This window comes from Saimiri boliviensis, chromosome 7 (assembly GCF_048565385.1).
Source record: "Saimiri boliviensis isolate mSaiBol1 chromosome 7, mSaiBol1.pri, whole genome shotgun sequence".
Taxonomy (NCBI): Eukaryota; Metazoa; Chordata; class Mammalia; order Primates; family Cebidae; genus Saimiri; species Saimiri boliviensis.
The window spans coordinates 19,018,468-19,090,556 of record NC_133455.1 but is presented as its reverse complement, the minus strand read 5'-3'; the positions used below and the strand labels follow the sequence as shown (position 1 = coordinate 19,090,556).

Sequence of the window (72,089 nt, the reverse complement as noted above, 5' to 3'; positions counted from 1 at the left end):
GAAGTGCTAGACGTAGGGCAGAGGATCCAGGTTGGCTGGGCTCTAGAATGCACGATCTGAGTGTCTCTGCAAGCCTGTGACTCCATGAGGGCACCTCTCTTCCACGCTATAGAACAGCATCTGGCATGTTAGCGCAGCCGTCACATTTAAGCTAGGTTTGAAACGAAGTCTTGGGCTCAGGCTGTGATCTTGAGGCTCAGAGGTGAAGGGAGTTCCCAGTTTCTTCATTGTTAAGACAGAAGTGGTGAAACGTCTTTACTCTTTGGCCACAAGGAGGCACTGTAAAGAACATAGTAGAGGATGGAATACGGGGTCTTGCTCAGTCGCCCAGGTCAGAATGCAGTGGTACAATCAGCTCACTGCATGCGGCCTTGAACTCTTGGGCTTAAGAGATTCTCCCACCTCAGTCTTCCTGGTAGTTGGGACTATAGGCACACACCATGACCAGCTGGAATGTTGGTTTTGTCCAGGTTTTTCATAATTCTAAGTACATTCAGAATGACCTTGAAGACGCACCAGCTTCTGTGGCACCCTCTCATGGAGGTAGCATCATTGGAACAGATGTGTCTTTGGTTCTTGCCTTGTGCTGAGGGCAGTCCCCAGGTGGCTGCCAGGTCTCTGCAGGCATTTGAAGGCTTTAGGGTCATACTAGACACCAGACAGAAGCACAGTGGGAAGAGTGGTGGCTGCTTCTGAGCAGCTGCCCAGATGTCTCCACCTTGAAGTTCTCAAACATGCTGAGCCCAGAGCCAGCCAGCACTGAAGTTGGTGTTCTTGTCTTTAATCAGAAGTGTTTCAAGTGTCCGATTTAAGATTTAGGCAAAAACCCAGCACTAAACTTGTAGTCTTGGAACATACTTTTTGGAATATACAGAAAAGTCACCAAGTACAGAGTCCTGTATACCCTTCACTCAGCTTCCCCTCATGTCGAGGTTATACATTACCACAGTATGTTTGTCAAAATCAAAGTGACTATTGGTATATTGCTACTGACTCCAGACTCCAGACTTCAGCAGTGTTTATTGCCTTTTTGTTCCAGGATTTAACCCAAGGTACCACAGTGCATTTAGAAGAGTATTAACTTAACAATACAGGGAACATACTTCTTAAAGCCAAGTCACACACACAAAAAGGTCCTCTGACTCCTGGCCGCCTGCTCTAGCATTCCATCTCTAGCCTTCTCAACTGCAAATTTGAGTTTTCTGTCCAATATGGTACAAATTGCCCAATGGGGCAATTTTAAGGTAAATCAAAATTAACATTCAGTTCCTCAGTCACACTGGCTACACTAGGTGCTCAATAGTGCACGTTGCGAGTGGCTTTGGCACTGGGCAGAACAGACATAGGACACTTCTATAGAAACATGAACGGCACTGTTCTAGACTTTCTCCTATGTGTCTTCCTACAAGTGTATACTTAAATACGTAGTTCTTAAACATGGATTTTATGCAATACAGACTACTGCATATAAAATAGAAGTTTTGCCTAATATGTTTGAGATCATTGCACACTGGTTCATACTGACCTGCCTTATTCATTTCAGCTGCTACAGAGTGTGGGCATCTCAAAATAAGTCATGCACTCTTGATGAGCCCTTAGGTTGTTTCCACTGTCTAATGAAGGCTACAAGAAACATTGTTGTTCATTCTGGGAGCCCTACATTGATTTGATTCAGGGTAAAAGGAGCTTAGGTCAGGAAGAGAAATACTGCCTCTAAAAGCTCTTTCTGTATCACAAGAACTGTCTTCAGGCTGATGACCAGGCCCACTGGGACCAGATGTGGGAGAGAAATCAGCATAGCTGCCACATGGGCAGGAGGCCAGAAGCCACCCAGGCATGTTTTGGGCCACTTTGGAGAGAAGTGGTCTAGAGATGCTCTTTGTACCCACAGATAGATGCAACTTTCCACTCCCGTTATCGTGTTGTTCTAACTAGTCCATGGGGTCCAGCTGTATGGTTTGATTGGCAAATACTGTATAATAAAAATATCAGTTGCTGGATTTAAAGCAGTTATGTGGCAGCATTGTACAAACCCTGGGTAATACCATTTAAACCTTAACTCCACTGGGTAGAGTTCTGTTATCACCATTTTACAGATGGGGAGACTGGTGAAAGGTTAGGGAACTTGTTTCCTCAATATTCTAGATGCAAGTGGCAGAGCTGGGCAGGAGCTTGGTAGAGCCCATGATCCTAACCTGTCACATGTCACATCCTTGTGCATGGGACAGCGTACTAAGAGATGGAGGAGAGAATTCCCACATACCCTCACCCAGCCTTCCCCAGTGTCCCATGGTAACATAAGATGCGCATGTGTCAAAAGAAATTAACATTTGTGCATTACTATAAATTACACTCTGGACTTTGGATTTCAATTTTTCCACTCACGTCCTGCCCTTCTCACTGCCCAAGGCAGAAGGAAGACTCATTTCTGCAGCTATTGCCTCCTATTTGTTGGGGATGGGGCCAGCCCTGAGGGAGCTGTGTTCTCCAAACCCAGGCCTGTCTAAAATCAGACCACGCGCTGTCCTTGCCGAGTGATCTCCGGCAGATTGTACTTGAAGATTTATGTTCTCATTTGCAATGTGATTAAGTGCTCAAAGCTGTAGAAACCAGGCAAGTCTTGGTAGAGTTGAGCTGGGCCTTAAGGAATGGGTAGAATTTGGGGGTGGGGTGGAGTAGAAGTCACCACTGGCTCTGAGCACAAACCTCATTTTATGTGCCAGTGTTTCAGCCCTCCCCTGAGGCAGTGGTTTCAGGCACAGAAAAACCTAGTATTTAATCACCGACGAAATCACAGGCCCAGAGGTTTTGGATACCCCAAGTCTTCAGTATTTCTGATCAAATTCAGCCAACGATTCAGCCATGCAACTTTAGTGTGGGGTCTGCAACCCCTGCTGAGGCAGGTTTGCTGCTGGTTGAGTACAGCATGCGGCGGGCGGGGGCAGGGGGCAGGGCAAGTGTAACATAGTGTGCCTCAACCTAGACAGATCTGACAGCTGAAGGCCATGGGCCCACCTGTAAGACTTCTATCCCAAGCATCCTCAGTGCTTTGTCATAGCAGGGAAGAACTTTATTGTGCTTCAATTCTACCCTTTATCACAGGGGGCCTCCAACAATGTGCTCTTGAAGGATGTCACTTCCACCACTTCCCCCGGAACATTAAGTATCTAGAGACCTGGGCTCCACTTCCAAAGTCACAGTCCCTGGGGATAGGGCTCAGGTTTCAATATATATATTTTAGTGATTGGATCAAAGCCAGATTAAGCAGTTACAGTCCTGAATGTTTTCCAAGATTGTTTTATAGGCATCACTTCAAGGAGTTGTTTGTGAAGAAGGTACCACTCACGATACCTTGGGTATGATGTGCAAATTCAGCCTTTGCTAACTTTGTCATCCTTGTACCATCCTATTTGGGTCCCTCAACTTTTCTCCCACTGAGTGGGTCCATAAGGGAGGCAATGCAAGCCACCTTTCTTACTGTATTGTGGAAAACTGCATCCCAGTTATTGGAGAAACAATAAGGATTAAGCAGTACTTTGTAATAAGTGTAATATATGAGAGATTATACTTTGCCAGAGCTTCCACCCACCCAGATCAAGCTTCTTTCAAGTACATGGTATCAAGTAGAGAAACGTATACAACTATCTTTTCTTGTGTTCACAATGTACTTGTACCTTGAACAACCACCACCAGGAATCCATGAACATGCTCCCAGCAAAGACCCTTTGCATAGTAATGGCTCCATTGGTAAACTTTAAGTACATTTTCTGAATTTTAAACACTTGTTTATAAAGGCCGTATTTAATTAAGTCAGGGCACCTAACAATCTTCGTCTCGCATAAAGGGGCCCACCTCCAAAGCAATGCAAGTCAACTTAAAAACCAGTTAGTAAAGTCTCCTATTCATCCTTACTCCCTGAATTTTCCTACCCAGAATTCACTATTGCTGTTTTATGTCTGTGTCTTTGTGGACTAGTGGTTCTCAGCTGGGGGTGATTTTTGCCCCAGGGACAGCGGCTGGCAACACTTAGAGACATTTTTGGTTGTCACACCTGGATGGTCTGACTCGCATGAGTGGCTAGAAACCAGGGTTCCTGCTAATGCATAGAACAGCCCCCATAGAATTATCCAGACCTAAATACCATTAGTGTTGAGGTTGAGAAACCCTGTTCTAGAGTCTGTATGTACAGATATATACATGGACATGATGCATATTATAAAAGCTGTTCTGAGCCTCATTCTTTTGTCCTTGGTATTGTGGACATCTGCACTGTTCTGTTGTATGAATGTACCACAGAGCATTTAAGGAAAAAATGGGAAACCTGATGTTGGTTACTAAAATGCCTCATCAGCTACATCTTTGCACATTTACCTGGTGACCTGAAGTCTTACGCTATTGCAGATGTGTTTCGTATCTAAGTGAAATGACTCTTGGGCACCAACAACAGACCGTCAGCTTGCCTTTGCAGCACTGCACTAGCCTGGTTGTGTCAGTGCCTGCGTGTGTACATGCAGTCCTGTGACTCAGTTAGTGCCTGCATGTGTACATGAAGTCCTGTGACTCATTTAGCCACTGGGGCCTTGGAGGGATCTTCTCCTTAAAGCCAGACCCGCACTGAGAGCTAAGGCTCTTGTAGACAGTTGCTCTCTGGGTTGTAAGCCTGGAAGCACACATGAGTCATGGCTTTGAAATCCACCTCAGATGCCAGCTGAAAACAGAGGCTTTGCATAATCAAGTTGACAGATGAAGCTGGGCTTGCCCTGCTAAGGACAGACTCATTCATATCCTGGTTTAAAAGAAATATTGCATTTTTAAAGAGGAAAGAAACATATTTAAGAGATAAAGGAGGGGGGGGAAAAAGAAAAGTTTTCTGGTCATTAATTATAATAAAACACAGGGGGAAAAATTCACTTTAAAGGCATGCTAAAGCCCTGTAATCTTCAAAGAGACAGAGGCGGCTCAGCTGCCTGGGAAGAGAAACTTCACCAGGAGACCACCATTTCCAGTCGATTGCAAACAGCCAAAGTGAAGGGCTGCATTAGGAACAAGTTATTTTCCTACTTAACCAAGATCAAGCTTACCCCTTTAAGGTACTGCTTAAACTAAGTACAGTGGGAGGGGTGCCGTTTTCCAAGCCTACCTGAGGACCCTAATGCCAAAACGCCCACCCTTGCTCTTTTGGGGGAGTCTTAAACTTTGCTCCCTGTTGGGACACTATAAGGTCACAGTTCCATTTCACTCCATCAGATCATTGCCACGTGAGAATGTGGGTCCATGGTGGCCAGACTTTCCTTGGTCACAAGCAACCCAACACTGGATTTTATGTCTAATGTCCTCAACTGAAGAAACCAAATAGCATGCTTACAACTGAAGTGGGCTCTGTTGTCAGTCGGCCACTTATTGAAGGTATTGAAAGCCTTAAACTATCTTGAAAGGTGACAATTAACACCCCTATATCAATGGTGGAACATGACTTTGTTTATCGAAAAAATTCCTGGTGTGACAACCCATGGTGTCGACTACCTTTATGGGATATGGGTTTGGATTAGGGAAATACTTTGCTTTCCATGATATAAGCCCCACCAGAAAGCCCATTCTTGGACAACCTAATTCCCATTTGCAAGAACGCTTCTCGGAGTGTAAGAATGTAAGTAGTTTTGGGAAGAAAACCTGCAAAGGGAGGCTTCGAAAGTTTTTCCCAGTGTTCAAGACAATACTTTCTGCTTATCCTCCCCTTCCCCCAACTAAGGAACCTTGGATCACCCTGGAGGGGCAGGAGAACCCCTGCCTCTGAACCCTCCCTCCTCACATTCATTTAGCTGCTGCTTGTTCTGCCAAGCAGGACCTACTCCCGACACATGTATTTCAAGCTGCAGGTTGCAACCTGTTATGGGCCTTAAAATTCAGTGGCTTGAGAAAGGCTTTGAATGGTTAGTCAATAGAAAAATCAGTTTGCTTGCAAGGGAGATTAGTAAAGCTAATACTTTTGTTTCAGTTACATATACACATGTGGACACACTGGTTTGGGGTCACCAGTGTCCTTATGCCAACCACTACTGTGAAGGTATTCTGCACATCTCTTCCTAATTCTACATTGTGACTTAACTAGTGGTTTGAAATAGGTGTATTTGTATTACAGAAATTAGAATACAAAGTCTTCTCCCAAAGAGCTTGTTTCTATGCAAATAGTGGTATACCAGTAAATGTTAATGTGTCAGACTTCAGCTCATAAGAAAATCATGTAGGTTGAGTTCTCTGGGACCTGTGTGCAGATGGTTTACTGAGGAGAACATTCATGAACAGTATCTGTAGGGTACTGGGGAAGGAAGATTTTGTTTCCTCTGGGAGAAACTGTAGTTCAGCTGCAAGAGACCTCATCTGACCCCATAGAGAGCTTTGAAACAGATTGCCTTTCAGAGCTATCTCAAGTTGGAGTGAGATGGGCTTTATACCCTTCACAGTCATGGAATGGAGTTTGCCCTAGGAAGGGAGCATGATAGCAGGGGATCTCTTCAGCAGAGGGTAATTCCTGACGAGCTTCTGATCCGTGAGCCACCAGCAGCCCAAACTCAGAGCACCCAGGGGGAATTACATATGAGCTTTGAAAGATGAGGCCTGGGTAGCACACTGTGGTGTCCCCTATTTTAGAATCTAGCTGCAGGAAAGAGTGGAGAAAGCATGCTATCACATGTGAATAAACCCAAGGTGGCCCGCTAGATAACAGACCGCACAGCCCAGCTGTCCTAGCCAAGACCATCTCAGATCCGTTCATGGCCAGCCGCTTCCTAAAGATGTGACAAAGCCAAGCTAGGGTCAGCAGACCTCTCCCCCACAGACCGGAGGAGTACTAATGAGCCCAGCTGAGACCAGAAGAGCCACCATGCCAACTCCTGGACTCTAGCAGTAATACTCATCCATTTAAGCCACTGTTATTTGGAAAATTGTGGTAAGAACGAATGCTTGAGATTTAGTTTAAGTGTGCAATATTGTTACAGGCACAATGTCTTATAGCAGACCTAGAACTTATTTTGCCTAAGCCTTATGCCAGTGAAACAGTATCTCCTTTCTGTATTTTCCTTGACCCTAAGCCCCCAGTAACCGCCATTCTACTGTTTTTGAATTTGACATGAGATGAATCATGCAGGATTTGTCCTTCTGTGATTGGCTTATTAGCATGATGTCCTCCAGGTTCATCCACGTTGTTGAATGCGGCAGGACTTCCTCACTGATTCAGGAAATGCAAATCAAAACCACAATGAAATCTCATTTTACCAGTTTGGATGACTATTAAAAAGAATGCTGGCGAGGACAATTTGGAACCCTTGGGAATGTGCATTTCACCACGTGACATAGGGATGCAGAGATGGGGAAAGCCATGTGTCTTGCAGGCAGACCTAGTGCGTGTGTTTGTCTCATGTGTTTTCCTTGGAGGAGAGATTTCCATTCCAAACATGCAGTGAGTGGGGGGCTGTCAGAGGTGAACTTCAGATCTCAAGAACGATCCTTTGTGGATTTTAACAGTTGAATTCAGTCGAGTGGAATGAGGACTACAACAGGGGTGAGGGGATAGTGTTTGGAATGATGGTCAAAGGATACAGTTTGCTAGGAAACAAATGTGAGACATTACGGAGTTTCCTAAAGAACTGGAACTACCATATACTATAGCAGTCTCCTCACCACTTCCGGGAATATACAAGTAGTTAGGATCTCGAGTTATCTGCATTCCTGTGTTCATTGGAGCATTATTCACCAGACAAAAGGTAGAAACAACCTCAATGGCCAGTGACAAATGGATAAAGTATGGCATATACATATGATGGAACAGTCAAGCCTTAAATGAAGTTAATTCACCAAGTTTTGGAGTAAGTTTACATAGTAATAGCTGATACAATGTCAGTCAGTTTTCCTGGGTAGAGCCACATGAGTAGAAGGACGTGTTTAGTTGAACTTCTCACCTGTATTTGAGGCCTTTAAGATAAAAATAAACTTGATTCTAAAGGCAATAGTGAGCTATGGAAGGTTACTGAGCAGAAGTATCCCCCCAACTGCATCTTTCTGGAATTATACTATTTTGAATTTTAGATTCGAAAGCATATGTGCAGGTTTGTTACATGAATATATTGTGTAATGGTGAGGTTTGGGCTTCCAGCAGACCCATTAGCCAAATAGTAAACATTGTATCCAGTAACCCTCATCCCCTCCCACCATCCTTAGAGTCCTGAATGTATTATTTCCATCTTTAAGTTCATGTTTACCCTTAGTTTAGCTCCCATTTGTAAGTGACAGTTTGGTATTTGAGCCCATTTGAGTTGTTCCACTGAGGATAATGACCTCCAGCTCCATCCATGTTGCTATAAAGCACATGATTTCATTCTTTTTATGGCTGAATAGTATTCCACGGTGTCTATGTTCCACGTTTTCCTTATCTAATCAACTGGTGATGAACACTGTTAGTTTCATGACTTTGCTGCAATCAGACTGGTCTAAGAGTTTTGGCTACTAGAAAGATCCCCTCAAGTGAGCTCGGAGTTACCTTAAGCACTGGTTCTAGAGGTGAAGATCTCAAAGAGGTCTGGGCCCACTAGGAGCCAGAAGGCTGTCAGTAATAGAGGCTACTTTCCATCTCCCTGTTCCCACATGGTCTCTTTTCTACAGCCGTGCAACTCTATTGTTTGAATGACAGAAGATGCTGCTAGTCTTCAAGTATTTGGATACCTGTGTACAAGGTCAGGACTGCTCTGCCAGTCATTTCTCTGCTTGCATTTACATCTATTCCTCACCCTTCCGTGCTGTGCATATGAAAAGCTCTGCAGGATGTTTCCTAGGCTCCCTTGCTGGCAGTGTTTGAGTTCAACCAATAGGATCACAAGGAAAGGAGAAACCCGAGTATTTTTCCTTGGATGTTGTCTCATCTGGTTTTAGCTCCTCTTGCCAGTCACTTCCTCCCTGGTCACCAACTACTGCTGGAAAAGCTTGAAGCCTCTCCACTTTTACCACAGTGACCCCAGCTCTAGGCTCTGGTGATGATCTTATTTCTCCAACTTCAGTATAGTAGTGGCTTCCAGCTGTTGCTGATCTCTGGGTGATCTCACATACCCTGTTTGCTCTAGGAATGGCTTAAAGGCTTTGAAACTGGCTCTCTGTGTTACAGGTATTAATCGACTTACGACCTATGCAACTTACGACCATTCAACTTTACTACCACAATCGCTAGCCACGACTGCTCTGCATCTGGCAGCGCAAACGTTGCCCAGCTGGGCGTCCGACAGTGTGGACCAGCTTCTGGCAGCACTACCATCTCTGCGTGCACCATTTCAACTGTTATCCCAGACTTGGTACAGCAATTTGTGTTTTGTGTCTTGGATATTTTTCATCAGACCCCTCCCAAGATGTCTACCAAGAGGAAATTGTCTTTGTCTACGCCTCAGCCTGCCAAGAAGGAAAGAAAGGCCATCGATCTCGACACGAAAATGAAGGTAATTAAGCAGTACGAAGGAGGAAAGAAAGCGAATGTGATCGCACATGATACGAAGTTATCACACTCGACTGTGTCGATTTTGAAAGATAAAGAATTCATGAAGCTGTGAAAGGTTCTGCACCCATGCGATCAACAGTTATAACAAAGCAATGAAGCGGGCCCATAATGAAAGAAAATTATGATAAAATATGACTTAAAGATTTTTATAACATCATTTCACAGTACCGTACATATTGCCTACTCAACTTACGACCAAATCGTGTTACGACCGGTCTGTCGGAACCAAACGTGGTCTTAAGCCGAGCACTAGCTGTAGATTCCCTTTGAATTTCCTGGCATTTTTCCCCACAGCTGGGGTCCTCGTCATGGAGAACCATCCTCATTTTCCCCCATGGCTGGGGACCCCATGCCTGGGGCCGTATAGGTATACCCTATACAAATCCAGGGTGCCTTTCAGAGTACTCCCTTTGAGATCTTTCACAGAAGCATTGCATTGAGTAATTCATTCAGTTGCTGGGGATACAGCAGTGAACACAATGAAATCCCAGCTTTCATGGAGCTATGAATTCCAACTTGGGAAAGACAGGTAAGTGCAACACATTTTCAGTTGGTAGCGAGTGCTATGGAGAAAAACAAGACAGGAAGGAGGCTAGAGTTGTGATGTTAAATATGGTAGAAAAGGTCTCATGAAAGTGACATGAATAAACAAACACCTGAAGGTAGATGGCAGGGGGAAAGCATCATTACAGATGAGAACAGGTACAAAGGTTCTGCTGGAGTTAATAAGTCTATTGACCCGTCTCCTACATTCTAATTTCTTGCCTCTCCCTCCACTGGCTGAACTCAAGATGCCAGAAAGCAAAAGTTGGGAATAGCTGGCACAAGCAGGAAGTAAAATAGTTCTGATTCAGTTAGGACAGAGGATGCACAAATGGGGATAGCCACATGTCTTGCAGAAAGACCTAGTGGTTGCCTTATGTGTTTTCCTTGGATTTTTCCCTCCCAAACATGCAGTGGGTGGGGGGCAGTCAGGTGTGGTTCTCAAATCTCAAGAATGTTATGCGGATTTTAACAGTTGAATTCAAGTAGAGTGGAATGACGATTACCAGGGGTGATGGGGTAGTGTTTGGAATGATGTTGGTCAAGGGATACAAAAACTGCTAGGACGGTCAAGACACTTATTGCAGAACACGATGACTACAATTCACGTTTTCTAAAAAAGCAAACACTACTGTAAGTAGATTTGTGTTCTTACAAAAAATAAGCATGTGAATGCCTGTTAATCTGCTGGATTTAGTCATTCTACAGTGTATACTTACTACAAAACATGTATGCTTACAGTGTGCAATATGTTTTGTGAGTTAAAGTTGATTCTTAAATAATGATCTTTCCATTCAGCTGCAAGAATGTGGTTAGCTGACAGACTTAGGACCAGTCTTAGCTTTGAAGCCAAGATTGTGCTCTATCCTGGGCAGCTGCTTGCCAAGAGACTCAGCACAGAGGGGTACTAAGGCCTGGCCTTTCCTGCCCGGTGCAGGACTCTTCTCAGAAGCAGTTGCCATCAGCTCCCTGTTAATCAATACCCTGTCAGGTTTGCTCCTAGGGCTGATGCTCTCCCTGTCCAATTTTACTTCCATCTTTCAGGCGTTAGAGGTGTGCTGGTAAAGTGTTTAACCACTGGTTCCGATTTGTAGCGTTTGCCTATTTCTAAGGTGCAAATACTCCCATCATGACCAGTTGAGCTCCTGACATGACATCACTGAGCACAGCAGAGAAGTGATACCAGTTCCAGCTTAGGGGAAGTGCCTTCAATAGGCCACTTCCCCTTCCTTGTCTACGAGGAACATCCGAGTGCCCAGTCTATCCCACAGCACATAGGCCATACAGGGGAATCAAGGCCCCAAGTTTTGGGTTGAATGAAGATTGCCAGGTAGACGCTGTTATGGTGAAGGTGCTAAATGAAAATGCTGTATAAGCTGCATGCTTTTTGCCAGGGAGAAAAAACTTCACATTTGTCTTCTGGAAGGCTCAACAGATCTGATCACCCTGGTTTGAAATCTCCCTTTTCTCACAATCCCATCCCCTCAGCATGTCACGTAGGCTCCATCTCAGATCCTACATCTGCCCACATCCTTTCCATTGGTTTAGGGAGAATGGAGGCAAGAAGATCAGTTTACTTCACGATACTCTAAAACCTTAACACTTCTAGCTTCCCATTGGCCTAAAAAAATAAAAGTTAAGCTTCTAAAGAGACTTACATCATCCAGCCCCGCTCTGTCCTTTCCAAAGGTCTCCTACCGCTCTCTGCCAGCCACATCAGCTTTCCTGTAGTTTGACACCAAGCTCAGTCCCATCTCACCACTTTTATGTTCCCTCAGCCTGGATGTTTGTCACATCGGTTGGCATAGCTGGCTTCCTGGTCAGAACTCAGTTCAGTCAGATGCGAGGTCAGAGTACTTTTGGGCCTCAAATAGGGCATTGCAATGGAAAATGTATGCTAAACGTACCTGATAGCAGTAACTTAAGCATGCCCCGAGAAAGGCACTGTATGGCAGATGCATCTGAACGTGTGTTCCAAGGTAGGGAATCCAGAAGTGGCCAACTAGGAGATTCGTTTTGTTGTCTATGAGGAACATGAGTCCCCAGTCTATCCCATGGCACATAGGCCATACAGGGGAATTGAGGCCCCAAGTTTTGGGTTGAAGATTGCCAGGGAGAGGCTGTTACTGGGAAGGTGCTAAGTGGAAGGGCTGTATAAGCTGCAACGCTTTTTGCAAGCGGTTGCTGTTCTGTCCAGCCTGCCACCACCAGATGGTAGGGCAGTTCTCCTGCCTGGGCTGCTGCCACTGCACTCCACCTTCTACGTAAGCTCCTGATAAAACCGCAACTCTAGCCTGCCAGCTCTGGGTCTCTTCTCTGACCTCTTGAACCTGGTGTCATCCCCATTGGAGTCAATAGGGGATTCAGCACCACGGTGCTGTTGGATCAGGAGAGTTATGGCATGTCACGAAGGTACGAGATGCCATCTCTATTCAGTTCTGTATCCCCCGATAGCTACAGTGCCGGCACCTGGTATTTGTTGGCTGCATTGGCAAAGGCTCCTGAACTGACCCAAGCACAAGCTGGAACGAGATACAAGCCAGCAATCCGAGTGTCCCACATCAGCTTGGCCCACCTGGAGGTTCATCTGACACTTCAAGGGACAGTCCCTAATCTGAGGGCTTTTCTCTAGCCATAAGCATCTAGAACCATACACAGCAATCCAGAAGTGCTTGCAGGTTCATGCCTTGAGGGATGAGCCCACCCCCATGAAAGATGCAGGCAGTGGTTAGATACCTCCCCCCTCAGCTTCTGCACTCCTTGGAGAGCAATCCCGAGATTTGTTCTGAGCAGGCTCTCAAGCGGTTCCCTTCTTAGTCCACTGGGGTCTGCTTTAATGAAATGCATAGACTGGAGGGCCTCTAACATTTCTCATGGTACCCCGAAGCCCAAGATCAAGAGCAGGCATCCCCAAACTTTTTACACAGGGGGCCAGTTCACTGGCCCTCAGACCGTTGGAGGGCCACCACATACTGTGCTCTTCTCACTGACCACCAATGAAAGAGGTGCCCTTTCCTGAAGTGCAGGGGGGTGGGGGGGGGGAGATAAATGGCCTCAGGGGGCTGTAGTTTGGGCATGCCTGATCAAGAGTGACAGATTCAGTGCCTGGTGAGGAGCCTTTTCAGGGCCCATTTCCTGGTGCACAGATGGCCACTTCTTGCTGTGTCTTTGCAGGGTAGATGGGACAAGGTAGCTCTGAGGCCTCTCATGAGGGTTCTTATCCCATTCACAAGGACAGAGCCCTCATGACCTAATTACCCTCCAAAGGTACCACCTATGCTACCATCACGTTGCAGGGGCTAGGTTTTCAACTGTTAAGTTTAGCCTAAAACTGCCTCCTTAAGTTCAGCCTGAAGGTTTTTCTGTACACTGAACTATAATGTGGGAGGTGCACACTGGCTGCAGCCACACCTGTGCTAATCACCATGTTTTAGGTGAAATGTAGCCCACTCTTCGAACTGTGTTCAGATAAGGCAAATGCCAACCTGTAACCAATCCAGCTGTTTGTGGCTCAATGTGATTCCTGTGTATCATTTCCCTTTTTTGTCTCTAATTCTACCATGCAGCTGCTTTGGAGTCTGTGTGAATATACTGTGATTCTGGGAGCCGCCTGAATTGGGAATTGTTTCTCAGTTAAACTCCTTTAAATTTAATTCTGCTGAAGTTTTCTTCAACACAACATAGGAATTGGCTGGGGGTGAGGAGTGGGCATGGGGGCATACAAGTATTTAGACCACAGCGGTCCCCAACAGGATAAAGCCCAATCACTCTCTCAAGTAATGTGGAAATAAGAAAATGAGGTGGGAAGCTTAAGTGATACCTCAATTCTCATCTCAGTTTGAAATCTTTCAATAGCAAAAACTCAGCCAAAGTTAGCTGAGCTGGTCGCAGAATGAGGAGTGTGTGGAACTCAATAGAAAGCTTCAATGTCAGCCTCCATAGTTACTTAGTCCCAGGAATTTGTCGCTGAACAGAAGCTGTCAGCTGTGCCGACCTGCTGTTTAGTACACAGCAGCAGGTGTTTCCAGGGCTCTCAAAGGTAGAGGGCCACCTTTATCCACTTAGCTAGGGCATTCCAGGCTGGAGAACGCAGGACCTACGTCCCACACATGGAAGCCTTCAGAGGAAAGTCTGGTTCAGCAGATTTGGAGGTTGAAATCTCCGGCCTTGATCTGCCTTCCCAGGTCCTCGCGTTCTGCATTCTCTACCTGCTCTGAAGTTACTGGGGCCTGGTGTGAATTTACCGACAATAAAACCATCAAAGGGCTTAGTTCTGAGAACAATCAATTGGGAAGCCTGCAATAAAGAGACATCCTGCTCAGGAGGGTGTGACTTCAAGGCAAACCCATGAGACCTGGAAGGGGCCTCCTCCAGGAAGTCAGGCAGGGTCCACACCTGGGAAAGATTAAGGTGCCATCTGTCCCAGACACAAGTGGATATACCTCCTTAGCTGCAACACAGATCCATCTTCCAAGGTATTAGGAGTAAGGTCACCATCCTCCCCTAGACATCCACTCCAGTTGTCAATGCCTCTGGTCCTCCCTAGAAATTCAGATGCCCTTTTGCCACCACATACCGACAGGTGAAAAGTCTCCACCCTTGGGGCCTAGGAAGTCAACATCCAAGCAAGCTCCTTCATTCCACTGCTCTCTGGCCATCGGAGCACAACAACGTCATCTCACATTTTTTGCCACCTGGCCTTTCTTGCCAAGTCTCTGAATGCATTCAGATGTCTGTCCTGCAGAGCGGTGGGTGGGTTGGGATGATTACAGGAAGCAGGTGTGCTCCAAGTCTCTGCCCTCATGAAGCTTTCTCATGGGAGAGCACTACCTAACTTCTTATCTGTGACCTGAGGAGAGCTGGGAGGCAAAGCAGGGTGAGAAAGGGTGAGTAGCAGGGGCTGCTCTATTAGAAAGTGGCATCAGCTCAGTACTACCTTCCCAGGAAGTATCACAAGGACTGCATGAGAGGGGTCAGATCTGTGAAGATCAGTCATGTGGGTGCACAGAGTGTGTTCCAAAGGCAAGAGCTGGAGACAGGAATGTGCTTAGGTCAAAGGACAGCAGCGAGTCCAGTGTCTGCTGCTATTTTCTGCTTTCCCCTTACCTGTGATGTTTCCTTTGCATGTTCCTTCTTCCCACTATCATGTAGCCAAGTCCTATTCACATGACCTTTGGAACTCAGCTCAGATGCCACCCCCTCCAGGAAGCCCTCCCATGCCCCATCCCTGCATACCATGTTTCCTTGTGCTGTATGCCCAGAACCCCCTTCAGCTGCTGGCTCAGGCTGTCAGCCCTTCATTACCCGAGTTGCAGAGAACGGCTGAGTCTAGTATCCTGCATATCTGTAGCTCACAGCCAATAACACGCGTGCAGAGGTACGAAGGCTTGGCCAGACCACCTCAGGATGCTTCCGAGGGGCCATCCCAGCTCCCAAGTTCTCTGTGAAGTTGGCCAAGGCTGCTGTTAGGCCCACACCGCAGCTCACCTCCCTTTTTCCCCTCCTTTCCACAGGGGGAGAACCCAAGGGCACCCCTAAAACACATCTCTTCAGGGTCTCTCAAGACTCAACCTGCGATTCTTCCCAGTAGCATTTAGAATCAAAGAAGCTACAAGTGAGACAGTCACAATCTCCTTGAGACAATCTATCCAGAGCATGTGACATGCTAGGCACTGAGGACTTGTTGGCTCTCATGAGAACCTACGTGATCATAGCATTGAATAACATTTCTGTTTCATAGATTGGGAAAAGGGCTCTGAGGTGACAAACAGCTCAACCAAGGTTTCGTAGCAGGTAAGAGGCACAGCTAGGACCTGACACCAAGCCAATGCTCTTAGGCGTTAGTCTCTGCCAGCCCCTGACTTCCCGGCTTGTCTATTTCCACGTCACTGTCAATCTCAGGTTGAGTCCTTGATCCTACCTCCCATTTACACTTACACAGTCCCAATCACATCAGCATCTCAAAAAGGCACCCGAGTGACTAGAATGGACAGTCAGTCCCTTGGCAACTATTACCGAGTCCTCTTGATGGACTCTCATTTCCTTTGAACTCTCCTGTCTGTGGTCATGGTTTCTGTGCTTCTTAGTGCAGAGTCTACAGACCACTTACTGTTCCAACTGAAGGGCCTGCCCCTTAACTAGCCAGCACACACTTTTTTAAACAGGAGACCACACGATTCTAGAGATGGAGGGGCTGACTTGTTCACAAACACACAGCACTGGAATGGGCTTATTTCTATCTCCAAGATAGTAAAGTAAGTGTGTGTGTGTGTGTGTGTGTGTGTGTGTGTGTGTGTGTGTTTGAAAGAAAGGAGAAAGAAAAAGAGGGAGAGAACACGATTCTTGCTCTATTGCCCAGGCAGGAATGCAATCTTAAAAAGGTATTAAAAATCTTTTATGCCAATAATTGTACTTAACAGACAGGAAGGAATAAAGGAAGAAAATAGCAAACCAATATTTCATTTAAGTCTATGAGAAGCTATGCAAATACTGAAGAGTAGTTTACTTCCAATTATGTGGTCACTTTCAGAATAGGTATGATACTGAGAAAAATGTATGTTCTGTAGACCTGGGGTGAAGAATTCTATAAATATTCACTGAGTTTACTTATTTCAGGTCTAAATTCAAATCAGATGTCCCTATTTTCTATCCGATTGATCCATCAAATATTAATGATTTAATGTCAAAATCTCCCGCTATTATTGTGTGGGAGTCCAAATCTCTTTATAAGTCAATAAGAACTTGTCTTATGTGTCTGGGTGCTCCTGTATTGGGTATGTATATATTTATGATCATTAACTCCTGTTGTTGCATGATTTTTATCATTATGTCCTTCTTTGTTTCTTTTGGTCTTTGTTACTATTAGAGTATTTTGTCAGAGACAAAAGTTACAACTTTTTTTGCTCTCCATTTAATTGGTAAATCTTCCTCCATCCCTTTGAGTCTTTGTGTGTCGTTGTGAGTTAGATCTGGATACAACGTACCAATAGATTTTAACTTTTTATTCAATTTGCCTGTGTCTTTAATTGGGGCACTGAATTCATTTAAATTTAGGATTAATATTAAATATTTGTGAGTTCAATATTGTAATTTAATGCTAGCTGGCTATTTTGCCCATTAGTTGATGTAAATTCATTATGGAGATACTGTTTTGGTAAATTTTTGGGATGACTGATACTGGTTGTTCCTGTTTGTAGTGCTTCTTTCAGAAGGTCTTGTAAAGCAGGCCTGGTGGTGATGAAATCCGAGTGCTTGTTCATGAAAAATTTTATTTTTCCTTCATTTATGAAGCTTAGTTTGGCTGAATATGAGATTCTGGGTTGAAAATTCTTTTGAGGATGTGGAATATTGACCCCCACTCTTCTAGATTGTAGGGTTTCTGCTGAGAAGTCTGCTGTAAGTCTGATAGGCTTCCCTTCATGGGTAACCTGACCTTTCTCTCTAGCCATCCTCAGAATTTTCTCCTTTATTTCAACCCTAGTGAATCTAGGGATTATGTGTCTTGGAGTTGCTCTACTTGAGGAATATCTTTGTGGTGTTCTCTGGATTACCTGGAGTTGAGTATTGACCTGCCTTGCTAGGTTAGAAAAGTTTTCCTGAATATCCTGAAGAATATTTTCCAACTTGGATTCATTCTCTTCATGACATTCAGGCACACCTATCAGTCGTAAATTAGGTCTTTTCACATAGTCCCATATTTCTTGGAAACTTTGCTCATTACTTTCTTCTCGAATCTTGTCTCATTTCATTTCATTAAGTAGGTCTTCGACCTCTGATATCCTTTCTTCTGCTTGATCAGTTTGACTTTTAAAACCTGGGCATACTTTGTGAATTTCTCTTATTGTATTCTTCAGTTCCATTAATTGACTTATTTTTGTCTCTAAATTGTCTATTCTCATTAGCATTTCATCAAACCTTTTTTCAAAGTTCTTAGTTTCTTTACATTGGGTTAGACCATGTTATTTTAGCTCACAAAAGTTCCTTATTATCCACCTTCTGAAGCCTAAGTCTGTTAATGGAACACACTCATTCTCCATCAGGCCTTGTTCTCTTGATGATGAGGAACTGTGATCCTCTGTGGGAGAGGCATTCCGATTCTGGGTATTCTCAACCTTTTTATGCTGGTTTCTTCCCATCATTGGGAGTTTATCCACCTGTCATCTTTGTGATTGCCAACTTTCAAATTAGGTCTCTGAGTGGATCTCCAACTTGTTGATTCCCAGCACTGAAATCTGAGCAACTCACTGCCCCGGCTAAGACAGCAGCATTAAGATTCATAGTACTTTTCTGCTCAGGAATCTCCGGTCTGGCTTCTCTCTAGAAACCCTTTTTCAATCAGGCAAATGGGTGACTCTGCCTTCCTGGAGCTCCAAACGTCAATCAAAAGGGGACCCAGTCCCATTTACTTTGCACCAAGAACTGCCACGCCAGCCACAAGAGTCATGCTTGTGACCCACGGGGCTCCTCTGCTGGGAATCTCCTAGTCCGTGGGCAACAAAAATTCATCTTAAAGTGTGGTGTCCTCTTTCTGTGTACTTTCTCTGGGAGCTACAATCCCGAGCTGCTAGTAATCAGCCATCTTGGATCTCTCTCCAGTGTGCGCTTACAGGAACTTCATGGTATGAGCAGAGGAGGATCTGCTCTGGGGTCTGAGCTGGCACAAGGGTCCTCATGCTTTGCTTGCCATCACTGTAGCTGAGAAAACTTGGGAACCAGCACAGAGGTAAGCTGCATGTCATTAGCAGGTCCCTGCCACTTGGTACTGAAGACAACTCATAGTTGGATGAGTAATGGATTAGGGATCAGGATTAGAATCCAGAGGACTTTTGGAATACAGAGACTTGTGCCAGATTATCCCCATTTTACAGCTGGGAAAATTAAGCTCAGAAGCTAAGCAATCCCTTCCATCTCTTAGCCCTCGTTAGGAATAAGTGCCTCCAATTCACAGCTTTTATGACGTTTATGTCCTTTTCTCAGAAACCTTCTATCTGCAACTCTTTAGGGCTGAACTGTGAAAGGTGACACTTCCCTTATAGCAATGTGAGATCTGCAGATAGGGAAGGTATTTCATCTCTGAAAGGCACTATGCCTCTCTGGCATGGATTCCTAAATACTTTTTTTGTGTGCTGAGCACAGAATTAACTGACCTGTGTTTTAGGGAGCGTCATCCTGAAGACAGTCATGTTAGTAGCATGGAAAAAGGGTTTAGGGTCAGATCTGTCTTTGAAGATCAGTTTTCTTACTAGTTTTGTGATCCTGAGAACATGACTATCTCTCTAATCTTTAAATGAAAGATGGGTTCTCTTCCCATACGCCATCGTTAGGATTTCAGGGCTGAAATGTTCTTCGTATTATGTGTCTATTGCCTAGACTGTGCCCAGAGTCAACAGTGGTCACTGCTTTTTCCCATGAATCTGCATGAGCAGGGTTGGAGGGATGGGACAGACAGCTGGACCTGTCAGTGGGGGCAACCTGAGCATTACTGGAAGTGGATTCTTCAGCCCTGGTCACATGGCTGGTGAGTCGATACAGGTTCTTTCCAGATGCCTCTTCAAGGGGAAGCTTAGGCTTCCTCACAGCATGGCAGTGGTGTTCTCAGAACAGGTTTCCCAAAAGATGAGTGCCAGGTGGAAGCTGTATCACCTTCTATCATCAACCTTGGAAGACAATGCCATTTCTGCCATATTCTATCAGAGGCAGTCAAAAAGCCTGGTGCAGTTTAAAGGAATAAAAATGTAGATCCTACCTCTTGCTGTCTGGCAAAATAGATGGAACATGCGACGATCATTTTTTTGGAAGACATGACCGACCATTCTACCAACATCCTGGCCTTATATCCATTGTGCCTTCTGAGTTGAGTCCTGCTACCCACAGCTCAAGCTTGAGTCTCTGCTGCCTTTCCTGTGTGGGCTGAGCCAGAGTGCAGCACCAGCCTGGAAGCCCTGGGAATCACACTTCCAAAGGTCATCTCGGCCATCAGGGAATCCTTGGTTTTTGTCCTTTTACTTTCTTTCTAGGATCAACTCCCAAATGAACCACTTGTACCTAAATATTTGGGTCTTCACCAAAAATCCGATACTTGAAGAGGTCCAAAACTGAATTTGGAAAACTTATTTTGGCCTCTAGAAAGAAACCAAAAGAGGGATGCAGCTGTTCCCCCAGAGGTGATTCAGGTGCCCATCATGTTATGACTGCTGTGGGGATCACAGAATTGTAGGAGGGCTACCGCTGTGTGACACTGTCCAGGCTGGAAGTGGGCCTGTTATCTGGAGGCATTGTCCAGATTCTCCAGTGAACTTAATTGGATTTGGACTTGAAGGAAGACTACAAGCATTTAGCTTCCTCCAGCATTTAGAGGGGGAAGGGTGGGTTAAAAAGCTCCAGTGTGACAGCCCTGGAGATGTGCTACTTGAATCACTTTTCAAGGCAAGCCTTGGCATTCAGCTGTAGGAACTACAGTGCCTTTGGGATCCATCACAGCACTCATCTCATTGCTGTGGTCTCCCCAGGCAACTCCAGCTGATGACTGAGCACGGTTGGGTTAGCAATGCCTGGCCATTTCTGGCTAATGCAGCACAGCTTTGAGCAGTCTTTGGAGCACCGCACTGGGGCTTGAGACCTTGTATTTGCATTACTACCTGAGGCTCTCGAGCTTGCCTGCTTTCTCCCCTTTTATCCTACGTAGGCTTCACCCAACATCCAGGAGAAAGTGTCTGCTCTAACAGCTGGGTCCTCCAGTAAGCAGTTGCTAGCCCAAATCAATGTACTCCCCAGGGAAAAAGCAGGGTGGTGGGGTGCAGTAGACAAGGGATCTGGGAGTGCACAAGTGTGTATAAAAGGTTTCATATAGCAACGCCAGTTGTAGTCTTATGGCCAGCCTCCCTACATCCTGTTGATTTCATATCCCCCTCACCTCCCGTATCAGGCAGGACAAGCCTGCTCAGGTAGCCACACCTTCCCAGGGAGCTCCACCCCAGCCCATCTTGAAGAATCTTTGAAAGATAATTGCTGTCCCAGGATGTGCTGGTGCCAAATATATCAAGAAGCTAAACGCTAGTATTCTTCCTTCAGCTCCAGAGCCAAAACTAACACAAACACCCCATTCCCTCAGGTATTACTCTAATTCCATCAACAGGCTGACCAGACCTGACCCCCTCAGGTCCCCCCCTCCTCGGATTTATGGCCTTACCAACAGAGGCAGTAGCTGAGACCTGAGCTAGATACCTGGTACCTGGGAGGAGAGTGGTTCCAGAGAGGATCAGCCACCCCAGACCTGCAGCTGTAAGTGCCATGGCCATCTTCAGGGAAGAGCCTTAAGCCGAGGGATTTTTTTGAGTGGAAGGAACAGAGCCAAGCTGTTTAGGGTGACACATTACTTCTTGCATCACCCCTTTTCTCAAGTTAGCTGACTTGGGAAGAGGAAAAAGCAATTCCAAATTGTTAGTAGCATGAAATGGAGGTAGTATGTGAAGTCTTATCCCCTCTATGCCACTCAGCTGATAAGCTCTGCATTTTATTTTAGTAGTATCATGAGGGGATTGAGAAGAGTTCCCACTAGGAAAAATTATATGATCTTCAGCTTTACAGTAAATCATATGCATACAGTAGAATGGAACATGATTACTTTCAAAGTCAACACTCAAGTACAGTCAAACTTATGCAGACCATCCTATATTCATTAGGGTAAGATCTGCTTTCCAGAACCCTGTCCCATAAGCTTTCCTCCTACATGCAGAGGAATCGCATCTAGTACATCTGTTTTATAAGCTTTTTTAACTACCTGATAGGGGATGATCCCAGCACAAGCAGCCAGAGCTAGCTGCAACCCAGGGTACTTTGGATGAGATGACAATTGCTAACTAGAATGAAGGGTAATCCTCTCTTCATTTCCATGTTTCATTCTCACATGTGCTATTTGGTGGAGTTTGCTTTTAACTATGAATCTGGATAAATCCAGGCTCAAATCCCATCTCTACTTCTATTTTAAAATAAGTGCTAGGTCCATCTTAAACTGAGCTTAATAGCTACATCTATTCTCTCTACAAGTCTTTGAAGTACACTGGTTGCAGTGCTGGATACCAAGCAAAGACTGCATGGGTACCCTGGGCATGCACATCTTAGGGTCTACTCTGGGATCTAGATGCAAGTTGCCAGATGTTCTCAGGATCCACTAGTGGGGATCTTTCTACTCAAGGGAGTGGAACTAGTGAGGGAAGGAAGTATACAAGGATATAAACATCACACAAAATCCCACAGAGGGTAACTAGCTCAATTCCACAGCAGAGCCCTGGAGACAGCATACATCTCTTCTGCTGGCCTTGTGGTCAAGTCACTGGAGTGTTCAGACTCCTGCATACTTCAGTTGTTGGTCAGAAAACACCTAGTTTTCTCTGTGTGCGCAGCCAAGACAGCCCGAGGCCCATCCTTCAACGATAGGGCACTGGCTTTGAAGAGGGAAAGTGTCTTGGGAGCTAGTGGCTGTGAAAATGGCAAAGAACCCAATGGATGTAGACAGAACCCCGGGCATCTTCTGCACCCACAAAGAACAGGCCCCAGGGATAGGAGATACTTCAAAGATGCTAATTTCTGTTAAGAAAGCAGCCATCCCAGAGTTGAGTTTAACTCCCTGCACCGTCAGCCTTTTAAGCCATATAAGTTTTGCCATCTTGCATGCAGCTTTCATTGCACAGAGGATCATAGCCAGAGAACTATGTTCCAGTTGGAACAGAAAAACCAGGAATATTCTCACTGCACTGAGAATATCACACCTAATTTTTGATCTCTTGTTGACAAGGGGCTTTAATGTAGCAGTAAGGACAGGAGGTATAGAGTCGAGGACAGTCACAACAGCAGAACAGCAAAGAACTTAAGCAGGAAGAGGCCCCAGCAGGAATATCAATGATGGAAGTAACCGTCGTGAGATTGAATAGGACAACTATATCAGGCACAGTGTGGAGAGAATCTCCTGAAGAAGTCAGGCAGGAAGACCACAGTGGAAGTAGATTCTATGTGGGGTCCACCCTAGTGCAGGGGGTTCCAGTGGTAGGGAGGATCATATACATTTCTGATGCCATAAAGGGTCAATCTTCCTCCTTATAGTTGAACATAGGCCAAAATAGGCTTGCAGCAGGATCTGAGTGGGTGTGCCGATTATTTGGTTTGCCTCTAGAGATCGAGTCCATCATTCCTCACTCTGTCCTGTGCTCAGAGGGAATCACTTGTCTTCACCTGGAAGACAGGGCAAGAGTAGATTCAATGAGAGGCACCAGCAGGTGATAGAAAGTGGAGGAGGTTGGGTAGTCTGTCACCTTCTCCCCAGCCAGGGACCACTTCTTTTTGACTTCAGCTTCCATGATAACATCTCGGTCCAAGGAGCACTGGTTAATTCTCCCATCCTCTCAGCTCTGCGAGGGATGGGGTGGTCATGAAGCCCTGAAATAGCAGAGGGACAGGTCACCTTCTCTTGCTGTCCCTCGACTCTGCCCATGCCTATGGGTTATCAGGGATGGATTCCATCTCCAGTTAGGATCCTGATCATGGTATTTGTATGGGGGATTCCATGCAAGTGGTGTGTGGACAGGAGATGAGTTGACTATGAGAAGGTCAGCTCACAGGCCAGTAGACTTCCTGATGAAGGACAGAACAGCATCCATTGCATGAAGTAATTGGGACTCAAAGCTTCCTTCTTTCCACTCAACCAGGATATAAGCTTTGGTATGCAAGGACAGTGTTCAGGAATCAGATCCAAGGAGAGAGACAACTTCATGTATCAGACTGAAGTGAAGATGTCCTCATAACATTTTCAGAGGGTTGGCCCTTCCCTGAGAATTTCACCATGTCCTGTGCTCAGAAAGGATCACCTGCTTGGCTTCACCTGGAAGACAGGGCAAGAGTAATGCAGTCAGTGAGAGGCACCAGCAGGTGATGGAAATACAAGTGAAGGGAGGTTAGGCAGTCCATCTTCTACCCCCAGCTAGGGGCCACTTCCCTTTATGACCTCGGTTTCCATAACAGCTCATAGGTCCAGGAGTGCTGGTTACTTCCCCCATCCTCTCAGCTCTGGGAGGGGTGGGGTGGTCATGAAGTCCTGAGACAGCAGAGGGATGCACCAACTTCTCTTGGTTTCCTCAACCCTGCCCATGCCTGTGGGTAATCAGATGGATTCTATCTCCAGATAGGATCCTGATAGAGGTATTTGTATGGGGGATTCCAGACAGGTGGTGTGTAGACAGAAGATAGACATGAAGTGAGTTTACTATTATGAGAAGGTCAGCTCACAGGCCAGTAGACTTCCCAATGAAGAATAGAACATCACTGCTTGAAGTAAGTGGGACTCAAAGCTTCCTTCTGCCCACTCAACTAGGATATAAGAGCTTTGGTACAAGTATCAGATCAAACTGGAGATGTCCTTATAAGAAAGGACATTGATAGTAATTCAAGGAAGGGCTGACCCTCCAGTGAGGGTTCACATTCATGCCCCTTTGGGAAAACCAAGTTGACCACACTGATCCCAGTAATCCATCCTGGAAAGGCCCTTGGGCAGAACTAGAGCACTTTGCTTAGAATCTACTTTCAGACTCGCCGAGGGCCATTCCAGAGCCCCACTGGACAGGGATAGAAGACAGCCCAGGTTTCCATAGAGCGGGTGGAGCTAACTTCTCAGGTGAAAAAAATCCCACTACTAGGAACTTAGCTGTATAGTCTCAAGAGTATCTCAGGGCTCATTCCACTGCATTCACATAGGGATGACCAGAACTGGAAGTCCCTATGCCTCAGGTTTTTATTTCTGTTCCATCTATTAGGACACAGGAACCAAGAATTATTTAAGCAATGTCTAGCTCCCTATTTCCAGAGAATTGTATGACTCCCACAGAAACTTCTGTGATGGCAGAATTTTAAATGGTAACTATTTAACATTTATGGTCAACTAAACCCACTTTCATTAGCAAGAGCCAAGAAATTGCCATTGAATACAGTTTGATACTTATTACTAGAGAAAGAGGCTAGATAATGCCAAACCCTTATTGAACTGCAATCATAACTGGTTTGAATACAATGCTTCTCTTGTCATGATCACTTGCAAGAGCACACAAAGTCTCAAGCCACAAAATTGTGAACAGAAGATAACATACTCTACGATTCTTGTTCTATGGCTTCAGAAGGTAGACCACGTTCATGCACTTCAGGCTGCAGGACTACCATTCCTCAGTTTCAGAGGTGGTTGACTCTTGGCCAACTTTCTCATTTGTTCTCTAGTGAACTCTCATTCCCCTTCAACCTGAAGAGCAAAGTGACTAAACATTCCATCAATGAAGCCCAGAGTTTTACTTTGAAGTATGCTAGCATTTGCATTCACACCATCACTATTAGTATTTGTGATATAGAAGCAAGTCATAATTCATGCTGTACTATCTATAACACCATTGTGTACTGTACACAGATACCTCATTAGTTCATTAAATGTTATTTAGAAAAACAATGCTCATTTTGAGTTCTTTAGATTGTTATGGGTTTTAAGAGGGTCTTTGTACATGGGGAGGAATTGATTGGGGTTTTTAGGGTGGCTGAGATTGCAATTATTTTTCCCATCTAAAACTGGATAGCAGGAGTCTATATCCCACTTTCAGGGATAATTTAAAATCAGAAGAGATACATGTAAATTTAGACACATTTGACATTTGTAAAAGCCATGATGGAACACTTAACTCCCTCTTCATCTTCCCCTTAGGTGTGGTCAGAAGAGGGTTACTCCAGCCAAGAAACCTGTGGTCTGAGGGTATGCTCACAGGACTGGAGAGCTATGCTCTTCCTGGTGAGGGAAGACGTTTTGTTGGTTGCTCTTTAAGTGTTCAGTAACCAAAAGAACTCTTAGTTCTCTTGGCACCGGCTCTTTAGGATCCATGCTGCTGCCTGAGGGTGAGGGATATTACCAATTACTGTCAGCACTAGCTTCCCCACAAAAAGGATACCAAGCTGGTAAATGAAAGCTCGGTTCTCTTGGCATCTTTAGTCAAGTCTCTTCATAAGAACTTGGTGAAACGGTCCTCGACTGCAGTCCTGCACCTTGCTTTTTCTCTGGGGATTCAGTGGGCTTTATTGGCTGTTTCACGAATAAGATGGGTGAAGAGTCCAGGTCCACCCTGGAAATCTTAAGATGGATAGGCCCATATCAAGGGGACACAGGTAACAGCAAAGCTGGCAGATTGAGACATTGACAGAGCCAGGTTTAGAGAGCGTAAGTTTGTTCTTTGGGAGCTAGAACTTAGAACTGGCTTCAGTCCTGAACATGCCTAGAGGTACGAGTTCCTATGCGTGAGGGATAAGAAAGTGACAAGTATGGTAGCACATCTTTCCTTACAGGGATCCTCATAGCCAAGGATTCTGGATTTCAACAAGTCAGTCTCCAGCTATGTTTTAGATACTGAGGACTGTGCCTGTCATCCCTTAGAGCTGCTTTCTGGGCCACTGGCTCAAAGGGCACATCTCAAGGGAAAAAGGACAGTGATTCCCTTATTTTATTGTGGAAAGGCCTCAGTAGCCAAAGGTGTTTGCCCGAGTTATTGGTCTGAACGGTATCTTCTCTAGGACAGCTAGGTGCTTAGAACATTGAGTTATTCTCTATGCTTATAGTACCTGCTTATGAACAGAAACAGGCAATATTCATATAGAAGCTCAAACGTGGATCTCTCCTACCATAGTCATGTCTTCATAAGCCGATACGCCTCTCAATTCTCAGATTTGTTATTTAGGCTTTTCCCAATAGGATCCACACAGTACTTCTTGACCATGCATGGAACCACCATGTCAAATTCCTCGTAACTGATTCCAGCCTAGGATCCTGTTCATCGACTAAGCTCCAGCAATTCTTACAATTCATTTAGGCTCTGCTACAAGCATAGGGCTTTGCTAGAACTAGATTTCTGCTAGGAAATTTTATGCTACTGAGAGGTTGTGTGGCAGAGCCGTGTTGCCCATTCTTCTAGCATGACTTGATAGCTAAGTTGAACACTATCCCAAGGAGGTACCTCCTTGACAACTTACACTACAATGTGAAGTATTGAATCATAAGTCTGACCCTAGAGACTGCTAAAATGGGCTCCTGTGGGGATTTCTATTTGTAGAACCCTGAATTCACAAGGGGACAGCATCAACACATCCAAAAGACAGGTTTCAGTGAACAGATTCTCAGCAAAAGGACTCTAAGGATGCCGAGAAAGGGAAGTGGCCCAATCTGGGAAGGCAGGTGCATAGAAGAGTTACCATAGCAGAATGCTCGCTGGAACGTTTTTTTTTGCAAGTTCCCATCACTCCCTGGCGAGAATGATTCACTGTGCGTAAGTCACTCGTGCAACCAATGTGGCATATGATGAACACCTTTTCTTGGAGTTTGGGATTTGAATATGTACTAAAGCAGTGGACACCTATTGTGGCTGGACCTCAATTAAAACCTTAGCTGCTGAGTTTGACAGGCTTCCCTGGCAGAAGACACATCATGAGTTATACTCATAGCTGGAGGAGTTCAGCCCGTGCTGGGTGACCACACTGGAAGAGGGCACTCAAGCTTGTGTTTTCTTCCACAACTGGCTCCAGTGCCTTTTCTCTTAGCTTTGGATCTTTCATCGTGTAAACAATAGCCATGAGCACAGCCATGGCTGTACTGTGAGTCCTAATTGTCAATCATTGACACTGGGTATTGTTTGGAGATCCCAACACAGTGGGTACCTAATTTTGGCCTGGAAACAGCATAATCTCAATTCCTAAAAAGACTACATGAGTTTGGGTAAGTATATACCATGTGTAACCAGGAAGGACTAAAGACTCTGATATCTAAAGATTTGCTATCCCTGTTTAAGGAAAACATTTCTTCATATTCTTTTGTTTAAGATGCCTCTCCCCATTCTTGCCGACCTGGATTTTTTTTTAAGTCAGTCTAACAAATGTATCCAAGGTTTCATATGAGAGCATGCATTTCCTTGTATTTGCTGTCCATTTGTGTTGTCTCAGATTTTTCCTATTTGTACATCTATCTTTTTCCCTTAATGCCACAAATAAGCCAAATGTTCACTTTGGTCTTTTCTTCATGTTTAAAAGGCAAAGTGCTTAGCCAAAGACTAGCTTATTCTATTTAACATAGCATTTTTGTTAGATGAGCTAGTTCTGTTAGCTGCTCTAACCTCAGCTCTGACACATTGAAAAAAATTCAGCTATAGCTGGTTTGTAAGCAGTAATGAAAGAAAATTGAGTATATCAACTCCAAATTTGAGTGTTATATATCTAGTCTAATACTGTCGTCATAGAGTGGCTTCATGACTCCAGCTTTCTTCTGACTTCTGTTAGCATGGTTTATCTTCCCATCATTAACCATTTGTGTCTTTGGATAGAGACTCAACTATAGACTGCTTACAAGAAACATTTTAATGAACTTTGATAACCCATATACTTTAGTAGTGTTATTTGAGCCATATATTTATTTGGTGTTTGGATTTATGTCATTTTTTGAAATTTGTTTTCATTTTTCTGCCTGCTTTCATTATTCTATCTCCTTTGTCTACTTAAGCGTAACTTTCGGTTGCTCTAGGGATTACAGCATGCTTAAACTCCCAGTCTACATTTTATGCCATTTCACATACAAGCTGTATCTCTCTCTTCTCCCAGCCTTTGTGCTGGGAGTCATTTTACTTCTACATGTTATAAACCCTGTGATATTGATTTAAACTGAGTTATCTTTAAATTGATGAAGTATTGACTTACGCATTTACTATTTGATGATTTACTTGGCATTATTTTCCTCCTACCTGAATTTCTTTAGCATTTCTTATACCGTAATACAAGTCTGCTGATGATTAAAGACGGAAAAAACAGAAGCTGTAAGAATTGTTTGGTTTTTGCATAAAGATTCACGAGGAGTAAGGTTGCCTGATTTTCTCAATACCTTATGGTATACCTTAGTTAAGGAAATTTTTTTTTTTTTGAGACAGTTTCGCTTGTTACCCAGGCTGGAGTGCAATGGCGCGATCTCGGCTCACCACAACCTCCGCCTCCTGGGTTCAGGCAATTCCCCTGCCTCAGCCTCCTGAGTAGCTGGGATTATAGGCACGTACCACCATGCCCAGCTAATTTTTTGTATTTTTAGTAGAGGTGGGGTTTCACCACGTTGACCAGGATGGTCTCGATTTCTTGACTTCGTGATCCACCCGCCTCGGCCTCCCAAAGAGTTAAGGAAATTTTAAAGTATAACGTGAAGAATGAGAAACATTTTAGAAGCAATTCAAGCCAGAAGGCCGTGGGCATCATTTTAAATAAAACTGCTTAAGAACAAGCAATAATTTGTCATGTTTCTTGAAGTTCAGTGAGCTCCTGGGATCTGTGGGTTTATGGTTTTCATGAAGTTTGGAACATTGTGGCCATTTTTTGTCCCCCGCCTTTGGGGACTCCAGTTACTGTCATGTAGCACAGTGGTCCACACAGTGGACCATGTATACAATGATGTTCCCATAAGATTAGTGGAGCTGAATATTCCCGTTGCCTAATGATGTCACAGCTGTCATAACGTGGTACAATGCGTTACCGATGTTTGAAGCAATGCTGGTGTAAACAAACCTAACATACTGCCAGTCATATGAAAGTATAGCATACAGTTTTGTGCAATACATAACTGCTTATTGGTTTGTCTATTCTGAGTATTTCCTTCTACATATAAAGTTAACTGTAAAACAGCGATAGGCAGGTCCTTCGGGAGGCATTCCAGAAGGACGCCTGGCGATCATAGGAGATGACAGCCCCAACCATGTTATTGCCTCTGAAGATCTTCCAGCAGGACAGGGTATAGCAGTAGGCAACAGTGCTATTGGCGATTCTGATCCTGTGTAGGTCAAGGCTACTTTGTTAACTAAGACACAAGCACATAAAGGTTTAATAGAAACAAGCTTGTAGAATAAGGATAAAGACTTTCTTGTAATGTATGGACAGTGTTTTAAGCTAAGTATTGCCAAAATTTCAGTTACAGTTGAGTTTTAGTTACAGTAAGGTAACTTGCTACTAAAGTTTTATGGCATTAGTGTAGCTTAAGTGTATGATGTTATGATGTCTAGAGTAGTGTACAGTATCATCCTAGGTCTTTACATTCACTCACTCACAGCAGCTTCTAGTCCTGCAGGCACCATTCATGGTAAATGCCCTATGCAGGTATACTTTCCTTTCCACCCTGTTTTTACCATGCTTTAAGATGCAAATACTGTAGTGTTATAGTTGCCTATGGTGTTCAGTAATATGCCACACAGGTTTGTAGCCTAGGAGCAGTAGACCTTACCATTTAGCCTAGGTATGAGTAAGTTATACCATGTACCTTCTCAAGTCGCTAGTCTTGTCTTTCAAATCTTTCACACCTCCATTTAACATGTTCGGTCTTCTACTTTCTTGAACATATGGGATGTAGGTATCCGTTTTAGTGTTTCTGTTCTAGTTATGATTTCTAGATCTGTTTATTGATATTAGGAGTTGTACTTTTGTAATTTAGAAGTGGGGTCTCAGGCTGTCACCCAGGCTGGAGTGTACAATCCATAGCTTGCTGTATTCTCTCAATTCTTGGGCTCAAGAAATCCTCCTGCCTCAGACTGAGTAGCTGGGCTATAAGCACACACCACCAAGCCCAGCTAAGTTGTAAAGATGTGGAGAGATGAGGTCTCTATGTTGGCTCAGGCTTGTCTCAAAATCTCAGCCTCAAGCAATCCACTTTCTTCAGCCTCCAAAATGTTGGGATTATAGGCATGAGCCAACACATCCAGTTATGAGTTATGTGTTCTCTGTATGCCTGGACATTTGATTGGATGCCCGACATTGTGACTTTGGATATTTTTCTATTTCTAGAATTATTCTTGTGCCTTATTCTAGGATAGTTACTTGATTAGCTAGATCCTCTTAAGCCTTGCTTTTGGGCTTTGTCATGATTAAGATAGCTCTAGTCCAGGACCTATTCCATTACTGAGACAACATCTTTGAGTACTTTGGCCTATGTCCCATGACTTAGGTTTCTATTCTGGCTGCTAAGAATAGAATTATTCCAAGTGCTATGTGAGTTCCAAGGACCATTTATTTTAAGTCCCTTTGGGTGGTTCTTTCCCGGTGTCTGGTAGTTACATGCATTTGGAGCTCAGCATTCACCTGAAGATTCAGTGGGGACCCTCTGTGGGTCTCTGGGGTGTTCTATGTGTGACCATCCCCTCCAGCATTCTGCCCTGCTAATTGTAGCCACCTGGGTTGGGCAGAATTCAACTTCGGGAGATTGCAAGGCTGTGTTGCCTCTGCCTGGACTGCATTCTGGATATTCTCCAGCCAATAAGCTGGGCAAGCTACAGGGTCACCTTGTTTATTTCCCCTCTTAGGCATTAGTCTTGTGTTCTTGATAGGGAACAGTTTTCAGACTCGATATGTTGTATCTGTTTTTAGTTGTTTCAGGCAGGAAGTCTAGTCCTGTAATTCTATCTTGGCCAGGAGAAGCCTGCGCTTGTCCCAAATATTTTGAAAAATCCTTCACGGGGATAGCTGTTGGTCATTAAGACTTTCTAGTCTGACCAGTGGTCACTATCACTGCAGTTATGTACTTGCTTCAAGAATGGTGGTATGAAGATGGGCAGGTTTTTGGTAGGTATTTATCAGGTAGCTCTTAGACTCAGGTGTGAAGGATAAACTTAGGAACACCTTGATTAGATCTCAGCTGTTGGATACATTTCCGGTATAGGTGCATCGTCTTTGGATCAATCTGATGGTCCTTGGTCTTTTAGTGCAAGCAGCAGGCTGCCAGGCAGTGACAGGCCCACAAATCTGAGACCTGTGCAATCCAGCAGACTCTCGTTACCAGCGTTCCTGCAAATTGTTATCAAATACCTGTCTCTCCAGGTTCTTAGAGAATGAACCCAGACCTATAAGGTCCTAGTGATGCCCAGCTCAAAACCCTAGACTCCCAAATCCCCTGACTTAGAAGGGTTTACTGCCTGAGAAATTCTTATCTGACTCAGAACTCCATCTGAAAGTGAAACCATGTGATTTAAAAGCAGAGTGGTTAGCAAAAGGACAGTTGTCATTTTCTCCTTAAATTATGAAGTGTTTCTCTTTTACGCTTTAATTCTGAAATAACGTCAATGGCATAGAATATTCAAACAGGGTCTAAAAATTACATTTAGTAACTTTAACATTGTCCAGGGTGAAGTTCCTGGTTACAAGAGGTTAATTTGATATTTAGAGACAATGCCTAAAGCCATTTCAATAGAAGAAAGCATCTAAAGTTTTCTGGCTGATCATAATCTCTGATAAAAAGCAATACCTTTCCTTCAAGGAAAACAGCCATTACTTCCAGGGAAGCTGCTATGTGTCAATAGTATCATACCAGAGACTGAAAGATGCAATCTCACCAGCAACAGCCATGGAAATTTCTGCTTTCAGGATACTTTAGATCAATTTAGCATTTCAGAAACTAACAGAAGCCATGGAAAGGAGGGGAATGAAAACAAATGGTGAACTGGAGGCTAGAGAGCACCACTACAATCAGTCTCGGTCTGGGGAAGGCTCTGAAGTCACCTGAGGAAACAGGGATCTGAATCCAAGGTAAGAATCCTAGTGGTTCACCTGCAGATAAGAAAAACCACTCTCTATCTGGGCTTGCCACTAAAACTGCTGTCATTTAACTCATTCAACAAAAGTCTTATTGGTGACAGTGCCAAAAAATGACAATCTGAATTTCTAACAGAGAGTGGACACTCCCCGTGAGATTCAGGCAGTTCTACTGGGGTGGTCTACCCCAAAGCAAGCCCAAGAGCTTATCTCAAAAGCATCTGTAGCTACATTGGGCACTAAGAAGTGACAAGGCCAGCTTCATATGGCCATTTTCTAAAATTGTTAAAGCAAAGAATTCTTGGGAAAAGGCCATTCTGTGCAAAAGTAGAGTTGGAGTCCCACCATCTGTAGGCTGGTCCTGTTCACACAAATGCCCTGTCTCAGGATCCCATACACTTAGTGCTCGGAAGTCAAAGGCATCTTCAATACCAGTGGTGGGCTACAGAAACTGGAAGCACAAGATTTTCCAATCCCAGCTAAGCCACAAGAACCACATCATTATGAATTGTACTTGTCACAAGCATGTAAGGCTATAGATGAAGCCAATCCTTTTAGTCAACATTGAACTTGGGGCTGAATGCTAACATGCTTACGTGACTAGCAGAGCTTTGAAAAGTCTCCAGGCTGCTCACAAAGGCCACCATATCAACTCACATGGTGGTCTAATCGATTCAGAATGAGCTGGAGACATTCATAAGGTAACGTGACTTCCATCACTTTGAATATTTAAAACTTTTTTTTTTTTTAGTTTTTGTTTGTTTTTTTAATTTGGGGTGAGGGAGGAGAAAGGAAGGAAATATTGGGTAAGAGAAAAGGGCTGGAGAACAGGTGACCTTTTTGTTTTTATTTTTTCTCAAACAGCAATTACTGTGGGTCTGATGCCAGGTTCACCTAAACAATACATCTTGAATTTTTAACAGCATCCAGGAGGCTTTTTTTTAAATTGCATTTTAGGTTTTGGGGTACATGTGAAGAACATGCAAGATTGTTGCATAGGTACACACATGGCAGTGTGGTTTGCTGCCTTCCATCCCCTCACCTGTATCTGTCATTTCTCCCCATGCTATCTCTTCCCACCTCCCCACCCCCCGTCCCTCCCCCATTTCCCCCCAACGGACCCCAGTGTGTAGTGCTCCCCTCCCTGTGTCCATGTGTTCTCATTGTTCAACACCCGCCTATGAGTGAGAATATACGGTGTTTGATTTTCTGCTCTTGTGTCAGTTTGCTGAGAATGATGGTTTCCAGGTTCATCGGCTTTTTCTTTTGACAGATCACATGCACCACCACGTCAGGTGGAAGGGGTCTGGCCATGTGGCTCAAGTGTCCAGGTGGAGATGTGTGGCTCCTGCAGGCCTGGGCTCACCCAGGAACGGCTTGGCAAGGGGGATGCGTGGGGACAGAGGGCTCACCCCAGGCCCACAAGTAGCCACTTGCAGCAGGAGAAGGAAAAGCAGACAAGCAGCTCAGGTAGGAAATGTTCAAACTGCCAGGTGGGCCACCCCTCGGGAAGGGACTCCAGAATCATGAAAAGCAGAAAAGCCAGGATTTCAGAGCTACTGAAAAAGTTTATTCTCCAGATGAGCACCAAGGAGCTGAGAATGCTGTTTCCTCAGGAAAACGTGGACTAAATGGTAACAAAGATTCAAAGATACCTTCAGAAAGATAAACTTCTCTACACAGATGAGTTATCTAAACCTGGAAAAAAAAAGAACTGCAATGACTACTCCAAACTTTAAGAAGCTTCGTGAAGCTCGTTTTAAGGAAATGGAGTCCATTGAACAATGTATTAAGAGGAAAAAGAAACATTTTGAAGAATACAATTCCATCAGTGGACAGAAGCAGCAGCCCATCAATAAGGGAGGAGTCATGACTCCAGTACCTCCAAAAGGAAGACTCTGTGGCTTCCACTCCCATCAGCCAACGACGCTCTTAAGGCCAGTCCTACCGCCCTGCATGTCAGAGTACCTTGGGTCTGAAGGGGTCACTCAAGCGCTCTGCTATCCCTGCAGCTAAAACAGGTGTCAGGTTTTCAGCTGCTACTAAAGATAATGAGCATAAGCGTTCACTGACGAAGACTCCAGCCAGAAGGTCTGCACACATGACCATGTCTGGGAATACCCCAAAAGTTATTACTCCATTCAAGCTGACAACTGAGGCAATGCAGACTCCAGTCTCGAATAGGAAACCAGTGTTTGATCTTAAAGCATTTGTCTCGTCCCCTCAACTACAAACCATACGAAGAAAAGCTAAAACCACGGGGGCACTCTAAATAATTATCTCAATTTCCACAAGAAAACTTGCAAACAACCCTGTCTCCAAACAAGGAAGAGCAACGGAAGAAACATGAGCAGGAACGAAAGGACAAGAAAGCAAAGCTTTTGGGAGGGCGAAGGGGCCGCATTTTGGCTGAAGGTTAGTATTTTTTAAAAATCTTGTAAATATTCCTGTATTCAACTATTTTTCTTTTTGTAAATTTTTTTTGCTTTCTTCCCCACTTTAGTCATGAAATCTTTTTCTGCTAGCTGTTCATATTCTATGTTGTGTCCATGGGTTCTTCATGTGATACAATCTCTGAAAAGACATTCTCACATTAAAGCTCAAATTCTTTGTGAGGGGGGAGCATACAGACTCGTTTTGGTAAGGTTAGCATGAGATGTTCCTTGTCAGAAGATGGCGTCAGTATTGCAAAGACAGTGTTATAGCACATGACAATATCCTTTTCATAGGAACTCAGACAATACCTATAGCTTCCTAGTTGCTGAAATAACTAGGAAGCTTGTTTCTGCCCCTTTGCCATACCGCTTCTCCACCTTAAGTAGGGTGATTGGTAAGCCAAAGGCTACTGGAAAGCCACAATTTAAGCAGTTAAAGGTTAAAGCTCTGTGGTAACTCGAAGTCTCAGACCTGTGTTAGGATAAATCCCAGTGGCTACAGACAGCATTTATTGTGAGCCAACATTACCTTCATCAACAGAAATTCAAAGGAAGGTCTAAGTTTCTGTGACGTCATCTTTAATCCCAAAATTATCTTTCTAGACCTGAGGCTAACAAGACCGCGTTTGGCCGAGTCCATACATATATTGGTTAAATATGCATCTGAAAAATTGAGCCTGAACAAGTCGAAGGACACGTAGCTGCATTTGAAAGCAAACCCCATGAAGATTATCTCGTTGGATGCCAGCTACAAGGTGTTTGTGGGGGAAATTAAACCCTTTCTCAGGGGAATTGAGTCCACAAAGACACCACGGAGAAGTTTAGCATGTTAAGATTGGAGCTTGGGTTTAAGGTATATATCTGTCTCATGGGATTGAGTTGACTGACCCATGCACAGGCCAGAGACTGGGGCAGGCGGCATCCATGCTGGTGTAAGCACCACGCGAGACTAGCATAGGTCCCTCAGACTGCACAGTACTTAGGTGAACACACTTCAGGAGTCACAGGGCTGCTGGAGACTAGAAGCACAGGCACGTCCTCATGGCTGTATATCACAGGTGTGGGTAGGCACACCAAGATAGCATCTCACCCAGCATGGGGGCTTTTCTGCTCACCTAGGTAGCCAATGTGTCCCACAGCTCTGAAGGTTGCAGAGCACTGGGTGGCCTCTTGGCTAATATGGCCACCAAGGCACGGTTAGCTACAGATTCTTTGATGCATGTTTGCCAACCTGTGGGGCAGTTTGGGGTGCAGTAGGCTATAGGGGCGCAGCTCTCATCTCCAGTTCTGGGCATACCATTTAGTGCGAATGCCTTTCAGAGGATCATACACCAAGGGAAAAACTTGGCCCCCTTCTTGCAGCTGGTGAAAGTAAGGCCCTGCTAATGAAGCCCTGCTTCAGAATCTATTTTTTCCATAAGAATGAGCCCAGCTGGGCCTTCAAGTATGAGAATAGCTGCTGCCTTGGAGTGAAAAAGCAGAAACAAAATGTTTAAACTATTCTCTTCGAGTCATTCTAACTTTAGAAAGTTAGAAGACAAGCTGTGCGCTTGGTCATTCTGAGCTCAGAGGGTTTTTTGCAGATGGTCATAGTACTTCTGGATGTATTCATTTGAATATATAAAGATGGTTCCAGTTTTAAACAGACAAGTTTTGCTTCTCAGTGGTCATGTTCAGTTCAGTATGTTACAGCTTGGCCTTCAGAGATACCAGCACCTTAACAAGGGACTGAGAAGCTAACAGTCTTACTGTAAAAACTGATCATTTTTGTATCTACCAATTGAATTGAGAAAATTCTAGAGGCCATGGACGCAAATACAGGTTGTTGGGCAAGCTAGCCAATATAGCCAGACCAGGGTTAAAGTTCTGGAGCTCTATATCCAACTAAATAGCAGGCTCAGACACATCGAGAACAGATGCCCAAAGCCCCCATAATAAAGACTTAACCAACACGAAGTTTGAGTGTACAGGAATTTGACCCTAGGTCCCATCCATTGAGCTCATCCCTAACACCTATCCCAGAGTAACTAGATTTGACACCACTTGGCTCCTCATGAAGAGTCGTAACATTTTTGGAGGTATGCCACTTTGACCAAATTGGGAAATCAAGTAGAGGTTATTTGAAGGTGTTTCTAACCCACGTTCAGTCCTAGGGTCATCCTATATACTCGAGTAGCCCAGGTTTTTGTGTCATCACAGATAAACATCTCAGGACAGACCAGGACCATCAGATGGTCACCTCCCCCTGCCTTCACCCCTTTTAAGTTTGTCACAGTTCTTTGATTAGGTGAGGCAGGAGGCCAGGTCGTTGCCAAATACTTCTTGAAGCTGGAAAAGACAAAAACCAGATGCAGACTTCTCATGAGGCTGGCCCTCAATGTCAGAAAATCAGGCTGGTCACATCACGGGCTCTCAGTATTTAGAGACTTAAGCCCTAATAACTAGAAAATATGATTCAAGGAAGCAGTCACTTTTCCTGCAGTAGTACATTACACTCTTCTCAGCAGGTTGCTGTTTAATATAAAGCCATGTTTCTATTGTACCAAGTTTCCAACTAGAGTCTACAGCTCTATTCCTCCTATTCCTATGTGATGTTATCTAGGGGTCTAGGAACCATGGGTGTGAGTTGGGCTGGCTTATTACATTCTCTTCCAGGAAACTACTAGCAGAACTGGTGCTTCTCATCCCTGCATGCTTAGGTTAAGTAAAAGATCCTAGTTCTAGAACAAGGTAGGAGAGATTTCCAATACACACTAAGGGCATTTGAGATCAGATTCAAAGTGACCAAGCACATACAGGCTGGACAACCTGAAAAGCTGCATAATCTACAACTGAGTGCTGACATGATACAAGTTGAAAATTTTACATTTGATCCCATGTGTCAGGTCGAAATACAGGCACGTCATTTGTGTTCCAAGGGGGAAAAAGGCCCTCCCAGCCTCTTTAGCTGTGATACGTCTTGTCTGCACATGAAGATTGCCGCATACAAGCATGCCACAAAGCATGTTAAGATGGCACGTGTGCAGGCTGGGTGTACCAATGGCAGGTTTCTCATGATGCCCTATGCTATATATGTTAGATTATTCTAAGCTCTGGTATAGAGATACTGTTGGAAGAGTCAAGTCCTATAGACAGCCTTGTGGATAACAGTGATAACAAGGTTTTTTGTTTAGCTGTAGCACAGAAAGTCAAGCTGTTGGAAAACCTGAACAGCAGAGTGGGAAGCATCTTACAAAAGAATATGATATTGACCACCATATGGAATGATCACCATGTGACCTGAAGAAAAAAAAAAGCTAATGAAGTTCATGCTGAAAGTAGTGAATAGTAGAAAAACATTAAAGCTGTAAGTGAAGGTAATTGTGGTCAAGAGTAGATTGTCAGCATGGCAGTGAACACGTTACTCAATGCTGTGCTAATTATCAGAGATCACAAAGCCCCAGAGTGGGCTGGGATTGAAAATTAGGAAACTGAATATTCAACAGGCTGGGAACAGAAGTTTTTTTTGATACAATAAATGTTCAAAAGTTTTTCATATTAGAAATTTGTATGAATAATCAGTATTCCTCAAATTCTCTAGAACCAAATCATGAGTTACAGGTTGGATAGATACAGGGATAGAGGGGGCTTGGGGAGGGATAGCATTAGGAGAAATACCTAACAGATGAAGGGGTGACGGATGTAGCAAACCACCATGGCACATGTATAACTATAAAACAAACCAGCACGTTCTGAAGTTTTAAAGACATGGCAGTCAGTTTTCAAAAATGTGTGGCAGTAAAGACATCTGATCACAAAGCAGTCAAATTCATTAGTCATTCTGCCAAAGTCAGTTCTTGTGAAAGTCTGATGCCAGGACAGCTCAATGATGCTGACAAAATACTGTTAGCATTATTGCCACTGAAAGACTGACTACAGCTGATGGGAAAACCTACAGAAATTGAGGATGCCAAGAACAGTAACTATGCTGGGATGTGCTAATGAAAACAGTGTAAACTTGTCATGATAGGCAAAAGCTTGTGTCCTCACTGTTTAAGACAAGTCCAATTATTGTGCTAACAAAAGGACATAATTTAGGGATATCTTCCCCAGTTTATTATTTTGTACTAGTAACTCATACTCACTACAGGGAAGCTAGACTGGATAACAGCCAGATTGTTATTCCTTGATACCTGTTCTGTTAATTTTCCACCTGAAGTTGTTAAAATAGTGTTTATGCCATGCACTTTCACAATGCAATTGCATTAATTCAGCCACATGACTAGGATAGCCTTAGACCAAGAGTAAAACATTTTGAACAGCATGCTAACAGCTGTTCACAAAGGCAGGGTGTAGGTTTTCAAAAGGAACCCAGCACAGATGCTCACATGCTGTTGATGCTTGGAACAGTGATTAATATGTGCCTGAACATACAACTTTGGACTGCAATTATATTAAGTGATAAACAAGGTAATAACTTTGAAGGGTTTTCATGAGAAAAGTGACCTTTATGTATGAAATATGTAACTTCAGAGTCCGTTAGTAAGCTGGAAGAGAGATTTTTTTTAAAGAATAGTGAGGCTCCAGATTGCCGGGGAAATAGCTGAAATGGTTCTGAATCAAGGCGATTGTGGTAACAGCAGTAATAGTACCTACAGATGACAGAGTATAAGTGTGCAATGAACTTACAGACTAGAACAGAGTTTTCTTTAATTGTACTTTAGGTTCTGGGATACATGTGCAGATCATGCAGGATTGTTGCATAGGTATACACATGGCAATGTGGTTTGCTACCTCCATCCCCCATCACTTACATCTGGCATTTCTCCCCATGTTAACCCTCCCCGACCTCCCCACACCTACTCTGATGTCCCTCCCTCAGCCCCCACCCAAAAGATCCCGGTGTGTGTGATACTCTTCCTATGTTCCTGTGTTCTCATTGTTCAACACGTGCCTATGAGAACATGGGGTTTTATTTTCTGTTCTCGTGTCAGTTTGCTGAGAATGGTGGTTTCCAGATTCATTCATGTCCCTACAAAGGACACAAACTCTTTATGGCTGCATAGTATTCTGTGGTGTATATGTGCCCCATTTTCCTTGTCCTGTCTATTGTCAATGGGCATTTGGGTTGGTTTAAGGTCTTTGCTATTGTAAACAGTGCCACTATGAACATACATGTGCACGTGTCTTTATAATAGAAGGATTTATAATCCTTTGGGTATATACCCAGTAATGGGATTGTGGGGCCAAATGGAATTTCTATTTCTAGGTCCTTGAGGAATCACCACACTGTCTTCCACAATGGTTGAACTAGTTTACACTCCCACAGTGTAAGTGTTCGTATTTCTCCAGATCCTTTCCAGAATCTGTTGTCTCCAGGTTTAATGATCGCCATTCTAACTGGTGTGAGATGACATCCTAATGAGGTTTTGATTTGCATTTCTCTAATCAGTGATGATCACTTTTTCATGTTCGTTGGCCTCATATGTCTTTTTGAAAAGTGTCTGTTCATATCCTTTGCCCACTTTTGGATGGGTTTTCTTGTAAATGTTTTAGTTCTTCGTAGATTCTGGATATTAGCCCTTTCTCAGATGGGCAGATTGCAAAAATTTTTTCCCCATTATGTTGGTTGCCTGTTCACTCCAATTATTGTTTCTTTTGCTGTACAGAAGATCTAGGGTTTAATCAGGTCCCATTTGTCTATTTTGGCTTTTGTTGCCAATACTTTTGGTGTTTTAGTCATGAAATACTTGCCTATGCGCCTGTGTCCTGAATGATTTTGCCTAGGTTTTCTTCTAGGGTTTTTATGGTGTTAGGTCTTATGCTTAAGTCTTTAATCCATCTGGAATTAATTTTTGCATAAGGTGTAAGAAAGGGGTCCAGTTTCAGTTTTCTGCACATGGCTAGCCATTTTTCCTGACACCATTTATTAAACAGGGGATCCTTTCCCTATTGCTTTTGTCATGTTTGTCAAAGATCAGATGGTTGTAGATGTGTGGCGTTGCCTTCAAGGTCTCTGTTGTGTTCATTGGTCTGTTTTGGTACCATGCTGTTTTGATTACTGTAGCCTTGTAGTATAGTTTGAAATCAGGTAGCGTGATGCCTCCGGCTTTCTTTTTGCTTGGGATTGCCTTGGCTATGCGGGCTCTTTTGGTTCCATATTAAGTTTAAGGCTTTTTCTTCCAGTTCTGTGAAGGCCATTGGTAGCTTGATGAGGATAGCATTGAATCTATATGTTACTTTGGGTAGTACGGCCATTTTCACTCTATCATTTCTTCCTAACCATGAGCATGGGATGTTTCTCCATTTGTTTGCTTCCTCTTATTTCCTTGAGCAGTGGTTTGTAGTTCTCCTTGAAGAGGTCCTTTACATCCTTAGTTGTAAGTCCTAGGTATTTTATTCTTTGTAGCAGTTGTGAATGGGAGTTTGCTCATGACTTGGCTCTGTTAGTCTGTTATTGGTGTATAGAAATGCTTACAGTTTCTGCACATTGATTTTGTATCCTGAGACTTTGCTGAAGTTGCTTATCAGTTTAAGGAGATTTTGGGCTGAGATGAGAGGGTCTTCTAAATATCCAGTCATGTCTGCAAATAGAGACAATTTGACTTCCTCTTTTCCTAATTGAATACACTTTTTTGCCTAATTGCTCTAGCTAGAACTTCCAATACTATTTTGAATAGGACTGGTGACAGAGGACATCCTTGTCTAGTAACGGATTTCAAAGGGAATACTTCGTTTTTGCCCATTTGTGGCTATAGATACACTTCAGATAAACCATATCACTGGGTTAATACTGCATATAAAGATATTTAAGCTTTTTTGCCACTGATCCAGTTTCCTTTCAAGACAATGCTGCCTCCCAAGGACAAAATGATCTAAAGGCATATAGAGATAACCCAAGAAAAAGTCCTTTCTGAAAGCAGAACTGTTTCTTAATTGCATCACTTCTATATGGACCTGGGAAGCACACCTTCACCTGTCTTCTCTTCTGGGCTCCTGTGAAGGCGGGGATTATTCTGCATATAGGGACTCCACAGGGTAACAAATTCCAGCCAGGATTCTGCTCCTTCAAAGCCTCTCATTCTAGGAAAGGGAAACGTGGGCCCCCTTCCTGCTAGCTGGTGAGGCCTAGACATTGCCCCCAGTCCTGCTCACTTGCCTGCTCTGGGAAAGGCTCAGCTGGGCCTTGGGTTTTAATGAGGGGTACTTTGCCACAAGAATATACTATTACCTTTTAGTGTCTACACTTTTTTTAAAGTTTCCCTCTGTTGCCCAGGCTGTAATGCAATGGCACAATCTCAGAGCACTGGAAATTTGCCTCCTGGGTTCAAGTGATTCTCCTGCCTCAGCCTCATGAGCAGCTAAGATCACAGACATGTGCCACCAAGCCCAGCTAATTTTTGTATTTTTAGTAGAGATGGGTATTGCCATGTTGGCCAGGCTGGTCTCGAACTCCTGATCCCAAAGTGACCCATCTGGCTTGGCCTCCCAAAGTGGTGGGATTATGGGCATGAGCCACTGTGCCTGGCCTATCCTGATATTTTTGAACGTGTGTTTGTGTTTTAGAGAGATGGGGTCTCACTACACTGCCCAGGCTTGTCTCAAATTCCTTGTCTTGAGTGATCCTCTCACCTCAACCTCTTAAAGCACTGATCATAGGCATGAGCCACCATATCCAGCCTATTTGTTTCTAAGAAACGCTAAGGCATACCTTGGGCAATTTCAAGGTATGTTTTTTAGGTGGGGGAAGTCATTTTAATGTTTTCTTGACCACAGTAGTCTCATTACTTTGGTGCTCATGAAGGCATTAGAGTGTCCATCCAAATCTATTTTAGGCAACCAGAGCATATCATGCCACATGGCTCCAACCTAAGTCCAAGAGACATTGACCACTCCTGAGATTCTGTAGGATAGCACAGAAAACAAACCTCTATTTGAGGACTCAACTGTTGAGATTTCCTATTCATGGTCGAAAAGGTTACAGCATCGAATTCTGAGTTCTTTATGAAAGCTCATTACCGCCCTTCCTTGAATGCTGCTGATAAAGTCCAGGTGCACAAGAACAGTTAGGTCTTGTCTATGTCTTCTACATGGACACTCAGAAGGACCCTTTCAGGAAGGGCTGGTGTCATCTTAGGTCAAAACATTCTTTCCAAGCCTCTCATCTACAGGCCAACTCTGATTCATGCTCAACTAAGAACTTCTCTAGAACAAGAATTCACTCACCAAGACTGATGTCTCTGAAACTCAAAACGGATGAGCTGAATGAAGTTCTGCACTGCATTCTCTGTAAGACACCTTAGGGTGGGGAGATGCACCCATTTAGCCCACGGCTGTTCCTCCTGCAGCTCTACAACATGGCCCAACCCATAAGTGAGGGGTCAGGTCCAGCCTTGGAGTGGCAGGAAGGAAATTGCATTTCTCAGGGAACTGGTAAAAAGCCTTCTACAGCTTGTCCCAATGATCCTAGTGGTACCAAAGTGAAAGTGAGAAGATTACAAAGTTGAAGAGTAGTTGAGTCTAGATACTCGCAGCATAAGAATGAAAAAGGCTCCTGCACCTGAGGTTAAAGACCATCTGAAGTTAGCCAGGCATAGATGTGTGCGCACCCGCAGTCTCAGCTACTCAAGAGACTGAGGTGAAAATGAGTTGAGCCTGGGAGGTTGAGGCTGCAGTAAATATACCACTGTATTCCAGCCTGGGCAACAGAGACCCTGCCTAAAAAGAAACACAGCACACTAAAGTACCACGGAATGGGAAGGTATCTGAAGGTGAGAGGAAATCCAACCTGCTCCAGGAAAGCAGAGCAGATGGCAGTGGGTTCAGAAAGGATGACCTGCAGCCTAGGATACAACCCGGCCCCACTCCACCGACCTGGCTCTGCCTTTCATGGCAAATGTGGTAAGGCTCCAGTTAGAAAAGAATGTCAAAACCAAGTCCACGTCATTGTTGCCTCTCAGAGCCTGAGTTTTTCCAAAGTAATAGAAGTAGAGTCCCAAATGTTACTTTCGACTCTGCTAACCGTAAAGATGGAGAACAGTCTTGCTTAGTTCAAAGGCAGAGCAGCAGAAGCTACAGGAGAAAAAAGAAAAAAGAAAAAAAGCTGAAGCACAGGCTTCAGCCAGAGGTAGTGGGAGCTGGCAGACATCCTCAGCCACCAAGTTGAGATGCTCAGCCCCCTTGAGGCAGTAACTGAACCCTTTAAGGATCAATACAAGATGTTCACCATGGCCCTGGGCACCAAGCATCAACTGCCTGGGACATTAAGGCACCTGGAGGAAGACGGGCAGTTCTTAGGTATCTTCCCAAAGCAGGTTCAGCTGCCCTCGAGTTTGTTTCTAAGAGTTCTCACAGGTCATCTAAGTTTTGCTCAAGACTATTCCACTAGATCATCACTCCCCAAAATCCGTAGGTAAGACACCCCCACTGCAGAGCTCGCCACTGGATTCGTCTGAAGCAGAATGCAACACACTCCTCCCAGATCCCAGAGGGTGTTGCTGGATTGACAGCTTAAGTGACTTTTGAAATTTTCCAATAAAGATTTTATATATAGTCATCAAAAAGAAGTGACTACACATTCGCAGTAGGCAAGGTCAGGATGTTTGTGAGATGACGACTTGGACAAGGTTAGATGGATCTAAGAACGATACCAAGAACTGCGGGCTTATGGAGACACAGGAACTTTAAGCAGTTTGGTTGCCAAAATACAGCCAGTTCCAGCTGTTGTGATAGCTTTTGGTTTTGTCAGTTGTATACTTCTGTCGTTTGTGTTGAAATGACTATTAAAACTAAAGGTTTAATCCCATTTGACCCAGCAATCCCATTACTGGGTATATATCCAAAGGATTATAAATCATTCTACGACAAGGACACGTGCACACGAATGTTCATTGCAGCACTGTTTACAATAGCAAAGACCTGGAACCAACCCAAATGCCCAACGATGATAGACTGGATAGGGAAAATGTGGTACATATACACCATGGAATATTATGCAGCCATCAAAAACGATGAGTTCACGTCCTTTATAGGGACATGGATGAACCTGGAAACCATCATTCTCAGCAAACTGACACAAGAGCAGAAAATCAAACACCGTATATTCTCGCTCATAGGCGGGTGTTGAACAATGAGAACACATGGACACAGGGAGGGGAGCACTACACACTGGGGTCTGTTGGGGGGAAATGGGGGAGGGGCGGGGGGTGGGGAGGTGGGAAGAGATAGCATGGGGAGAAATGACAGATACAGGTGAGGGGACGGAAGGCAGCAAAGCACACTGCCATGTGTGTACCTATGCAACAATCTTGCATGTTCATCACAGGTACCCCAAAACCTAAAATGCAATAAAAAAAAAAACAAAAACAAAAACAAAAAAAACTAAAGGTCGAAAGTAAGCGATCATGGAAAGCTTTGAATGAGACCGTTTTTGACTCAATCACCAATTTCTGTTCAACCCCCAACACAAAGGCTCCATCTTGCAGAGTCACTAAGATTCTCACCCATTGGGTCTTGCCCATCAAACTGTGCTCCCCGAGTGTTAAAGTTCTCAGCAGTAGTTTGAATTCAAGGCTGGGTCTACCATTGCTTAGAGTGACCATGAGGACATTCCTCCCTAGATCAGTTAATGAACCAGGGTATTTCCCTGACCTGTTTGTGGGACTCAGGGCAGGGGTGTGCCTTATTGACTCAGCCTGCTCCTCTCAAGTCCTCGATGGAGGGAGCACACAAGTGAACAAGGTGGGAATTGGAGTGCAGGAGCACTGGAATTGATTGGCCACTTTGGTGCTAGCAGGATCAAGCTCCGCTTACTCAGACCCACTGCAATCCACCCCCCATGGGAGGGAGAGTGCAGGTGAGTGGGTGCAAGAGCCAGAGCAAGCACTTTTGAGTACTGGCAGGAGCTAACTTCGTGCAGGCTCCACGGCAGCATCCAGGTAGGCTTCCTGTGACTTCTAAAGCCCCGGGGGCTTGTTACAGTGCTCTTAGCTCTGCCATCTGTGGACAGTCTTAACAGCTCAGTGGGCCCTCCACTCTTTCACATGAGGCAGCTGCCCTCTGCCAGAGAAGGCAAAGGGATGACAGCTTTTGTATCCACACTCATGGCTCCTGAGCTCATCTGACATCCAGGAAAAATGAGGTTGCATGAAGGAAGGATGGTAGATGCAGGGGATTTTTATTGCCAGTGAAAGTGGCTCTCAGGCAAAAGGGGAGCTGAAAAAGGGATGGGGCGGTTTGGAAATCTTCCCCCGGAGTCTGGCTGTCTCTGGCTGGATTCTTCTCTGAAGCTATGCCATCAAGCTATCCCTCTGAAGCCAAGCCACTTCTGACGTCCAGCCATAGTCTCTGATGTCCAGCTACTTCTCTTGGCCAGCCCAGTCTGGGATCTTCACAGGCACATGATTTGGGGGCAGGGCAGGTCATGGGTAGTTTGGGAAAAGGCAACATACAAGCTGGACAACGGGGAAAGAAGTTCTCACTTTTGGCCATAGTCTCAGGCCTTTCAGCTTGAGGGTGTGGTTTGTTGGAGACCCACCCCTTTTCCACCTATAATTTCTCTGCGCCCCCCTTTTCCTTATCATTAGGAGGGATACCACAAACAAAATCCCAGAATCACAATTTTCTGCAGCTGCTGAAAATACGCGGGCGTAGGCCTACAGTCTCTAGAACATAATTTCAGTACAAAAATTTCTTGCTGGTTTCAACATTCCTATTAGTCAAGGGAAGCTGAGTCAAGAGTAGAAGACAAGTCTTGGAAGCTGACCTCAGGTGCAAATCCTAGTTCTTCCACTTGGATCATGTGACACTAGATTTTAAGCCCTAAAAGCTTAAGTTTCTAGATGCAGGAAGTGGGATTTTCATGCCAGTTTATAGCTTAAGAGCATGAGAAGCATCTAGAACAGATCTATAGTAAACATTTTTTGAGCAATAGTTCTTCCATGATTCTACTGGATTTGCAGTGAGAATATGGATAGGTCTTGATTTGGATCCAGTGATGGCATTAACAGTTCTAGTTTTTCAGAACAGCTTTAATATTGTGAAGACCAGGTAGATACCAAGTTGACATCTACTGAAAATTTGATCTTTTTCCCCTTCTTGGGAAGCAGCAGTCCCAGCATGGAGCCCAGATTAAGTTGGGCTGAGATGTGGCCTTGTCAAGTTCCTGCCCCAGTGGGGAACAGTACATGGGGGCCAGTCAGCTTTGCCTGTTAATACCCTGCTGCGGATTTCCTGGCTTCAAGTGCCAGAAAGTCATTCATTAGGTAAAAAGAGGATGCCTTGAAAATTTACCTGCTATTTCAAGGAAGTCTGGATTCGAGTCCAGTTCTCTGAAAAACCCTCTTCTGAAACCAGCCTGAGGATCCCAACCTCTTGCTGAGTCTCAGCTGCAAGTGACTGAAGGGCAAAAATCCTCTAGCATATGGTGTTTAAGTCTGTTCTTAGAGCCGAGGTGTTAAACATGAGTTCCCATGAGTCTGAGACTTCCAACACCAGACAGGTTCCTGGTTTCCAGTGGCTTCCAAAGGGTTCTCAGACAACATCCCAACTTTCTCAAAAGCTCCGTATGATCAGACTCCCTGTCTATATGGCCAATAACTCTTCTTTTAAATACTGTCTTCCTCAATTCAGAAACCATTTTAGAAACTAGTTTTTTCTTGTTTTGCAAGACTCATCCTTTGCTTTTACGATCCAGACAAAAACAGAAAGCAAAATTCTAAGAACAGTGACACAATAAGTTGAATTGTTCCAGAATGGAGCCAACACCAACTTTAATCAAAAGTTATTGGTAACTTTGTTTCAAAAGGTCACACTGAAGACCTCTGAGGAGTTTCTGGAATTGAAGTTCCCAAGTTTTACGATCTGTTCCCGATGAAAAGTACAAATGCCTAGGCAGATACAGGGCATGTGTTTCCCACTGGCATTGTAAGAGACAATCTTCTCAGAAGCATCTTCCTCACGTAACCCTATTGTCTATAGACCTTCCAAGAAGCTTACAGGCTCATTAAGAGACCACTGCTTTGGGTTTGTCTTGGATTTCGGTAGAATGAGATTCCTATTAGCCAAGAGACTGACAGTCAAGAGTAGAAGACGGGCCTTGGAAGCTGAACTCGGGTGCAAATCCTGGTTCTTCTACATGTATCATGTGGCACTTACCAGATTCTGAGCCCTAAAAGCTTAAGTTTCTAGATGAAGGAGGTGGAATTTTAATACCAGCCAGTTTATAGGTTAAGAGCAGGGGAAGAATCTAGAACAGATCTACAGCAAGTATTTATTTAGGGCTGCTCTCCTTAGCCCAGTTCAAAGACTTCCCTTGAGGTCCGACTGGGGACTCCAATGCCCAGTGACCAATACTGAAGCAACAGACGCAGTGAGCTACATATATTTCGAACGAACTAGTTTTTGATTCTGTGGTTAACTCTGACCCAGAGTCAAGATAATCCAGTTTCTAGACCTAAGTTCAAGCAAAACCACATGTGAACAAGAACAGAAAGGTAGGAAGAAGAGTGGACAAATTTAAGACTTCAGATGGATTGACCCTCCCCCAGAGGAGACACTGGATCCTGAGCAAATGAAGGAACCTACAGTTGTATTTTGGAAGGGAGAAGTGATAATGTTATGTGCTTTATTTAGCCTATCCCTTCAGGGAAAAACACTTAGGAAAGTGCTTCTGACCCGACTTGGCAGTGAATTTGAGGCATCACAGAATTCTAAAGCATTCTGACTCATTCTCAGCCTGATCCTTTCAATAGGAATGGTTCTTCTCAGGATAAACCATGAAGTTTAAGCAACAGACCTAGTTCTAGACCTGGGCAATAGAGACCATGACATAAGGTTTAGCTGGGAATGAACAATTGCTCTGTGTTCATAATCCAGATTTGTAATAGCCAGAGTTAGTATGGCTTGCTCTTTTGCCTTATTTCTATCACTTTAGGTGACATTTCAGGCTGGAATTGGAAGCCAAAACACTGCAGGATGGAGTCCTCTGCTCAGGATTACTCAGCTTAAATGAATGCTAGGAAAATTCCTGGACCAATCCAGGAGGTTACAGAAGGAATACCTGACCATATTTTCCTAGAATTTGTCCCCTTGTCATGATAACCACAAGGTTATCTTGGAGCTGGCATCTTTTCCAGGTCCTAAGACTTCTGTCAGCACAATGACAGCCAGATTCTTTTCCATCAGCCAACATGTTATACTTGGAACTGAATATTTAAAGGATTGGAAGGACTTGATGCAGGTTTCCCTCACCATAGCTCAGAACTAGCATTTCATGTACTTATGGTTTTCTGCTATTGACAAGTGCATTTTGAATGAAGAGTTATAACTTTCTATGATATTTAGCACTAAGATCCTTATTTCCATGTTACTCTCTTCTAAAAAGGAACCAAGACAGCTGAAAAAAAAAAGGTAGTTAAAGGCAAATAAATTTATGAGAAAAGTGCATGAAGATAAACACTGAGAGCACATAGCTGGCTTCAAAGTGTTCCTTCTAACCACATTTGGCATAACTTAATCCGATGCATTGCTTCTAGAGAGGTCCTCTAGTAGGAGTACTATAGAGGTGTTGGATAAGCTCAAAACAAGGAGACAATTTCAGTGTGTCAAGTTGATATGAATTTGGATTCTTCAAAAGCTTAAGTCTTAGAAAAACCATGTGGGGGGAGTATTTCATCAGTCTCCTTTAAGATCCTACTTTCCAATCCATACATGTGGCCCTAAGCCTTAGAAGGGACCAAGGTGGAGACCCCCACCTGCAAGCAGATGCCACTCTTGCTCTAACACCTCCTCACGAACCTCATACAACCTGGAGGGTGACTTTCCCCCATGAGTATTGTGGCTCCTAATGAGCATGACACCCAATATGGGAGCTCCAAGAAACAGCTGGGACACGTTCAGCCAAAGTTCTTTCCTGTAGTCTCAGCTGGTGACCAAGTAGTAACAAGATGAGATTATTCTTACCAATCAGTGAAGAGTAGGTACTGCCCTAGTCTTTACCTGTCTGCTCTAGACACAGGAATGAGCCCAAATGAACCCTGCTTTTGAGAAAGGCACTTAGATGAGACATGGTAGAATGTAGCTTCATTAGGTAGCATCCCTTCAAGAGCTGAGGATGGGAGGGAAGCGGAGTTCTGAGGGGCATACCAGGCTGCTTTTCCTCACTGTTACCATCTAGAACTCCTTCCACCATGCTCAATTCAAGTTCCCACTTGAACAGAGGGGTCGAACAACATGTTCCTGCTTCAGGGTCGGTGCTGTGGTTTGTGTCCCCTTTAAGATTTGGGTATTGAAACTTAAAGTCTGAGAAAATATCACGAGCTGAAGCCTTTAAGAGACAATTTGGCCATGGGAGCTCAGGCCCTGAGTGGGGCTTTATATGAGATTTGACTCTTGCCCTGTCCACTGAGGACACAAGGCACCATCTTGGAGTCAGATCAGCTCTCATGCAATTTAATCTGGTTCCTTGGTATTGGATTTCCTAGCCTCCAGGACTATATAAAAAGTTGTTCTAAGTCATCCAGTCTAAAACATCCTGTTACAGCAAGACAAAAGGGACTAAGTAGGAAAGACCAAGTCATGTATGTTTGGATTAGATGGTATCAGAAGAGAATCATGCTGTAAAGTCCACACCCAGAACAGTAGGCCCAAGTGTGTAGAGTGAGTGGAGTTGATGGCTCTAGTGCTTTTCAATCTGAAGCCTCTGACAGTGACAGCTCAGCCATGCTGACGTTTTGGGACACTTCAGCCAGCTGATGTTCTGTGAAGTCTGTAAATATACCCCAAAACCTATAAAGATCAGTTTAAGGCACACCTGTATATAGATAAAAACATGAACAACCAGCATCCCTAATTTGTAATGGATCAGGAATGTATTTCTCAAAGCAGATAGGCATCCCTTCAGGTTGCCTTCCAATGACTTCCCTGGGCCCAAAGGTCCATCTAGCTGTGATGCAGAAATAGACGCATGCAACAGGAATATGGAGGCTCACTACCAAGTCTATTTATATATGGACATCAGGGCAGGGATGCCTGCCAAGATCATGAAAGCCCAGCGGGAACTTGATAGAGAAATGTGGAACAATTGACATAGTGAGATCCTCTCAGGGTAATCCATTTCATCTTGAATTGTGTGAAGACTTTGGAGCAATAGATTAGGATGAAAGGTGCTTATTCTTGGTAACTAGAATGGTGCAGTTATCATCCCAACCTCAGTACCAAGGGCATGCAAGAGAAGGCTGAAGTACATTGAGGCAGCCATTAAAAGACTATGCCACTGATATCAGTGCCAGATTCAGGTTTATGATCCCAAGGTGGTGCTGGACTATGCCAAATACCTAGCCAGATTCACAAAACCTGCAACCATTAGTTTCCCTGCTGGCATGGTCACCCACGGGGCTGCTTCCCTATTCTTTGGGCTATTGACCTGGAGTTTGAAGACCATCTGTAGGTCACATCTGTGAGCTCTTCAGTGACTGAAGCCCTCATTTACATATGCCAATGAAGACAGCATTGAACCCTTCCAATACTGAAGGTTAAGTGGACTGTCAAAGTCTTCCTACTTCATCCTACTCTCAACTCTCTCAATTGTCCTAGTAGCCGTTAGGTAAAAGGTAGAACATCAAGGTCTATTTTTCACACCCAGTTAACTCCTGGCTTTAGCTGGCTAGGATGGAGGGAAATGTTTTAATCTCATGTTCACCTGTTCCCTGTAATCACAGAAGCTTTCTAATTCATTAGTAATGGAGGGGAGAAAAGTGACCCCTGCTTCCATGGAATCAGGTATGTTTGCCCAACAGATGTAGCTATCCAGACAACTGTATCTGGAGGATTTTTCTGATTTTGATGAAAGGGGAGGATCTGATTTACTCAGTTTAGGATTTATCTTGGAAGTTCTATTTCTTAAGGGTTCATACTTTCTGTTCAGTAGAAGGTTGGTTAGGGGAAAAGGAGAGCTAGAGGTTGAGGAAAACAAGGGGCTCTTGCTGTGTTTCCCATGCTTGAGTTTAAGTGCCTCTGTTGGGGAAAACATTTCTATTCAATACTTATCCCAAGAAGACTTCTGTAACCAAGTGTGTAGGTGTTTCTCCAAGCAGCCTGCAGTGGATATCAGCAGAGTATCCTCCAGTTTAAATTCTGACACCATCTACCTGGAGATAGCATCACATCCAGATTGAAAGTCCAGTCCCACTAAACTGTCCCCCTCTTTCCTTCCAGGCACAAGTCTGGGCCCTCAGATCTCCTGACTAGCCTTCAGTTGGGATCCCCATGAATTGGGTTCAGTGAAGTTGCTAGGGCAGCTTGGAGAACTCAGAAAGTTGTTTTATGAAGAATATTAAAAAGGAAACAGACACACATCATAGGACCATAGGATGAGTATGAGAGAAGAGGTATGGAGCTGCCATGTCCTCCCTGGGCCACCTTCGAGGGAACTCCACGTGTTCGGCTCTCCAGGAGCTCCCCAAACCTGGTCCTCTTGGGCCTTTTACGGCAACACGAGATGGGTGTGACTGACAACCACGTAGCAATGTGATTGGATAAAGATTATCTGAGTAGGGAAACTCAGAAAGGCTGAATTCTTCCAATTCTTCCCTGCTTCTGTAGTATTCCTTCCTCCAAAGTGTGGGGCAGGATGCCCTCTCAGACAGGACCTTGTGACCGACAAATCAGACAATACAGGTCTGAGAATTTCTTTTGTGGCTAGCTTCAAGACAGGAAGGCAGGGGAAGATTACCACCTTGGGGAGAGAAAGGCAACGAAAAGGCAGGAGAATGAGATTGTTTTGAAGCCTGCTTCTATCTAAGGTGTAAAATGCCCTAACATTGGGGTGAAGGCTCTGGGGAGTTATGAGCCAGAAACATGGATGAAGTCCTATCATAATGTCCTTGCCTGAAGTCAAAGTTCAGAGTGTAAGCTGACTGATACCTATTCGAGAATCTTATTGCTTGGTTTTTAAGATTTGTATTTACACAGAGGGGAGCATCACACACTGGGGTCTGCTGGGGGGAAAATAAGGGAGGGACAGCAGGGGGTGGGAAGTTGGGGAGAGATAGCATGGGGAGAAATGCCAGATATAGGTGAAGGGGAGGAAGGCAGCAAATCACACTGCCACGTGTGTACCTAATGCAACAATCTTGCATGTTCTTCACATGTACCCCAAAACCTAAAATGCAATAAAAAAATGTGTTTAAGTATAAAACAAGTCATTAACATGTGGCTATATATTTTTCTAGAGAAAACCTTCCTGCTTATTAAGAGCCAGCATTGAGGTGAGTAATCTGGTTAGAAATAAGGATCTCCTTTTAAGTGGGAATCAGAAAAGCGGGCCTTAAGTTTGGCTCTTTGGGTCTGCTATTCCTTCATTACCATGTTAGGGTTTCCTATGCCCTACTTATTCTGGATAGACACTTGTCATGTCTATTGCAGTCACCTGAGACCCATGGCTGTGGTGTAAAAGACACCTGTACTTGTGTACACAAAGGGTTAGATATAGTTGGTCAACTTGAACGTGTTACTGACAAGTATTAGTTATTTTCTGGTGGTGCTGGTTAAAGCGGACCTGAGAAGCAAGCAAGGGATAGTAGCTCTTCTATTGGCACAGTACTTTCTAGGATGCTACTTGGGTTTCTTAAAGTGTGCTTTTAATTTCATTGCAAGATTTCCGACCACATCAGGGAATATATTCTACTTTATCCAATGTGTGAACTGCATTCTCATGCTAGAAAGCATAGCCCCAAAGGCATCCTGTAAGCAGATTGGAGCTCAAAGTATTTCAAAGGACAGAAAAAAAATCAAAATATGACTAATTGGAATGGAAGTAAATCACTCCTCAGCAAATGCAAAAGAACGTAAATCATAACCAGTCTCTCAGACCACAGTGCAATCAAATTAGAACTCAGGATTAAGAAACTCACTCAAAACTCTACAACTACATGGAAACTCAATCTGCTACTGCATGACTACTGGGTAAATAACAAAATGAAGGCAGAAATAAAGATGTTCTTCAAAACCAGTGACAATGAAGACACAATGTACCAGTATCTCTGGGACACATTTAAAGCAGTGTCTAGAGGGCCATTTAAAGCACTAAATGCCCACATGAGATGTGAGGAAAGATCCAAAACTGACACCCTATCTTCACAATTAAAGTACAGGAGCAAGATTAAACAAGTCAAAAGCTAGAAGAAATAACTAATATCAGCAGAACTGAAAGATAGTGACAAAAAATTTCCAAAAAAAGTCCAGAAGCTGGTTTTTTAAAGAGATCAATAAAATAGACCACTAGCCAGACTAATAATCTAGCAGATGCAATAAATGGGATATCACCAATTCCATAGAAATACAAACTACCATCTGAATACTACAAACACCTCTATGCACTTAAACCAGTAAATCTTAAATGGATAAATTTCTGATTACTTACACCCACCCAAGACTAAACCACAAAGATGTTGAATCTCTGAATAGACCAATAAAAAGGTCTGAAGTTGAGGCAGCAATTAATAGCCTACTAACCAAAAAAAGTCCGGGTCCAGACAGGTTCACAGCTGAATTCTACCAGATGTACAAAGAGGAGCCAATACCATTCCGTCTGAAATAATTCTAAATACAAAAAGAGTCTCCCTAACTCATGAGACCAACATTATCCTGATACCAAAATTAGGCAGAGACAACTGAAAAAGAAAATTACAGGCCAATATTCATGATCAATGCAAAAATCTTTAAGAAAATACTGGCAAACCAAGTGCAATAGCACATCCAAAAGCTTATCCATCATGATCAAGTAGGCTTCATCCCAGGGATGCAAGGCTGGTTCAACATATGCAAATCCATAAATGTAATTCATCACATAAACAGAACCAAAGACAAAAACCAAATGATTCACTCAATAGATGCAGAGAAGGCCTTCAACAAAATTCAACAGCCCTTTATGCTGAGTCTAATAAACTAGGTAGCTCTTTATGTTAAAAACTCCCAAACTAGGTATGGATGGAATGTATCTCAAAATAACAAAAGCTATTTATGACAAACCCACAGCCAGTATCACACTGAATAGGCAAAATCTGGAAGCATTCCCTTTGAAAACAGGCATTAGACAAGGGTGCCCTCTCACTCACCATTCTTGTTCAACATAGTATTGGAAGTTCTAGCCACAGCAATCAGGCAAGAAAAAGGGTATTCAATTAGGAAAAGAAGTCAAATTGTCTCTATTTGAAGACTACATGATTGTATATTTAGAAGACCCCATTGTCCCAGCCCCAAATCCCTTTAAGCAACTTCAGCAAAGTGTCAGGATACAAATATCAATGTGCAAAAGTCACATGCATTCCTATACGCTAGTAACAGACAAAGCCGAATCAAGAGTGAACTCCCATTCACAATTGATACAAAGAGAACACCTAGGAATACAACAAAGGATGTGAAGGACCTCTTCAAGGTGATCTACAAACCACTGCTTAAGGAAATAAGAGGACACAGATGGAAAAACATTCCATACCCATGGGTAGGAAGAATCAATATGTGAAAATGGCCATACTGGCCAAAGTAATTTATAGATCCAATGCTATCCCCATCAAGCTACCGTTGATCTTCACAGAACTGGAAAAACACACCTTAAAATTCATATGGAACCAAAAACAGCCCACATATCCAAGACAATCCTAAGCAAAAAGAACAAAGCTGGAGGCCTCACCCTACCTGACTTCAAACTATGCTACAAGGCTACAGTAATCAAAACAGCATGGTACTGGTACCAAAACGGATAGACTAGTGGAACAGAACAGAGGCCTTGGAAGTAATGCCACACATCTACAACCATCTGATCTTTGACAAACCTGACTAAAACAAGCAATGGGGAAAGGATTCCCTGTTTAATAAATGGTGTTGGGGAAACTGGCTAGCCATGTGCAGAAAGCAGAAACTGGACCCCTTTCTCGCACCTTACACTAAAATTAACTCCAGATGGATTAAGGACTTAAACATAAGACCTAATACAATAAAAAACCTAGAAGAAAACTTAAGCAACACCATTCAGAACATAGGCATAGGAAAGGACTTCATAACACCAAAAGCAATGGCAACAACAGCCAAAATAGACAAATGGGATCTAATTAAACTTAAGAGCTTTTGCACAGCTAAACAATTAGAGTGATCTGGCAACCAACAGAATGGGAAATTTTTGCCTCCTGACAAACGGCTAATATCCAGAATCTACAAAGAACTTAAATTTATAAGAAAAAAAACATCAAAAAGTGGGTAAATATGAACAGATTTTTCAAGAGATTTATTCAGCCAAACAAAAAAAATGCTCATTGTCACTGGTCATTAGAGAAAGGCAAATCAAAACCACATTGGGATACCACCTGCCAGTTAGAATGCCAATTTTTAAAAAATCTGAAGACAACAGATTCTGGAAAGGATATGGAGAAATAGGAATACTTTCACACTTGGTGGGAGTGTAAGTTAGTTCAACCATTGTGGAAGACAGCGTGGCAATTCCTCACAGATCTAGAAATAGACATACCATTTGACCCAGCAATCCCATTACTGGATATACACCCAAAGCATTATAAATCATTGTTATGAAGACTCATGCACATGTATGTTGATTGTGGCACTGTTTACAATAGCAAACACCTGGATCCAACCCTAATGCCCATTAATGCTAAAGAAATGTGGCCTGTATACACCATGGAATACTATGCAGCCATTATGGATGAGTTCAAGTCCTTTGCAGGGACATGGTTGAATCTGGAAGCCATCCTTCTCAGCAAACCGACAACAGAAAACCAAACACCACATGTTCTCACTCATAGGCGGGTGTTGGGAAGGGAACATCACACAATGGAGTCTGTTGGGGTCTGGGGGTCTAGGGGAGGGTTGGGGGTGGTGGAGAGATTGGCGAGGGATAACATTGGGAGAAATACCTAATGTAGGGGATGGGGGGATGAGGCAGCAAACCACCATGGCATGTGTATACCTATGTAACACTTCTGCAAGATCTGTGTGTGTACTCCAGAAGTTAAAGTATAATGAAAAATAAGATGTGGCCCACACAGTTTAGACTTTTGTCATCCTCCATCACTGGGCCAAGTAGACATTCCAGAATTTCCTTGTATCCTTCTATAGGATCAACCCTAATTTGTGTTTAGGAATTTACATTAAGACCTTCAGGGAAACCGGGTCTTTAAGATACTTAAGCTAAAAGAATAGTTCTGTCTCCCTTCACGTAGCTCTAGGACCATAATGCTCCAGGTGTTATGTTTCTAGTTCTGTAATCCCCATAGCCCACAAGTCTGCCTCCCTGCGAGTCAACAGGGTGTTTTAAGAGATGGTGTCAGCTGTGTTAGTTGAGACCAACAGACAGGCAGATGTAGATGTTGCCCACATAGTTCCTTGAAGTAACCCCCCACCATGTTAGAGATGGGCAAGTTAGTCATTCAGGGAGCAACTTGAGAGCGAGTTGGTCAGCAGTGCCTCTAGAAAGGCTTAACACAGTGAGGGCTCTTGGTTTAACCCTTCACCAAGTTTCTCATGAGCTCTTCAGTCCAAAGGTCTGCAGACACTGCCTTCAAGAAAAGGCAAAAGTACTGAAGTCCTATAGTAGTGGCCTTAGAGGTTAAGTCAGTATTTGACTCAAGATGGCCTGTGTAACATGATACAGGTCTCAGATAGTTATTGGCTCACCCCAAACCTATCAAGTAACCAGACCAATCCAGCATCAAGGGAGAGATTTCTGTAGAAGATACCCACATGCAGTCCCTTACTCCCCAAACTAAGGACAGTGTTTGTGCTGTTGAAGTACTGAAGATTTAGTGATGAGACTCCATAGAGAAGGAACCTCATACAAGTAGCCACAAGGGCACTCTGGTGAGGCTACAACCAGATTCAGTTGCTACTGCAGCATCTTCAAGGTCAAATCTGTTCAGAGTTGGCCCTAGTGATTGATGCTAAACCTAGTGCTCAGTGCCACAGACACACAGAATAACCAACTTTATCTTCTCTGGGTTCTGATTGATATCCCCCCATAGTAGCTCTTGCTCCAGAACCCAGGACAAGACACTCGGAAAGTTAGGGAGAAAGATATGTTTATTCTGCAAGTGTAGATCAGAGGTTAAGTAGAAGAAACTTAAATGATAGCATGGACATTCAAAGATATACAAAATGGGACAAGTCTGAGACAACCAGCCATCTTTTTCAGAAGTATGTGATGGGAAGAAAAAACCTGCAGTCTAAGACACAACAACTTACTAGATAAGGTAGCATGAGGAAAAAGGACAGCAACCAACTATGTTTTAAGGTTATTTGAATCGAGATTCAAATAAAGTCAAGACATGTATGATACTTTGAAGTCTGGAAACTGATGAGTTATATCTAGTGTCAAAGAAGCTGGTTAAGCTCGTTTTTAGGTATGGAGCTTTTACATGATGGTTAAAAATCCTTTAGAGATATTGAGTAGGTTGAGGGCTAACATTGGCTTCAGATGACTTAGGTAAAGTAGGCAGGAGCACAGATGAAACAAGACTAGCCATGAATGGTAATTGCTGGATGTGAGCATTTGAAAGCTAGAGCTACTGTCTAGTTTGACATGTCTGAAGACTTAAGTTTAAACACAAATTCCAGGCTCCCTGAAAGGCCAGGGCAGTTCTGGTCTACATAGGTTCAGAGACTACAGGAAAGGTAAACATTCTAGGGGATTGTAGACAGCAGTGTCATTTCTTGGTTCGAGGAGAAATTTCTAGAGTTGCAGAACTTATTCCACCTAAAATCTCACCTTGAGCAGATTTGAATGCTTTCGTTTTCATTTTGGCTAAGAGTTTATCCATAGGCCAATTGGAGGCTCTTGTGCTCAACACTGAGTATCAGGCAAGTTGACACCAATAAAGTTGGTCACTGACATTTACTCTTAGACTTCTGGTACAAGTGGCCCTATGGCAGTGACAAGCATACCCCTACTCAACAGGAGGGGAAAGCTACAGCTCAGGACAGTGTTGATACCATTGAGGGGCCTGCCCAACGAAGCCTGAAACTCATTCTGCACATGCAGGTCGATTCTAGAGTTAATGTGAGGGATGCCTTAACCGAGGAACAATAGCACACAAAGGATGCCCAAGGAAATGTTGACTGGAACCCTGTCCTCCCCAAGAGGGATCCATGTTCATGTGCCCCTGCCCCCACCTTCCCGCCAGTGTCAAATCACCTCTCATCTGAGAACCAGTTCAGAATTGCTCAAGCATCAGGCTAAGATTGCTCAGCAATTGAATGCAGCCCAATAGGACTAAGCTGAAATTGCACCCCCTACCAGGTACACCAGGACAAGGCACAGTGCATCAAGCATGAGCACAACACGTGCTGATGGAGGTATGAAAGACCCTGCGATTCTGGCAATAGGAACTTGGTATGCAAGCTAGTCAAACCCAGAAGCTATTTAGGCAGATTTGAGGATGAAGAGCTGATTCAGGTTAGAGGCCAAGCAGTAAGTTGAGTGAGCTCCTGCATGGTACAGGTATTTAGCCTGGAGCTGCCTCCTTATGTTTTAAGTTCAACCTAGAAGTTTCTCTGTGCGTTATGGGCTGTAACTTAAGTGGATATGTAAACAGGCTGTAGTTTACTCTTGGTATCAATCACAGACTTGGTCAGAGGTAGCCAACTGTTCAAACAGTTGGAATAAGGTAAATGCCAAGTTGTAACAGTCTGTTTTCTGCCTCACTCCCCTCATCTTAAGTCTTTGACCACACAGCAGAACCAGTTGCTCTGAACCTTCTCTGGTTTAGGAGGCTGCCCAGTTTTCATGTCATTCCTTGTTCAATTAAACTCATGTGTCTCAAGTTCTTAACAGGAAGAGCTCATGGGCATCCAGGATCAACATATGAACAAGCAAGATGAGGCAATTTCAACTAAAAACTGCTGAACTGGATCCAGTGATATGGAAGCTGGATGACATGCTTAGATGAGGAATGAACTGCTAACTCTTGTGTGACTGAGGTCTAGCAGAAGCCCCTTGGGGAAAGCAAGGGGAGGAACAATAGGGATTTATCCTCGTCTTCCTTAGGGTCAAGTTTCTGTCCAGAGGACAAAAAAATGACCAAGTTACCAGGGAAAACGAAAGGGAAAGAAAAGCTGTCATCCGAGCACCTCAAAAGGAGGTACCACTTCGAATGATCCTAGCCTGCTGGGGGTGAACAAAAGATAGAGCTCCTGAGGCTGCAAGTGATGGAGCAGCGGCGTATAAACTGGTTATGGGGAGAGGGGCTGTTGTGCTCCAAGACATCTCAGGAAAGCCTGAAGCTGCCGAAGTCATACTTTGAGTTTTGAGGCTTGATAATCTATCTCCAATGAAGCCATCAGTCTCTAATGCACTTTTTCCCATAGCCTTCACAGTGCTTGAGTGTCCTTTAGGCCTGAACTTCACCCCACTGCATATGAAGTCAGTTCTTTCAAGGAAGGATTTGGAGTTCTGCCCTATAGACAGTCTATGACTAAGACAGGACCCCAGTAGCTTGGAGGATGTGGCAACCAAAGATTGGCCTCATTCTGCTAAACATGGAGCCCCAGGTCATGTAAACCTATGCCCTGCTGTAGGAGTAGGGGGACACTGGATGCCAAAAGCAGCCTGGTGTTCCAAATAGGTTGTAGAACCAATTTACTTCCTCAGAACAAGCCAAGACTTGCTGGGAAATAGATTTTGAGGTGAAATAGAACCAGCTGAAGAACAAAATGCAAAGGCCAGAAGCTGTTGTGCTTGCTCTTTAAATTCTAGCACTAAATTCTTCCTGCTGTAAACTCATTCTTCTGTTAGTGAAATAGAAGCTGTCATTACCACAAAAGACACGAAATCTAATGGTTCACTTGAAGTTCTTTTAAAGTATCTGGAGCAACCAGATATAATTGGAGTTTAAATTGCTATTGGTTGAATTACTTTGACAGTTAAATTGAGAATGACTGGGTTCAAGATGACTCAAACTGAACCATTCTGAAGAGCATCCCAAACTGCCAGTTTCCAGACATGGGACAAAATTCTATGAACCTTCTGTTCGTTAGTTTCCCTTGGTGTTCCCCAGCAAGGGGAATCTTTCCCGAAGCCATGCTTGGCTAGGATTAAGGACTTCCAGCCTTTTTGAAGAATATAATGTCTAAGTCCAGTTAAGTCCATGTTACTGAAAAGTAACTTCAGTATTATAGAGAATAGGTAAAATACTAGGTAAGCCATAGGATCAAGATTCATCCCAGACATAATCAAAGGAAAAAGCCAGCTTTCCAATGGATAGAGGTTCATCTGTGTTATCAATCTCTGCCTCATCAATACCAGGGCTTCTGGTGTGTGCCTCTAGATGATGTCTTAAACACCCACTACCCCCATGAGGAGTGTTGCCAAGAAGTCTTGAACTTGCTCAAGAATCACCAGTAACTCTGAGAAGTCCAGGTTAGTCGTCTTGAATTATTGCACATTCTGGATTAGTCATGAGAATGTGACAAGCATGGAAGGGGCTAGCATAGATATTAAGGTCCTACCTTCAGGACCTGTAGAAGTGCTTGGATATGATACCACTCAAGAGGAAATGCTACCTATATTATATCCGCCACGTGGACTGATTGCCAGAACATACGGAGAAAGGCAAGTTCACAGACAATATTCACCTTTAGTGATGAGGACCTTTTGTTGTGGGAGATCTACAGAGGAGCCCAAGCTGTCATGCAGATGGAGTTACTAACCTTGAAGTGAGAAACTGGACCCTTCCCATCAGCTGCTGAAAACCTGGCACTGGTCACAAGCTTCAGACTTTGTTCTGGGCTCAGAAACAAGTCCAGGTACACTTAACAAGAAGGGTACCCAATTGAAATAGAAAGTAGCTTTCTTAATGGACCACTATTAACATCTTACATTCCAAGCTGCTACCTCAATTATTTCTGGGGAGACAGTGAAAGAAGCCTGTTGAGTGCTTCTAATTTTACTGTAATGCTTCTAACATCAGATCATGAAGCTAGTCCATTTCATGCTAAGCAGCTCTAAGTTCATTTATTCTGTGGCCTGGTAACCACGAAGGCATTAGATAGCAGCTGGACTACCACAAATTTGGAAGGACTAGAAGTAGTCAGGGCTCGTGCTAGCTGTTCTTACAGGTCCCACAGGAGAAGTTTATCTTCGGAGAAGGGAACTCCATCATTTCCCTGCTTCTTGTATTCCAGAGTAACCCCCTTACTGATCTCCAGGAATCTAAGTTGGTACATCAGAATAATCGACTAAGGTATGTAAACTAACAGGATAGCGTCCTTGATCTCCTTTTCCACGAGGTTCTAAGACCATCAGGAAAGAAAGCTGTTCTTCCTTAGTGTCCAGTTTCTCTAATCCCAAAGCTTCCATGGCCAACCAATCCACTTCATCATGAAACACAGGTATTTAGGTTTATGCCAGCTGTTTGAGAAGCAACAGACAGATTTAGTGGAGACTGAAGACAAAGGCGTTTCCAAAGTTTACTTTCATATCTTTGCAAGAGATAAGCAAGATACATCCAGGAAAGCTGGAATGGCAAACAGTTTAGCAATGCCTCTGGAAATCTTACAAGAACTTATGGTCTCTACCTACTGGCTTCTAGGGGTTGAGCCAAAACCTTTACTCCAAAGGCTTGATGAACATAGGTTTAAGCAAGGGAAGAAGACCAGAAATCCTACAGCAGCAGGCTCAGCTATTCTATCCCTTCTGAGTTCTTGACAATCTGAATCAAGATGGTCTGTTGTGTAGTAGATACCCCTTGGAGATGTAACTGGCTGGGTTTATTCAAAACTTGATCAAGTACCTAACCCACCTTGCTTCAAAGCAAGATTGATCCATTTTCTAGTTACCTACATGCAGTGTTTGAAGTGAGTTCACACCCCAAGGCAGCCTCCACTAGCTGCCTTCTGGTTTTTCTTAGAGCTAGCCATCTAGGTTAGCTCGCATTTCCAACGAAGCTATTAGTATCTAATGCACCTTTTCCCACAGGTTCCAGTGCTTGGGAGTGCCCTTTGGCCTGAACTTCACACCACTACATATGAAGTCAATTCTTTCGAGCAAAGATTTGGAGTTCTGTCCTATTCCTCTCCACACTAAAGAAATGTGAGCCATGACTACTGCTAGGGATAACAAAGCTCAGACACCCCTATTTTTAGGAGAGCTTGGTGAAAGGTGCAGTGCAACCCCAGGTTTCCTCAGCTTACGTCTTGGCACGAAACCCCTGCCTTGTGAGCCCTGGTATGCTCCACACCTATCTTAAGACAGAGCCTCTATTCCATAAATGGGAGCTGGATAGAAGACAGAACTCTATCTTTCAGCCAAACACACATGGGATTAGCCTCAAACAGGTAGGCTAGAAGTGGGACAGGAAGTCCTTATGTTCTGCCCCTCCCTGAGAAATAGCCCTCCAAATGGGAGCTGGGTGGGTACGAAGAAGTCCCTTGCTCTCAGCTGTCTCATGCTAGAGTTTATTTTCTCACACTGAGCCGAGCTGCAAAGCATGTGTAGGTCTCGAGTCTGTGGTATTTGAACCAAGTTCTTAAGTTTTAGATTAATTCTTACTGTATGACCTTAGGGCTATTTTGGAGACTTCAGTGGATTTAAGCAATTTTTGCCAGTTTCATGGGATAAGGTTCCCCATGAGCTTTTCACTGCCACAAGAAAGCAGACCTCAGCTTGGCTGTTCAGGAGCATGCATACAAGTTTACTTCAGAATGATGTATGATGGGGAATTTCCTTGAGTAAGCTAGTGAAAGATTGAGACTTTTGGGAGGCTACTTGGGGCAGGGGGCTTATATGGCACAATGTGGAATATGTGCCTGGGTATATCTTTATACTTTCAGATAGCATTGGGCACTTTTGTAAGGTATTTGATAGGGTTTGGCTGCATCCCCACCCAAATCTCACCTTGGATGATAATAACACCATGCTTCAGAAGTGGAACCAAGTAGATATTTGAATCATGGTGTTGGTTTCCCTTATACTGTTCATGACAGTGAGTTCTCATAAGATCTGGTGTTATAAGGGGTTTTCTCACTTCATTTGGCTCTCATTCTCTTGCCTTTCATGTAAGACATGGCTTTACTTCTCCCTTGCCTTCCGCCATGATTGTGAGGCTTCCCCAGCCATGTGGAACTGAGTCCATTAAGCCTCTTTACAGATTACTCAGTCTTGGATACGTCTTTATCAGCAATGTGAAAACAGACTAATAACATCCTGTCTAGAGGGACATGCCCTGTGGTATGGTCATCATCCCAACTGGATTTTCCTTTCCATATGAGAAGATTATTTTGATCAAAATTCTGAATGCCTTATGTGTTTTAATAGAAAGTTTCCATTAGAGCAACACATTACTTCAAAAGGAAGCTTCCATTAGAGCCCCTGCTAATCATGGGGCAGGGAGGGTCTGTATATACATGGAGTAGTCGAGACAAACCAAGGATGGTGACCTCAGTAACATTCACTATTGGGTCATTTTCTGATGGGTATAACCCAGTGGGAACGACAGTGTCCCCCTTTCCAGAGGGGAACTCACAACAGACTTTCTCCCCTCTAATCAGAATTCTCATTCCACATTGGATTCCTACAGGTCCCATGGACCTTCTGTCCCATCACTCACCTGAACTGCATTGGTTGGGTGCACACAGGACTTTGGCTCACAAGCTGAGTCCTCCAAGGATGGAGGCCAAGGACAGTAAAGAGGCTGTTGAAGCCCAGTGAGAACAGATCTGTACCAGCACAGAGATGAAGCCCTGGAAGTGTTGAGGGCAAGTTGTCACAATATTCAAGAGTGCCCAAGTGATCCAAGATACTAGCACGCCTAGCAAAAATCTCATTCTAGACTGTCTGGCAGACAGACTTGTCTGTAACATACCCCTCGAGATACAAATCAAAGTCATTTCTGGCCTTTATGTCAGCTTATCCGGATGAGTAAGACCAGAAAGTGAAGAAAACTGGAATGTTTAAATGATGTCAATTGGATCTCAGCCAGGCAAGAAACCCCAGCCTTGTACCAGGTGACCTACTTGAGCACTGAAACTTGGGAATTCCCCATAGTATAGACTATGTCAAGGTCACCGAGATGTGTTCGTCATAGAACCTGGTCATGTACATGACTTACAGGTTATAGAATCACCCGGATACACATTGGAGAGAGAAGGCCATGGCCTTTTCATACCTAGTCTCATGGAGATAATCAGCCCAGCTGGATTTTGAAGGTCTGCCTCTCAGTGACCATTCTCAGGATGGAGGCTGAGTTTTTGATGTGGTCACCACCTCACCTCCTAATGGTCATAGGACAGCAATAGATCCTGGAACAGAAAAATCAAACAATGCCAACAGACTCTGAAGCTGGTTTAGCTTTGGAATCAAGGTTAAATCCCCAGCTGATCCATACAAAAAACTACAAAGAGAACAGGTTTTAGTAGATGCATTCATCTTACTATGATCTCCTTGAACACTTAATAGCTGCTGTCCTTTGGACAAAATTTATTCTACAGCACGAAGTCAGAGGAAGACAGATTCCTTCTCCTTGGCCATAAGGCCCTGAGTCTATGCCCAGAATTGGAAAGGAGTTTAAGGGTTTCAGTAAAAGTATAGACTGAATTATATAATTAGAAAGTCGTAACAATTACATTAAGCACTTGGTAAGGTTCATGCCATTATGTATCTCAAATGTTTATGCCATGGAGTAACCAAAGCAGGAAGAACCACCATGACAAAGGTAAGTTGTTCAAGTTGCAATCAGCCTCCCCAGCTGTGGGACCCTGGCATGTACCTCTAGACAAGATATGAAGACAACCTATAACCTTCATGGGATTCTTACCAAGGTATTCCACCAAAGTCAACTCAGAAGGAACCGGAACCAGTGAGAAGGTTATGGGTCTTATTTATAGGTTATTCTGCATTTTAGATTAGAATATTATGAAAATGATACATGTATTGGCTAAGGCTGGTATAGACTTTCTCCAAGAGTCTTTCTGGCAGTAATGGCTGGAGGTGACCAAGGTAAAGACCCTACCTGAAATCCGACAATATGCCCTGTTTGTACCACCTTCACGTGGTCAGTACAACATGAACATATGGAATGAGAAACTATTGACCAAGAGCACTTTGGGTATGGAGGCTCCAGACAGCTGTGTTTCACCTGCCAAGGCTCTGTAATAGACTCAGATGACAAATGACAAAACCAGACTCTTCTGGCCAATATGCAAACCTTGGGACCACCACAGGCCTCTGACTGTTCTTTGCTCAAAGCCTAGGTAGACCTTGCTTTTCATGAGAAAGACCCTTTGAGGAGAGACAGGGACCTCCTGCCATCACCATTTTGCCCTCTAGTGTTATCTCACTGTTAGAGAGGTAACAAAAAAACCCATCTAGTACTTTTTGCACTGCAAGACTTCTGACCCCATCAAGTCTAGGTTATCCTTAATGTGTCAGTTACATTCTCAGATTGCCTTGACAGGATAACCACAATGTCTTTACAGATAATTGATTTTCCCTTGAGGGAGAAGAGTATCTAATTCAGTATCAGTTCAAGATGTTTATCATCCTGCATGGTTGAGAGGAGTGGACATTCTAGCATTTCTTTACCTGTCTCATCTGTAGGATAATCCAAGTGGTCTTCAGGGATCTATACTTGGGACATGACAGGATTCTAAAATTCAAATTAGCAGAAGTTGTCTTTCATTACCCGACAAGCTGTGAATGACAGTCATGGCAGATGCAGAAATAAGATGCTCAACCTTGCATTGAATATTCTAATCCCAAAACACCCATTGCTAACCAGATCTCAAGCCACATGGGGATTTTTCTGGAGATCCTCTTAGGACTGTAACTTGATCACTCATGGAGATTTGGTAGCAGTTGTGTAAATACTCATCCAAAAAGCAGTAATATTCCTAGAGATAGTCAGGAAGTACTCATGCAGGGCGATTCCTAGTGGTAAGCAATCCAGCACCACTCTGAAAAGGCTTAAGACAGCTAAGTCTAATGGCTACCAACATGACGCCAGGGTTAAACCCTTATTCTGATGGCCAGACACAGCCCTTCCAGCATAGTCAGAAGTCCCACAATGACCTCTTCAAATGCTTGCACCACTTCCCTTGTGTTTTGACTTAAATATTTGGATGAAGATAGCATGAGATATGGTTAAGTATCTCCCAGGAGTCACAGCTGGAAGAGGGCTCACCTATAACTTATCAGGTACCCAACCCGGTCAGTGTCAAGGAAGACTAAGTCTTCCTCTCCTATACTGTTTCCTTACCCTAAAACTAAGGCCAATATGCTGTGATCTCAGTGTTGGGGGAAGATTAAAGAGGTGGACCCTTGTATTCAGAGAGGATCAAAGGGAGAAAAATGAGAAATAGCCAAGAGGGCACTCCAAGGTTACAGCTAAGTCCACAGCCACAATTAAAGAGCTTGCAGCTAATTAAACATAGTCTTCCGAAGGCAGTTCCCAGTGACTAATGCCCTCCTTTCTTAGCCCCAGTTCTCAGCATCACAAACATGCAGGAAGCTCTCTGGGTTCCAGACTTAGGAGTCCTTACACCATCCAAGTTACCAGGAGAGAAGAAAAATCTCAAAGGGAAAAGTGAAAACCCAAACAGAACAAAGCAACTGTGTATTCCAGGAAATAGTGAAGACAAATCTCTAGAGGGACATGGGAACAGAGAACACGGGGTTCCCATGGGATTTAGGATATCTATGGGGTACTGGCCATCTTGTGTAAGATATGTAGCCGAGGAAAGAGATTAAAAACCCTTACAGTTTAAAGGATCCTTGTGATGTCAGCCAGAAGATGAGGGGAGCAACATTTGGATCCCGATTTAAGTAGTCTAAGATTGCTTACAGGTCGATACCAAAAGTTGGCTGAGTTCTTGTGTAAAGTATGATTATGATCAGGAAGATATATGTACATACCACTGTATTTACTTGTGAAGTTGAGGTTTGCTGTGCCAAACTGATGCAGAGAGAAGTTGGGGAAGGCATACAATAAGCAAACTTCACCAAGAGTTGTAACCAGACATGGGTCAGGCTTGCTAGAGGAGTGGAACAACTGCTCTGAACAGTTCTGGATGCTTATGAAGTTTGAGCAGTTTTAAGAGGTTACAACACGGGTGCTTTTCCAGGACACCCAGTGCATGCTGTATGTAACTCAGTATCTTGAGATCCCTCAGAAGTTTACATTTCCCAAGATCCTGACTTATTTGTGCTACTTAGAGTGAACTTCAAGGTGTTATACGAATAACATTGACATTCCATTAGAATGTTGCCTTGGAACTCCGCTTTAGGCTTGTTTTACTGCAAGACTGTCCAGACGGTCAGCCGGAGACTCCCACTGACAACAATGATCTTCATTTATGCCAGCAGAGGAAAACAGTGATCACTTCGTGAACATTCACCATCACATCCATCTTATACATGTGACCCAGTCACAAGAACAATGAAAGAGAACCTGCTACCCAAGACAGTTTAATACTTAGTTTATTAAACTAAGTGTATCTGGACTTGAGACAAGAACAAAGTCTGAAGCTTGTGGCCAGTGCCAGGTTTCTAGCAATTGAGGGGAAGAGTTCAGTTTCTCACTTCATGATCAGGAACTGCATCTGTAGGACAGCTTGGGTAGCAGGCTGCCCAGCTGGGCAACTCGATCTGCAACTTCAGGTGGATTCTAGACTCCAGGCGAAGGACAACTCATTAAGTAGCAATGCCACCCACAGGGACACCAAGGAGAGGTACCTTCTAGTCCTGCATTCCTTCAAAGTTATTTCTACACTCAGTTGCTGAGTTACTTCTTACCTGAGAAAGAACTTCAGGATTCCTGGGAACTAAGGGGATCCCTAGAGGACTAGGCAGGTGAGCCTGTAGTGGCTTTTCCTTCCCCTATAATTGAATCTCAGATCTTACTCTTCCTGAGCCTGGCCTGCCTGTGCCCAGATACCAAGATCAGTTTCTCAGAATCTACATTAAGGACATAGCTGCAATTCTCTCAAATTATGGTTAAGATTTAATAAGCAGAAATAAGTACAGGGGATTGACATGAGAACAGTGTGTTTCTTTGCTTACAATTCAAGTAACTGGTCATAAATCATGACCCCTTGCAACCTGGTACAGCTTTGATTGGCCTGAGAAAGCTCCTTGTTGATCTCTCCCATGAGGCTCCCAGACTTCCCTAGCAGTGCTTGGAGGACAAGAATGAGCAAGAACCCAGAAAAGCATTCCATGGCAGCTTAAACAGCCATTCTGAGTCAAAGCTGAGAACATAGATGCACTTCCACCTTAATTCTCATGGCTGAAGTCCTCACCTTAACTATCGAGTCTCTCAGAGCCCTCCCCGCCAGGGACATAAGAGAATGCCCCACCTGAATTGACTCAAGGGTGGTAGCTGAGCTTTGTCTTGCTGTGAGTCAATATGTATTGTGCTTCAGATATTATTCTATCAAAGACAAAGGAATTTTAAAAACAATGAACAAAGTCTCCAAGAAGTTTGGGATTATGTTAAATGGCCAAACCTAAGAATTGGTGTTCCTGAAGAAATTTAAGGTTTGGAAGACATTTAAGGAAATAATTGAGCAAAACTTCAATGGCCTTAAGAGATAGACATCCCAGTTCAAACACCTGAAAAATTCATTGCAAAAGTCACTTATGCACATAGTCATCAGGTTATCTAAAGTCAAGATGAAAAAAAATCTTAAGTGCTGTCAGACAAAAGCATCCAATAATCTGATACATTTTCCTTTATAGGTTGACAGATTTAATCAGAAACCTCACAAGCCAGAAGGAATTGGGCTCCTATCGTTAACCTCCTGAAACAATTGTCAGCCAAGAATTTTGTATCCAGCAAAACTAAGCTTCATAAATGAGAGAAATTCTTTTAGACAAATGCCGAGAGGATTCACCACTACCAAACCAGCACTACAAAAAAATTTTTCCCTACCTTCTATACCTGGGAAAGGCCATAAAGTTGCTTCTGATCTTGGAGATGCCACAAGAAAATTCGAGAGAAAAGAGACAGTTCTGCCAATAAGGTAGTATCCCTCAACCTTTGGGCATAGACATTCCCAGGCTCTCAACAAAAGATTCCATGTGGAAGGATACTTCTCATGGTACTTTGGACTTCTCGTTCAATGGCTTGTCTGCAATGGTTTTTTTGGGCCTTTGAGAGCACATACAACTTGAGCCCACAAGAAGTTAAGCCTCCAAAGGATGAGTGTTAAAAACCATGAAAGGCTGGTTAAGCCCAGTGAACTATTATCTATAGAGAATCAAAGCCCCAGAAGTATTCTCTGCTCCATCCCATGCACTCCTGCGATGCAGCTTTTCAACATTCACAAGGAGGTGGTAGTGGTGGCCCTGGACACCAGACAGTAGTTGTGCTCTGTTGTCTAATAGAGAAGCATATGGCTACATCTGATGTCTCTACAGCCATGTTAAAGGTCAAGTTTCTGGCCCTGAAATTGACACCCAGATAAGGTTCCAAGACCAGAGGTGGAGATGATCTGAATGATAGAGTTATATGAACAATTGATCCTGAGCTAGGCAAGGGATGCCCAGGCTTACCTCATGAGTGTTGTACTTGAGAACCATAACTTAGTATCATGGAATTTCTCCCTAAGAGAAAGGGAAAAGGTCACCAGCGTACACCTACACAAGCAGACTTGGAATTGGCAGACACTGTCAAGTTTTTCTCTGCCAGTATAGTCTAAGAAAAGATCATGTCCCTTTCAGATCCACACCTATGGAGTCAATACCCAGAGATCTCAGCTAGAATTTGACAGTCAGTTCCTTAGTAGTCATACTTTCAGGACAGATGTTCAGTCTCCTGCTTGGTCACCAACTCACCTGAGGATAAAGAACAACACTTGTGCTTAGAACTAGAGACCAAACAATGCTGATGGAGCCTACTTAAAGCCTGGTCCAACTTTGGGAAGCCCAGTTCCAGGGTTATCCATGGAATTGGAAGGGAGATGAACTGAGCATTTTACTAGACACCTTTCAACTGTTTGATCCCCAGTGAGTTTCTCCCCAAAGGTCAGCCACTGCTAACTCCACAATATGAGATCATGAAAGACAGATTCTTCCTCCTTGCAAGAAAAGGGAAGAATAGCCCACCTGGGGCCATTTAGAAGTGGGCATTTTCTTATTTTTCTTCCTTTCCCAGTCTCCAGTCTTCCCTGGGAAGCAACAGAACTGCTGATCTGTAGGGACCTAGCAAGATAATTATTCAGAGCAAGCCTTATTCAGAATGAGCCTTCACTCTTGGGTGAAGATCTATTTTAGAAAGCCACAGATTATGTCATTCGATGTAGTTTTATGAGAAGTTTGCTGCCATAAGCAGGGAATTCACCTGGCAACTAGATGTTCAGAGATTCCCTGCTAAATGTACAAAGTTTTAGATAAAACTAAGTGACCGGGTAGGGGGAAAAGATAGAACGTGGGCGTTTTGCCCTACGGCAATGGAATGCATGGTTTGGGGACATATTAAAGTCAGTTCAAGTTTGAAGGGGTCATCTATTATCCAGATGTAGGATGGATTAGACTAATCAAGAGGATCATACACTGAGGAAATTTGCGAGTCCATAGTGCTTTTCAGAAGTGGAAGTAATACTTCAGTCTTTCAAGTTGAGACACTTCCTCTAATGTCCACAAGTTTGCAAGGTGACAGGTTTCAAACCCTACACCATTTAAAGGATTGTCAACAGTTATCCTACTCAGTGGCCACAAACCAGGGAGGGGAACCACGACAAAGGCAAGATGTTTAGCATCACCAATTAGTCTTAGCATCCTCAAGCAGTGGGACACCCTCATATGTGCCTCTAGAGAAAACGTCTAAGATACCCATCAACTTCACACCCTCATATGTTCCTCCTAGAGACATCGAAGATACCCATCAACTTCATTAGCTTCTTGGTGAAAAGCATTCTACTGGAGGCTTTAAAAAACCAGTGAGGTGTTCCGATTCTGGATCTTGTGGTTTATCCTGTATCCTGCGTTATGACAAGGA

The 72,089-nt window shown here is 43.8% G+C and overlaps 1 pseudogene; it reads left to right on the top strand.

The window, feature by feature from the left end:
* Nucleotides 1-34,160: 34,160 nt before the first annotated feature.
* LOC101028846 (nucleolar and spindle-associated protein 1-like) lies at nucleotides 34,161-62,803 on the top strand (annotated as a pseudogene).
* Nucleotides 62,804-72,089: the final 9,286 nt, after the last annotated feature.